A 72,089-nucleotide genomic window follows, 5' to 3' on the forward strand; every position below is an offset into this window, starting at 1 on the left:
CAGGGTCAAGAGGGACCCAACATTTCATATACATGGTCCATGAGTACCCTGGTGAAACCTGTACCTCACTCAGCTCAACCATAGTGCTGACCTCATTGCTTTTCAGGCTGCAGTTCAAGTGTCAGGTTCTTGCCTGAGCACTAGAGGTTTCTGATGCTGTGCTGGATTATGGTGGTGGTCTCTGGGGACGAACACAGCTGTATTTTGCAGCTAACAAAAGGAGTTAGATTAAAAAAGCAATACAATGGCTTCAGCAGTACCTTGCAGTTGAGATCATTTGGCCTCGTTAAGTTTAGATGACAAGTGTTTGTGGGTGAGTGCATCTGACCTGTTAAATAACTCTGCGCTTCGATGCCAGGATCTGTTGCTGTCTGTTCCGGTGCACCACCGAGTGATCAGAAGCATCGGCAAGGCAGAGAGGCTTCTGAGGACTGCCCATAAAAGCTGCGTTGCATCGTAGAGTGTCATGGTTCAGTGGAGGCACATCACTTGTGTTTTCAGAGCTGAATTCGATGCAAGAGAGCCCCCGTGAAGAAGAACAAGAGTGCAGGTCCCAGCGGCGGGTAGCACAGGGTAAGCATGCTTGATATTTCTTAGCAGTGGCAGGTCTGGGGCTCTGCCAGTTACAAATCATCACGGTTCTTGGGTCATTGCTTACAAAAACAGTGTCCTGTTCTTGAGTTTAGTCAGTGAGATGAAGAAGGCACAATCATTAATGCTTTCACTGGTGCAAAGGAAGTGGGTAAAAGTCCATGGTCTCACTGCGGAAGAGGAAAGTATGGTTTGTTAAGGTGCCAGGCACAGATTTACCCTCAAGGAGGTCGTGAAGAGGAAGTTGTAGGGTTCAGGCTTCTTCTTGCACATAACATCACCTACCACTCGACTAAAACTCTCATCTCCACTCTGGTTCTGAGAGGGATCTACTACTCCTTGAGCCTCCATTTGGGCCTCGATCTCTACCCCTTTGTCCTACTCAACAACATTCTCAACTTTACCACTCACACTGTTCCCCAGGTCTTCACCCACTTCTCCCCACTACTTCAACACTTGTTGGCCCTCTACTCACAAACAGTCCTTCTTACACATTTCTGTTACTAATGGTCTCCAAATCTGTTCTGGGAGAAGCCCCTCTAACTGGCTCCGTCTGTCTACAGCCCCTTTCTTCCACACACCTTTCGTTCTACAACCCTTTCAGTATCTCTGTCCCTATAGCATTTTGCTTACACTCTAGCTCCCTCTCCTTTTCTACCCCCACGCCCTTCCACTTGGATTCTCTACCCACTGATGCCACAAACGCTACCAAGACTCAGGCCTTCAAGTTAGCCTTCAAGGTCCATACCTCACGCCTCCGGGGAGTTCCAACACTATTCTGTCATGTCCCTCCTCCCACCATGAACCAACACTTCTTTACCTGCAATATAGATATCCTGCCATCACCCTGTGGATACTTCTCAGTTCCCTTGTCCGTCAGTTTTCGTCCCCAGTTTATTTTTCACCCCTCACTAATTGTCAGGTGGCTCATGGCTCTTTCTTCAAAATGTCTTATGTAAAGCACCTGCTTGTGGTAATGCCAATGCTATTGTAGCTTTTTAGTGCATTTTTCATATCAAAACCCCATGCCCTTCAATCATTACAAATGTGTGAGCCTTGAGGCACCTTCTAACATTGTCCCCCTTTCAATAAGAGCGTGTTTTACTTTTGAAAGAGACATTGGCCCTCATTACGAGTTTGCCAGTAGTTCGGCCGTATTTCCGCCAAACTACTGCCAAAATCGATTACAATTACCACCACTTGATCCTGTGGCTTTACCATGGGATTACAAGTGGTGGTGTGGTTGTGTTAATCTCCATTGTTGGAGTCCAAAGAACTCCATGGGGTTTTTGGTGGAACTACCACCAGTGGTAGTCCTGCTGCGGTAATTTGGCCAAACATTGGTGGTAATGTCGTGAATTCACCTCCAGCTATGAGCTGGAGGTAAACCCTCTACCCCACCAACAATCTCCTAGTTCGGTGGTGGGGGAATGTGGCAGGAATGCAGCAGTCATTCCATTACCACTGCATTCCTGCACTGCCAAACTATGAGATTGGTGGTGGGGTGGAGGATTTACCTCCAGCGCATAGCCAGAGGTGAATCCGCCACTCCAGTGCCACTTTTCAGCCAAATTATCCCCCAAACACCCATCGAGTCCTATGGACTCCGACAATGGGGATTTACACCGCAACGCCACCACTTGTAATCCTGTCACCATACCGCCACATTTTCCTGCACCATCGACCTTGTAACGAGGCTCATTGTATCCAGTGTCTATGTCATGCTTACACCCTGCTATTAGTCCTGAATTCATGGAATGTTGCTGCCTATCATGTCACTTGGGGAGAGAAGTTAATTACAACCACTCAGCCAACAGTAGGAGCTTCTTCATGCCAAGTCAGGGGACGCTCACTGTCTTCCTTTATCTTACCTGAGGCAGCAGGAAGTATTGCCTGCACCTCATGGCCAAGAAATAACTTGGCCCTGTTAGCATGGTAACTTGCTGGGGATTGCTACAGACGCCTGTGTCACTGGGTAGTTAATCTCAATTGTTGTCCTTATAACTGTCTATGGCCACGTCATTTTCTTCTTGGGGTGTTGGTAACCTGGCAGGTATGCTTTCTGCTCAAGCCAGTATTTGATCATGGCTTGGCTAGCCTCAAGTTTAGACTTCACTTTAGTGATGTGATCAGCAATCTTTTAACAGATGAATAGCCCACATACCTCCACATTGTGTCTGCATTTCTTTCCCAAATGTATGTAGTTGAAGGTGGGATTGTGAAATTGTTTCATTCTGTTGCTGCTTTGGTTCAATGGTGCCCTTGCAACTCTTTGGTGTCTCTCTTTGCGTGTTCCCTAGTCCTTATTCCACGGTGCATGTTGGAAATGTTGGAACGTGTAGTTCTCTACAAAAGACAGAAAGAAACTTACCAGGATCATTCAAGGCAGTTATGGGGGGATTGACAGTGGTACTCTGCACAGACATTCTGGCACTGTTAGAAGGGGCAGGGACTGTGGCTCTTCCAAATGCTACCTCCCTCATCTGGGGAAAGACTGGCTCTGGCTTCTACCCTTGTAGGTCGCCCACCTAGGCTGAGAGGGATCTCCATCCCCTCTTGGCAGGATCAGTTTACTGACCCTCTCACATGAAGCACTCAAATCAACCAATCAATTTAGAGGCAGTTTGCCGTGGAGAACCTGTAAGTCATCTCATAATCTGTTCATATTGCATTTATGTGAGTCAACAAGCAGTTCTATCCCCAGTCTGAAAATCGAACCCATGTGAACATTCCAAGCACATGCTGGCTGTCACAAGGGCATTGCTGTTGTTCAGAGGCACTTATTCAGGGCACTGTTACAGCTAAGGGATCAATAGGCAACTAAGGACTCAAGAAGAAATAAGGTTGAAACATGTTAATTGTACGAAACATTAACTCAGAGCTTGGAATGAATTCAGTAGATAAATGAGGGGGTTTCAAAAATAACTAAAAAGGATTAATTCCAACGTGCTTGTGCACAATGGTATGTCAGCCCATCATTCAGCTCTGGGGTTCCCTCTCCTGGTGGCCAAACAAAATGAATTCACTGTGAAATGGGTTTTAAGTATACTCTGCATTTCTTTCATGTTAGGTGTGGGTGACTCTTTCTTGCTGTAGTCAGGATGCTGAGGTTTCTTAAGTTGGCCCTAAACCCATGCCGGACTCATGGGGTCCTGGGTTGTCTCAGATCTTGCTACACTTGGGTCACATTGCTCCAGAACTCACTGGGTTCAGGGAGATTCCGGAATGCACCCCGGGAATACCACGAATCAACTGTCCCACGGTGATTGCAAGCACAGCATGGACAGGTGCTCCCTCTTTTCTCCCATTTCTTTCTCCTCAATGCCCTGAAACAATCAGGATATCTTCATCTTCATCGTCTCTCCTAGCTTCTACTCTTCTGGGTAATTCTTACTTCTCATCCACCTGGGTTATCTTCGTCTCCATCTCTCTTGCCTCCTTACTTACTCACAGTTCTTTCATGAAATGGCCCAATTCTTTTCTCTTTTCTCCAGTCTGTATGTTGCCCTCCATGTGTACTACACCACCTTTGCTCTCCCCTATCACTACCGTATCTGTCCCACCTTCTGTGCCCTCTCCTTTCCCATGCAGATCTGACCCATCTTTTTTACTATGCCATTTTCCCTCCACCCTCCTATTCGCCCACTCTCTCGTACCCAGGGCGCACAGACGGCTCTTCAGGCCACTCGACAATCTTCACCTGGGCCTCCACACAGCCCAGGACATTTGTTCTTCCCTGGTCCGCCCAGACTGCCCCCTGGCCGGACAGTATCTTCACAGGCTCGGAGATGCCCGCTCACACACACCCCCTGGCTCAGCCGTCATCTTCACAGGGCCACACTCCCCATCTGTCAGGGCTTTTTCTCATTCCCTGCTCATCCGGGCAGGCCTCTGGGTGGGCCTGTTGCTTCATAGGCTGCGCTGCTTGTCTTGGGATCACCCTGGCCATGTGAAGCTGGGGAGCTTTTTAACCTGGACGGTCCTCCGTGCACTGCGCACAGCTTTTTCCGGGTTGCAGCTGGGGGTGCTCAAGTCTATGGCTCCCTAAGGGGTGCTAAAATTCCTTTTCTCATTTCTTCTTCTTTCTTTCTCTGTATCTCTTGTTCCGTCTTCCTCTGTTTTCTATTCTTCCAACGGACTTTTCCAACTGTTGTTTTCTTTCCATTCTCTTTCGGAACCTTTTATGAAGTCACTCCATTCCTGTTGTTAGGGGAACACTGATCAATTGTCTCCAGTCCCAGTGTTCCCCATGGTGCGGAAACATGGTACAGTCAGGTAATGAGTCCTGCAGACTCGCCTCTCAGGTCTGCGAATGGCAGAGTGCATTCAACTGTGGTGCGCAGCCTGTGCTGCGCAGGGATTTGCTTCTGAAATTCAAGCTTGGTTCCTCAACTTCTTCACCTATAACCGTAAAGAGGTGCATTTGCCATCTTACCAGTCAATGAGGCGCCTCTGCACAGCTGATGGACTGCTTGACAATTTTCAATTACAACAGTGGAATACATTGTTGTCTGCCTGGCTTGAAACAAGTGCTGAATATTGCCAAAATGCAGAAGGCAGGGGCCCCTGGTGTGTGACTCCACTGCAGGTTTCGTTGCTCTGAGTGCATTCTCTGGTGGACAAGACCGGTGGTAACCACAACATGACAAATGAAGTGAAAACCCAGTTAATTGTGCTTCAGGCATTCATGGTGACAAAAGGCGCTGTAGTTTCTATCTGCCAAAAACCTTATTACTTCTACAGGCCATAGGGTTTTGAGCAGATAGGAACTGTAACTTGCCTGTTGTGTGATGGGCTTCAAGGTAAGGGGGATTGGATGTGTGCCGCAGGTTAAGAATAGGCTAGGAAATCTGGTGAACGCTCCCTGCTTCCCCACTGGGACCTACATCATATACTGGGTGGTGGCACCCAGAACCACCCTAACCTCAGCTACTATCCTAAGAAATGGGACTTCGTCACAGTACCTTGTTGTAGGGTCCATGACCACCAGGCTATAGCTGTTCCCTAAAGTCGTTGGTGGGTCAAGAGGATCAACAATGCACATCAGGACCCTCTAAAGTGTGTTATGAGGGACTACTCTGACACGCTGTGTAGTGTCATTTATTAAGTTTGTTATTTACAAATAAAGTGCACCTTGCCCTCTGCCATCTCAACCATCCTACTTGAATCCCTCTCTCAACATTCTAATTATATCAGTATCTCATGTGGCAGAAAATCTTCATTCACTGTGAGCTTCCCAAGTGGAGTTCACCTTCACCTCAAAGAGATGTTCCCACCTTGAAGAAGTGGTACTTAATGTTACATATGTGCATTGGACCTACCTCACAATTATCAAGTCGGATAGGTCTCTTAGTAGCCCTCCACATTTCCTCCACCGCTGGGCCAATAAAAGGGGGGACATCAATGCCACTGTCTTTTTAACTTTGAGGTTATCCATCAAAGTACCCTATGCGGTACTTGTATCAGTAATGTCCACCTTCTACGGGGTACAACCAGCTTCCTTTAGGCTCAAGGTCCTCTGCATTACGTAACAGGAGCCTTTCTTGTCAGTAGTCTTTGAAGCAATGAAGTGCTTCTACTTTGTACCGGTCCCTGCCCTGCCTGTGTAAAAGTTTGAAAGTAAGGCAATTTGTCTGAGATCAGCAGAACTCAGCCTTATCTGGCCCCCAATATGCAAGCAACTGGTTGTGTTCAGGAAGGTGCTTACGGTTGGGCACTGCTGCCTGCTCAGTCAGCACATGCTCCTCTCTAGTGAGAGCTGGCAGACTTTTGGGCGTTGAAAATGACTGATGAGCAGAACTCACTTGGGGCAGAACTGAGTGAGGTGGGGCAGATCTTGGGCAGTGAGAATCACATGGTGCGGAACTGGGGCAGAGAGAGCCTCATTGCCAAGAACTGGAGCAGTGAGAGCCACATGGTGCATAACGAGTGCAGTGAGAAACACATTGGGCAAGTTAAAGTAGTGAGAGCCACATAGGGCAGACCTGAGGCAGTGAGAGTTCCATGTGGCACAACTGTGGCAAAGAGAGCCATGTGGGACATAACTGTTGAAGAGCCAAATGTGGCAGAAGGGAGGCAGTAAGAACCATATGGGGCAGTCCTCGTGGTGGGAGGGCCACCTGGAACATACACAAGGCTTTGAGGGCTCCCTGGAGTATATTTGGTCAGTGAGAGCCTAATGTAGCAACGGGGGCAGTAGGATTCACATGGGGCAGATATGAGGCAGTGAGAACCACATTTGTCAGAAATGAGGCAGTGAAAGTCGTATCATGCAGAAGATTGTAAGAGTTCCATGGGGCATACCATAGGCTGAGAGCGCCACCTTGGGCAGAACTGAGGCAGTGAGTGCTGTGTCGTGCAGACATAAGACTGTAAAAACCACATGGGGAAGAACCAGGGCTTTGAGAGCCACATGTGGCATGGCAGCCATATGGGGAAAAAAGAGGCTCTTATCACATGCGGAAGAACTAGGGCAATTGGAACCACATGGGGCAGGGGAAAGGCCGTGGCAACCACATGGGGGGGCAGAGAGAGTCATATGAGCAGTGAGAGTCATATGGAGTAGAGGTGGGCAGTGACAGGCAAACGGGGCAGAAATAAGGAAGTGAGAGGTACATTGGGCAGGACTGAGACATTGAGAGCTATATCATGCATATGTGAGGCAGTAAGAGCAATATGAGGTAGACCTGAGGCTCCAAGAGCCACTTGGGGCCCACACATAACGCTGCAGGGGCCACATGTTAGTGGGAGCTCCATGTGGAATATTCAGGCAGTGAGAGCCATGTGCGGCAGAACTCAGGTAGTGTGACCCACCCATATCACGCAATCACGCAGCAGTAAGACTGTTGGTCACATGGCGCAGACCTGAGGCCGTGAGAGCCACTTGAAGCAGAACTGAGGCAGCGATGGCAACAAGGGGCAGAAACAGGGCAGTGAGAGCCACGTGGGGCCATGAGAGCCACATGGGTAGAAAGGAGGCGGTGATCACCCCACGGAGCAAAACTGCAGCATTGAAAGCCACTTGGAGACGAGCGTGGGCAGTGACAGCTGCACGTGGCAGGACTGATGCAGTTAGAGTTGCATGCTGTTGAGCTGCATTATTGAGAGCCACATGGGACAGTGAGAGGCACACTCTGCAGAATTGGGCCATGGAGACTGACATGACAGAAACCGACAGGGTCATGGGACCTGGCACCCGAATGATTGAAATATTTCACATGTTCCTCGTGTGCTTGTAAATCATAAGGCTATTTGATCTAATTTCGCTTAAGTGGGACCAGGCTCTTACACTGCACCAACATATAGATCTATACAAATATGTAAATGACACTCGACTATTTGAAAAACGTTTCAGAAGCTGCCACTGAATTCTTCAAAATCCCTTTATGGAGATATAATGCCAAACATTAGGTTTTTGGTAAACATGCCAAGATTAGATGTAAGATTAACACAATGTTGTGAGAGAGTCCGTTTCTGTGGAGGATTCCTGGCAGTTCTGGTTCTCTGTGCTACCTAATGGTCAGCGGCCACACCAAGCTGCATAGGGCCAGTGACCTTGAAGTCACTGTGATGCTGATGTGAATCCACAGAGCAAGCATCCAAGATGTGCTCTTGCATACCGAGGTTCTATACACATTGTTCCAACTCATCCAGGCATTCCTCATTGTGTTATTCACCGATTTTTCCCAATTCACACTCCTTTCTCCAGAAGACTCTCACAAACTCTGTAAATGCTAGGTCAATGTCTTCTAATTCCTTTCTCACAAGCACATCCTTTATGCAGTCATCGCTATTTTGCTCTACTTCACTCAACTCTTGAATGCCTTTTAGTCCCACTCAAAGGCAGGCAGCTGAGTAAGTGTTCCACATTTCTTCCTCCTTCAATAGATGCTTAGTGCAACTAAAATGAGGCATGCAAGAATGCAAGAATGCAAGAATGCCTGAGCCAACCACATATGCACTGACCACTCAAATAGTTGCTATAGGCATCAATGGAGAGCAACACAAGCCAGACCCGGGGCATATAGTCAAGCAGGTCCTGCACCACCTCCCATCAACATGTATAGGAGGTGGTGGAAGACCTGCTTAACTATATGTCCCGAATCTAGTTTGTGTTGCTCTCCGTTGCTGCTTTTAGCACCAATTTCCTGCGCTTGCGTGGCAGGGCTCTGCCTTTTTCTATTTCTATGGGCTCAGCCTCCAGCTTCTTCTGCTTTATTTTCAGTCTGTTGTTTTCCAGGCTACAGAGCATCTTCTGTCCTGCTGGCTGAGGTCCAGCTTCACTTAACATGATACATCTCCTGCTACTGCTCCACCTACACGCCAGCGACACCAAACATTAAACAGGCCATAACAAAGGGCAGTGGGAACACTAGAGGAGACACACCCTATGCAATCAGTCCACAGACCCCAACACACAGAACTCGACAACAGTGAAAACAGTATCGGAAAGACACCTAGAAGAAGGAGAGATAAACTGGATTCCCTCACCACCCACACTCTTTACTTAACCAGAGATTGGAAATAAGACCACCGGGACAACCAAACTTCTAATTACTGTACAGATGCAAGTGGAGTGCACTGTCCCAAACCGTGGGTGGCAATTTAAGGTGAGAAAACTCTTTTAGCATAGGTGTTAGGTCCTAGTGCTGACTTAGCTGCCACGTTGTTTTGGTAGGGTGACATTATATTTGTAATACAAGTAGTTTTGCTACACTATATGGAGTTTTAAGTTGTTTGCTGCACAGTAAAGCAATGTGTAGCAAAGCATTCTCTTAACACACTGCAAAGTATTTTTCATTTATTTTTTAACACACTTATATGGTTAGATAATGTTATGCAGTTGGAAGTTATTCCTATTGTATATATTGTGTTTTATTAGTGTAGGTGTTATTATCCATAACCAGCAAGAGGCCAGTTATGTTAGAACAAAACCTCCAGAACAAAACAAGCAGTTATAGATTGTTTTATTTTAGTGAGGTAGGCTGCGCTGCATTTTTGAACCATGCTTATTTTGCTTAATTTTCTGGATTTTATTCTTGTTATTGGACAGAAAGCGTCAAGTGGCTAAGGTCAGGGAGGAGAGCAGCGCTGACTAGTTGGCAGTCAATTGTTGCAAGGGAAGCAGTGCTCAGGGGCCTTAAATGAGACTCGAGACAGCAGGTGCCTTCCCAGAAGCTAAAAAAACAATTATCTAATGGTTGTGAAGGATACAGTGAGATATGCAAGAAGGTCCAGGCAGCAGCATTACCAAAATGCTGAACTAGGAAGTGAGCACAGCACCGCCACTGAAAGTTAAAGAACTCTGTCCAGTGGTAAAGTACCTTGGCAAAGTGAATAAATAGGAGAAATTAATTTCCAGGAGCAGGGCCTCATTCACGTTTTTTCATGCAGCTATTCATTGTGTGATGATTCAGATTCCTCTCACTTCCCTGAGCCTTTTCTCCTCCCAGGTGATCCTCCCGCAAAACACCGCCCCAAGGTCAGGATCAGGAATCACCTGTCTTTCCCTGGCCACCTGGGAGGAGACGTTAGGCAGGGTTTTAGTGAGGGATCCGTGGGTTTCATCACAGTACCTAATGTACTAACCACCCCGCTCCTGCTCCCCTGATACACACCTCCCTTGTACTATACACGCCCATGGGATAGCTAAACTACACACAAACACACACCCAACATAACTAAAACTTGCATACAACAACAATCCCAGGCACTGGACCTTCCCCCTATGGACACAACAAGCAAGTGTGCTCAACCTCAACTTTAAATACCAGCCAATTTAGACATAAAACACACAAACAAACACCCAACCTAACTAAAACTTGCTTACAACAAACAACCCAAGAATTGGCCTCACCCTTACAGATACAACAAGCCAGTGCACGCAATCAACCCATCTACAACCCAAGACGCACAGATGCCAATTTCTCCTGGTTCTGGACCTATCCTACCCCTTTACCATTAACCAACCCCATCCTCTTTCTTGCCGAGCCACATGAACACCTGGAGACTGCCCCTCGGTGGTAGCGGTGCATGATATAAATCAACATAACATAACAGAAGATAACTAGGAGGATGCATTCCAGAAGTTGCAACGCGTATTCAGAAGGAAGTCACAGAATGAGCAGTTGTGAGAGACGGAGGCCGAAAGGCCTTATTGGGGAAAGAGATTGTGGTGTTCCGTGGGTTGTAGCAAAGTTTTGACCTCATCAATTTCTGCCCAGTACATGATTGGATTGTCTCAGTGGGATGCTATGGTCTGGACTGCCTGGAAAGTCATTGTTCAATTAGAATAAAACCTTCTTATTAGTTTCAATGTGAAGGATGCCAACCAATAAAAATGATGTATTTTGTGCTGTACAAGCAATTATGTCATGTTTGAGGGATGGTATGTTGATGGTCATTAGAAAGGAAACTGCCAATTACATGGTTTAATGCATGGTGTTCTTTAGGAGCCTAGTGACAAGTCGCCAATGGATATGTTAGAATTAAAATTAGTGTTGCATTTGTAGAACATGTTAATTTTGTGATTTTCAGCTATAAATATTGTGGCCCAATGTGGGCGTGTTAAGATGAAAAGGGAGAAAATGAAACCACAACAAACACTTCTCAGCAACCTTCTGGAAACTCGTCATCTCAAACAAATAGTGAACGAACACACTCACAGAGTTGGACACAAAGTAGATGCAATTTTCTGCAGAGGTGGACATTTGACCATCGCCCCTCAGGTACCAATCGTATGGAGCGACCATCATATTATCCCTTTCAGTGTCAAAATCCCAAACCGCATGATGGCCACAAACACACAACTGCCGGTGACAAACAAAAGAAACTGGAAAAGACTTGACCTTGAAACTTTAACACAAATATTAGAAACTAGCAAACCAGAAGCCTCCCACCGAAATGAAATGACACCAATCACAGTTGAAGATAACCTTCACACCTGGGTCACAGACATATTAGACCAAATAACACACTTAAAACTAATCAAGCCCACACCGAAAAACGCTGCAGCAAGAGGGTTCACAGAGGAAGTAAGGGAACTAAACAAAATGAACCGGAAACTAGGAAAGCGATGGAGGAAACACTACAACCAAATAGACAAAATGGACTACCAACGACAAATCCAGCTATACAAATCGACAGTTCTGAAAGCCAAGAAAGCATACTATACTGCGAGAATCCATTCAGCAACAAACCCACAAAAGACAATGTTTAGAATCATCAAGGAAATAAAAAAAACAACTTCATGCAACAGCATTATATCCTCGCAAACCCGACGCGACAGCATCATGGCCCACCTAAGAACAAAAATAAAACCAATGCAACGGGCCATCGACACATCCCGCAGGACTGGAAACACCATCCTCCTAGAAACCAGCACCCCAACAGCCAACACAACACTTGATTGATTCAAACCTATAAGCAAGGAAATCTTCGACAAATATATCAACATATCCAAATCGCCTTGCTGCCCATGCCCCCCAGATATCTACAAAAAGCTACTCACCCACAAAACACCCAGCCCTCTACATCAGACTACAAATGAATCTATCTCTAAACACTGGAATAGTACCAAAGTCATCATATCAGCGTACATCAAACCTCTCCTAAAAGATGCCAACAACAGACCCATATCAATCCTAGTGCTCCCAGCAAAAAATCTTGGATAACCACATGTACAAAGAACTACTCAAACATGTAAAAAGCAACAGAATATTTGACCAATAGCAGGTCAGTTTCAGACCCATGAGAGGAACAGAATAATCACTCCTCTCCTTATGGGATGTCATAAAAATGAATGCGGCCAACAACATCCAAGTGGCCTTCATACTACTGGACATAGCAGCGGCCTTCGATACGATCAGGCACACCATCCTAATCAAGAGACTGCAGAAATCTGGTACTCAAAGCTCTGCACTACAATGGCTGAAATCTTTCCCCATTGACCGAACAGAAAGAACCCACACTACGCCATGCACATCAAACACAAAGAACATGACCTACATTGTACCAAAAGGATCAAGTTTTTCGCCACTCCTCGTCAACATCTATTTGACCCCCCTCTGAAACTCATTCAAACCCATGGACTAACAGCCTACAACTACACAGATGACACCCAATTAATACTTAAGATAACTAACGACAACGACCCGGACAGTGCCCTCAATAAATGCCTCACTAACATAAACAGCTGGATGGCAAACAACAACCTCAAACTGTACCCAACCAAAACAGAAATATGAATCGACCCACAAGAAGATAGTCCAACACAGACATCACTCAGTGGCACCGGACCACAGGAACCCAACCGGTGACATCAATAGTTTAGAAAATCTGTGACTCCTTATGGACAATGCCCTCACCTTAGAACCACAAGTCAACGTAATAGCTCAAAAATGGTTCTAGCTCCTCCAATTAATAAGAGGGTTCCTCATTTACCTCAACTTCACACAGACAACCCTCACAATCACCTCCTTGGTATTATCAAGGATCGACTACGCAAATAGTCTATACCAAGGAATGCCTGAATGCCTCACCAACAAATGACAATGCTTTCAAAATACTGCAGCGAGACAATGCCTAAGACTAAATAGAACAGACATGGCGACTGCTCATGCTTCTACGCAATGACGTACAGATGAGCTGCAAGTCGGTATACAGCCTACCGTGCCACCTGTTCCTATTCCTGCTGTTGCGTCAGAGTCAGGGCTTTCTCTCCATCAAGTCATGCCCCGTCTATATGACAGCCCAATTTCCGGAGAGGTTTAATGGGGATCTTGAGACGTTTGCACGTTCTTAAATCAATGTCGTCTGCATTTTCTGTGCCGGCCTAACTCTTTCCCTGAATTCACCACAAAAGCGGCCTTTTTGTTGTCTCATTTAGAGGGCACGGCTGCTTCCTGGGCTAACCCTTTATTGGAAGCCGGGAGTCCTTTATTGTTCGATTGTGATGCCTTGATAGAAGCCATGGGTCATGTCTTAGATACCAGTTACAAGACCATGGACCTGGAACTATTACTTAGCTATTTTCAATCAGCTGGTGGCTGAGGCGGGCTGGCCGGATGATAAAAAGGCTTCTGTATTTTACAAAGGCCTGTCTGATTCTCTGAAAGATGTCCTAGAAACTGTTCCTGTGGTTGCCACAGTCTTTCCTGAACTCCTCGATCTTGTACTACAGATTGATGGCAGAAAGGAAGGGCGAGCGAAGGGCGCTGGTCCCTGTGGCCATGACTGCAGCCAGCCCTGTCACAAACAGTGAACCCCTGCAAATTAGCGTTGTGAGGATTTGTGTCTTCAGAGGAGAGAGAAATAAGAAAGAAGAACAACCTTTGCTTTTACTGCGGTTCTTCTGAACATCTTTCGCGGTCATGTAACAAGAAGCTGAAGAAGCAGAGAAATGCCAGAGCTCGGCAGCAGAGGGAGTCCAACTGCTGAGCCATGTGCACCTAGAGCCCATTAGTTTGACCCCTTTCACCATTTCCACCCAGTGTTCAATCCTCAATGGCTCTGAGTGGTCCATTGATGCAGTAATTGATTCTAGAGCCACAGGCAATTACATAGACTGTGCCTTCACCAAAAAATTGGGTATTCCCATCGTTCCTACACCTCATCCTGAATTGGTGAACGCTGTTGATGGGACCATGCTGCTCTCAGTATTGGTGACTGAAAGAACGGTGGATGTGACTATGACCACAGGTAATGGTCACAGTGAAACCATTTGGTTCGATCTTATTGCAGCACCACAATACCATCTGATTTTGGGATTACCTTGGTTGGTTCTTCACAACCCTGTAGTTGACTGGCAGACAGGGGAGGTGGAATGTGTGTCTAGACATTGTGAATCAATGTGTCTAAGCCCCAAATTGACAGCAAGCAATTCATGCCGTTTGCTGTTGCTCAACGAGCCTGCGATAGGGGCAATCACATCTACATCCTTACCAAAGGAATACAAATGTTTCAGAGACTTATTCAACGCCAAAGGGGCCTACACATAGACCCTATGACTGCCCTATAGACCTAGTGCCAGGGGCCAAGATACCATCTGGTCAGATCTATTCCTTAACTCGGAAGGAGGATCACATACTCAAGGAATACCTCAATAAGTCTCTGATAAAAGGCTTCATTCGCCCCTCACGTTCTCCTGCGGCCTCACCACTGATTTTCGTACCTAAGAAGGAGGGGGACCTCAGGCCATGCATCAACTACCGTGTCTTGAACGCTGTAACCATAAGAAACCAGTACCCTATACCTCTAATTTCAGTTCTCCTGGACCAGTTAGGTTCTTCAGTAATCTTCACAAAGTTAGACCTTAGAGGATCCTATAATCTGGTCAGGATACATCAAGGGGATAAGTGGAAAATAGAGTTTAAAACCAAATACGGCTTATATGAATATTGTGTAATGCCATTTGGCTTGTGCAATGCCCCAGCCACATTTCAGCATTTTATCAATGATGTTTTCAGAGACATGATGGATCAGTTTTTGGTGGTTTATCTCGATTATATTTTGATTTACTCTGCTTCCCATGAGGCCCACGTCACTCAGGTGTTGCAACGCCTTCGAGAACATTCACTGTATGCCAAGCTGGAGAAATGCATATTCCACGTCAAGAGCGTCGAATTCCTGGGGTATGGGATTACTGATAGAGAAATACAGATGTGTACTTCCAAGGTGAAAGCCGTATTGTACTGGCCAGTCCCTACCAGCTTTCCATCACACGGCAGTGTACAGACACAAGGTATTTGTTTCACGGGTCATGGAAAGGTAAGCAGCAGAAAAAATGAAAGTAATGCGACATTTAACATGGCCACGTGACAATGCAGGTTGCTGATCCTTGTTTAACAGTGGCCGTTATACAGTTATGAGTACTGTAGCCACACATTGGTAGGTTTGCAGAGCCACCCACAAGGTCAGCAGCAGTATTTTAAATGTGGTAGCTTACTGCATGATTCCGAAGGGCTGGCGACAGGGGCAGTGTTACCAGCATACAGTGGATGACCTATGCATGGGTCTAGGTGTGGAACGGAAACGTGTGCGCTTCCACAACTACGTAAAAGTGCATTTGAAGATGCGGGCACTAATGGAGTCCTATGGATACTTGCAGTGTGATTGCACATACGCCAACCAGGTGCAGTGTCCCTGGGAAACACCCATATTGCTCATTTGTACTTATCTTGGCCAGTACTGTGCGGCTCAGATTTATCATGACCTGTTAAGACAAAAAGAGAGCCTACTGCCACACTACACAACATTTACTATGTACATCTATAATTGCTATGATAAACCAACGCTATTCGGAAAAGTAAGGGGTAGCGCAAATGGAAACGTACACCAGACAATTTGCCCTTTCCACACATTTATCATGAGGGCTGCCAAGGAATTAGTAACAAACCGCTGTTAACAGGACGTTATGGTTATGTTGCCGTACAAAATACCTATCCTCTTTACAGAAAACGCTATGCTAAAGCAATGTTCTGCTTACAGTGGCCTACTAAAAAATGATGAAATTCACTAACAAAAACATTGTTAAAAGGGACGCTATGGTTAAGTTACACTAGCAAAAACCTATGTAATTCTATGGAAAAACGTTGTTACAGGGACGTTATGGTTACAGGTAAAACTGAAAACACCCCGAAATTCGACAGTTATGGTAAGCTAAGCAACCATAACTCGAGGCACCACCTGCTAAGACTAACACCCATAACATCAAAGATGACATCACAAATCACGGTGGTGGCGTGAGCTACAAATCGGGGGGGGCATCTTGGACTGATAAATTGAATGTACAATTAGACTATATTCTCATTAAAAAAAATCAATGTTACATGGACTGAACATAATATAGGGAAACATGAAGAAAAACAAAATGCCATATCAAATACATTAATATCTAACACAATTACAATTTATGTAGAGTTGGAGCATGAATATGCCCAAAACTCGTTCATAATTGCTTTTGGTGGGAAGAAGATACAGCATTGCACATATATAAATCATAAACCCGGATTCAAATATAGAGAAACGAAAATTCCATATTAGATGGTAGGGACTAACCCGGTGCACCTAGCCAAATGAAAACTGTCCCATATGTTAGGCAAACACACTATTCAAATAGTCATCCATATATACAGATTACAAGCAAGTTCAATCCAAATATTAAAGACTTCAGGCCTACCTTTTAGGTGCCCGAGTGTGTCGACAAAAAAGATCACGCAGAGAATCAATTAGTTTAGCGAAGTGGGTTCACTTTCATAGCGAGACTCCCACACCGCAATAGTTTTCATTGCCAGGAGTCGCAAGGGAGACAGCAGGTGCTGCAGCTGAGAGAGCGGGGGTAACAGATGCGACCCCTAGCGACCCTTAAATGACATCCCGGTTTACTTGGTTTACTTCTCCACATTATTACAGTCAGATCCACACATGGAAATACCGGCTGCAAAGTGGTTCAACTTGAGGCCTGGGTACCTGTCACATACTAGATGTGTTAGATAATCACTGTAACCACAAAACCTGAAATAATGCATGCAGTGAATATCACACAATTATGACATTGATTTAAATTATACTAGAAACACTAGCAACATTGACTTCCTACAAAAAGGAGATGCTAATGACAGACAGTTGAGGTTGAATGATACACAGAGGTAGCCCATCAGCCCCAAAGGACAAAGTATAGAAAAGGCTTACCCAAACATCCGCTAAAACACAGAGCACCACAAAGCAGACACGAGAAGCCCTGCTACTCTGTATCGAATAGCTCAGTATCCAATTTGAGGGTGCGGGGCATTAATACATCCGGCAGCAAGAGGCTGTGCAGGTGAGTAGAAGATTGTGGAGGACACCCATCCACAGCATCAGACCTTCCCAGTGGGTACTAATGTCCACCTAACTAATCACCATGTATCGCTTGGATAGGTATAGCATGTTGTACTGTAACTCATAGGGGTGATCTAGAAAGTTCTATCAATACACAAACAAACACCCTCCACTGAAGTTGGTGCCCATCCCATGTTTCTGTTCCACTGGCACATTTCAAATTTTGGTTGGCATGTTGTAAGGCATGTTGCATGTGGCCTTGCCCAGGTATTACATACTCAACCTCAACATACCTCAGATAACAATGCGCTGGTCAATAAAATTATCCAATATAATGTAATAGTTGCCCTGTACTACACACGTGTCCCTTTGGTGCCACCCAATGTAAGGGGCAGGTCTTACAGGTGGCGTACAATGAGCACCTCACAGTCACCCACAGCCATGCCTGGTTTCCTGATCCCACACATGATGCCATGCTACTTTTCAACAGCACTCTGCCAGCCTTCATTGCCACCCTTAGGGGACAATAGGCACGACTCTTAAGCAGGTGACAAGCACACTCATGGTGGAGCTCAGATGTATGTGCCACAAAAGGTTGGGGACATTTTTAAAGTGTACTGCATATTGCACAATATATGCATCAGACGGCCTGTGCCCAGGCCTACCCATGAGAACATGTCTCCTGCCAGTGATGAGGAAGAAGAAGGTAACTATTGACAAGATCCCCAATAGAATGAGCGTGATGGGCAGATCACCAGACAGTAGTTGCTGCACAGTTTTTCTGACTCTTGAAAGGAATGCAATATCAGTGAGGTCATCAGGGGCATGACTGGCCATTTGCACACTAAGGGTACATTGTTGTTTCTAAGTCATACCTACGTTCCCTCTCATGGGGTCGAAACAATGGGACATGTGTGCTGGCTGAGGAAATTATGTTAGGAAATGTTGCAATTTCACTTAGACACTCTTCTATGTCATTTGCAGTATCCTGGGTGATAGGAAGTGGGTCGAGGCAAGCAAATGGAGGGCATAACATGCCTGGGCAAGCACCCATGAGAATTTGGCCAGCAACATACAATGCAACGTGCCCTAGAGCGTTTGAAAGTGCCAGTTGCACACATGTAAAACAGAAACAACTTGCGTTGAGAGGGTACAGATGTGTGTACTGTGAGAAACCGGAGGGTGAGCTTACATCTACTCCCCTTGGGTCCTCTTATCAAGGTGACCAGGGAAGGCCATTGCTTTTGGATCCTGACCCTGGGGGTGGAGAAGCGAGGGAGGATCTCCTGGGTGGAGGGTCCTTGGATTGGGGAGAGGATGTCCTTGGGGGAGACGCAGTACTCCCTGTTCCCATTCCATGATGAACCCTCCATCCCAGCCTCATTCATAGGATGTTGTTACCCTTTTCTCTCTTACCGCAATAATACCAGAAGACATCCCCAGTCTAGGAGCACTAGCAAGGAGATCTGAAAACGGGACATGGGGTTCTCCTTTTTCTCATGGGAACCAACCTAACCCTCCCCAGCCTTTATGGGCTATTGCAAACATCTCCCCTCATTTCCCTTCTTTCAACCTACTGTAGTACTGGGACAAGGACGAGGTGATTAGGAGTAGTGAACATTAGTAAGGCATTTCATCACTCTAGTACCGAGATGAGGAAGGGGCCTGCAGAGTGTTGTAAAGGTCAGGCACGTCCTAAATTCTCCCCTAATTGCAGCCAGACAATTACAATTTGGAACTCACACCTGCAACATGTCAAGTGGTTGAAGGTGTATACGAGGGCAGGAGACCAGCAGCAAAGAGACCAGCAGGAAATCCTGTATGCAAGGAGGCAGCTGTGGTGGGTCCTGCATGAGAGCCAGAATGCCGGCAGACGACACCACGGAACTGTGGAGCCCAGGGCCAGGTGTGCTGCGAGAAGACCACAGGTGTGCGGGCCTCCATGGTCAAAGATACGCAGCTGGAGCTGCGGGCAAGGAAAAGGAAGCAAAGTGACTGAGGAGCGTCCCTGGAGGGAAGTGGAGCTGCCAGTGAGAATGGGAGGGAAACTGAAGTGCGAGCGGGGCTCACGGGATGAAGAAAAGCCAGAAGGCAGAGCTGAAAAGCAAATGTACAGCTGCCCGGAGAGAACGCAAGGTCCGGTGAGTGAAGAGGGAAAGTCACTCGAGCCGGGGTACTCCTGGGGCTGTGGGGAAGTGAGACAAATGCCGAATGAATGAAACAGCATGCACACAATAAAACAAACCCGAAGACATGGGTTGGGAGCAAATTAAGGACAATATAATATGCAGGCAGCAAAGTAAACAATCACAAATATTGAATATAAAACTGAATGAGAGCCTTTTGGCAAAGCTACGACCTGATGACAAATGAAGGTGATATTCAGATATTGCCCGCTTCAAAGCAAAGTACGAAACATGAAAGCAAGTATGGAAGATTGCGAGAGAGCATGTCAACAAGGTGCTGAAGGAACACAACCACTACGAAGTGAACTATATGCATGAAGACAGTCTGGCAGGGCCAAAGACTGGCAAAGGATATGCGACACATTGTGGCAAAGCTGACTAGGAGAAGCCAAGTGAGTGTGAACATTTACATAGGGGGAGATACAGAAGGACCTGTGTGGGCTAGAGAGCATAGGGTTTCTGGACGCACAACCTGTAATGGGTGTACCGTGTGGTCTGACAACTGCACCTAGACCGGAGAACCCTCAGTCTTGAGAGTCAAAGACATTGCGGAAGTGAACTAAGAAGAAGTAATCTGATTGAACTGATAATCAAATCCGGAAGAAGTTTAAAGTGAGCCCGATAGGGCTCAATGGGAATGGGGAAGCCGGATGCACCGGCACAGTTATAAATGTTGCCGGTGCATCCGACATGCTGTCCTCGCGGGTGCCGCTCTGGCAGGCAGAAAGGCACCCACGAGCACAACTCGTAGTTTACGAGTCCGGGAACTACGGTACCGGCAGCTTACCGGTACCGTAGTTCCCCGACCGGCAACCTTATAATGAGGCCCTATTTCTTTTATTGCCGACATCCCTACACATTGTTTAGCTTAGATGTGAGGGAAAGGATAGGTCTTGGACACAGACAGACTTAAGTTGAACTTTCTGAGTCAGACTTTCCTTGGTTTCGTTAAGGTAGCGAAATCCCACCTTATTATAGGGCAAGTTAGGTCTTCATCCATCATGTCATTTAAGTTAATAAAGTATTTCGGTTTCAGCTTTGAATCTGTTGTCTGTGTCTTGCTTCATGGTGCCTTCACATTACATCAGAATGACATGTTGGTTCTCCATCAATCAGTAACACAATTTGACTGATGCTGTGCCTGGATATGCAATACTGGGTGAGGTATTGGTGTCCTCGCTATGCCCATGCAGATGTACTAACTCTCTGAATGGGCTGACTGCTATTCCAAGATTGCTCACAATGGCTATGCTATGTTGAATTATACCACACACTGCTAAAACCCTGTGTCATTTGGAAATAGCCAATAAAAACTTATATTTAAAACAAATAGTTAACAAAAAAAAGAGAACCAGCAGGACATATTCCCATGTGGATTTTTTTTATATCCATGTATACGTGCGTATGCATGGACATTAGTAATATCAGGTATTGCAACCGCTTACAACAACAGGTGAGTGAACCATACATTTACATGTGTACAAGGTTGCCTGTGTATATGGTCCACGTACCGCATGTCAGTATTCTCCATGTCTGTGCGTATCCCATGCTTGATTCACATGGTTCCCGCATGTGTCTATGCGCGTAAATGCACGCCAAGTTCAGCCTTTTAACATTGCTGAGCTGATTATCTTTAAGAGCTGCAGTTAGGCACGTATACAACTGCCTTGCTCCTGGATATGGTGTATGTTTCCTGGGAAAATCAGCCAGCTATTTACCATGCAACACAGTCCGGGAAGTAGATGATTCAGAAGACGAATGAGAGGCATTGCAACACCTACATTTGTGCCCTGCGGAAGCACTGCAAGGCGTAACACGGGTCGTGGCAATATCAAGAAGAACTGCTTGTTTTTCATTATAAAGTGCATTTAAAGTAACGACTATCAAATATCAATATATGACTTCAAAACAAAGAAAATGAATTGTCCAAAGGTCTTTAATACATGTATGCAGCATCACATATAGTGGCTCCAAAAGATTGTCTTGCATGTGAGCATACAATCAACGGGCTGCATGTAGTGTTTCAATATAGTTAGTTATGAATGTGTATTGGGACCAGCAGGGTGTCTGGTGCTAGCCAGCTTGCCCTCTGGGTCAGCTTGGCGCTCGAATGTTGGCAGTGTCAGTGTGGCACTTAGGTAGGTGGGTTTCAGCAGGGTGTGTGAGAGGGCCAAGCCCAGCATGGAGGGGTGGCGTTGTGGCATTGTATTGGAAGGAGTTGATTTCATACAGACCTGGTCTATTAGGCTGAAGGGTTGTTCCTTGAAGCGGAAAGAAAACTTTGTGTCAAGATGTCGGCCTCCTAGATTGTACTCAGTGGGAGTATAGAAAACTAAAGAAGACTTTTATGAACAAAATTCCAGAAATAGACAAAGGATGGCATACCTGGTTCAAAGAATATAAATCAGAAGGCCATATGGCTTCTAAAGTTTACAAGAAGCTGAATCAAAACAAGGAGCCAAATTAAGAAGTATTGGTCAATGATCTGAAACACTAGGCATTGAGATGTGTGAGAATAGATGGTCAAACATATACAAGATTGTGGCTCTAACATCTTTAAATTTGGGTGAGAGAAGTCGTCAGGTCAAGATATTAAACAGGGAGATCAAGATATTAAACAGGGTCTTTTAGACACCTGAAAGACTACACGCTAGCGGCCTTCTTGACTCAGAGGCGTGCTGGAGATGCAAGCATGCAAAAGGGACATTTGAACATATGATCTGGGACTGTTATGAGTTGCAGCGCATTTGGAGGAAGGTTTCGATGAAAATGAACGAGGTCCTCATGCTTGATGTGGAATATAACTATGTAAGTATGATTTTAGGCAAAGATGAATTAGTGGTGGATATCACATACCCTCAAAGATGTTGGTTTTTCAGAGCAGCTAATTAAGTTATTCTGTGGAAATGGAAAGACGTGCAGAGGTCAAATTTCATTGAATGGAATTCAGAGCCAAGACTGCTGGCCAGGGTGGAGAGATTTATCCTTTTCAAAGATAAGAAAATTAACGTATTTGATCAGATTTGGGGAAGATTCCTGGATTTGACAATATGAGAGTTCTGTGTAACTATGATGTCTGTTGTACCCCTATGTGATGAATCCAATGTGGCTTTGTTGTTTATTCATTTCTGACTGTTAATCTTTTGTTGACTGCTATTTACTGTTTATTATGTTTAAAATCTAATAAAATGTGAATACAAAAAAATATGTCTGCCGGTGTATACAATCACCAAATTAGTGAATGGTGCCTCTGTGTTCTGTCCAACTGGGCTACTGTGCACGCCCTCCCACTTTCCTTGACCTACACTGTGTACATACTGTAAGTGGACGGAGATAGGATCTCAGTGGAATATAGCATCTCATACTTTTACCAGACTGCATGTCACTTGTATGCAGTCTTTTTTCCAAATGAGACCGTTTCCAGTTGGCACCCTTTCCCACGTTTTGGTAGCTAAGATATGTCACGATAGTGTGGTGTGGCACCCCTTTAAGTAAGGCGAGTCCCTCCCAGGGCTCGTGCGGATCTCACATGTCTGTGACCATGTGACTGTATTAATAAAGTGAGCCCCCTGAACGCACGTGGGGAGACCGGCTGCAGACTCCAAGATGGAATGACTTGAGCCCATGTTTCATTTCAGGCCTGCAGGCCCATATCGTGTGAGCATGGGCCTGCAGGCCATGGTGCCATGGGGACCTGTAGCCAGCATGGTGGCCAGGGTCCGCACAGGCTTGAGAGTGTTCGCCCTGCCTCTCAACAAAACGGGGTGACCCTCGACAAGCATTCGAGGCTCTGTGCCTCCACCCAGGTGCTGCTGTCTCTAGCACCAACGAGGCGGCTCCAGTGGCCTCTCCATGGCGACGAAGAAGACCCCCTTGAAGTGGTGTGGCCGCCCGGGTGTCTACTGTGCCAGGGTCTCTGAAGGGAATAGAGAGCAGAGGTGCACGGCCGTTGCACCGAAGTGCGAACCAGTCCCATGATCCCCGCAATACTTTCCGCCCCCCTGGCAAGGAGAAAAGAGTGAATGCCCCAGCACACACCCCTCATTGGCAAAACTCTCGTCTTGGCAGCAAGACGACGCAGGGCAACATAGGTTCGAATCCCGGGTTGTATGAAGAGCGTTATAAATAACCAATTATAATAAAGCATCAGGGAAAGGCTGCAAGAAATGGATCAGACACAGTAGCACTTCTAAACAGGATTCGACACACTTGCATAGGTTTTTCATCTACATCACATTCCAGTACGATTCTCACAGTATTTCGTCCTAGAAGATATTAGTATCTTAGGAGCGTCCCATCGCTCGCTCATACCTTGCTGTCAAACCTAGTTACGTGGCATTTTCTCCTTCACATGGAACCTCCGTCCTTGCTTCCGGGGGTCCCATGGTGCATGCTGGCTGGCACCACCTGCATTCTTGCATACCTATATTATTCACTATACCTTTCCCCAGGCTTTCAGAAGAAAGGTCTCTCTGGAGGCCTGTCGCTTTCTGACTGCATAGCCTCAGCGGCTTTGCTGCTACTGAGTGCCAACAAATCATAAGGCTTTTCTTTGCCTCCCGCGGCTTATGATATTACATTCAAACCTGGCTACCAGCGTTCGTCCTTAATAACAAGCATGACATTTCACGTGTGCAGAATGGAACCATTTAGTTTGGGAAGTGGTTTGCCACCTTTTGTTATTTCTTTCATTCCTTCTACCTTTTATATTTCATTTTTGTTCTTTCGCTCCAATCTCTTCATTTCCTGTTTCCTCATTCTTCTCTTTCACTGTATTTGCATCAACCCATCTTTCTGTCTCACTTTCTCTTGTTTCTCATGATCATGACCTAGGCATTCCACTTTCGTTTTCCCCTTTTTAATTTGGGCTTTAAGGTGGCGGTTTAGCGCCCCCCTATATGCCGAATCGTTGTAAACACGCTACTGGTGTAATAAAAATGTCTTAACTAAGTCTGGCTTCAGTCACTCTATTTATAACCACTATGTATGTCCTTCACTGAAGTACTGTTAAAAACAAGCATTGGCATAGACAACAGCTTTTTCTTGTGTGTATGGCATTTGCCAGGCACTGCTATTAGTTGTCCATGTACTTGCACCATTTTGCATCTGCTACCATCAATACCCAGTGAATACCACTACGGAAGTGCCCGACAAGTGCCTTTCCCATGCCTACACAAAAACCTAAAAACTGTTGACATTACCAATACTTGTTTCTATTGTGAAAATGAATTTCAATGAGCTCCCATTTGTGAGTGAAACAGTAGTGTGGGCTGTGAACGTTTGGCATGCAGCAGCCTCTTCCCAGTGTGTTTATGTGCTGGACACACTTTTCGACTATCTGCTTGTCCACTTCAATGGTCGACATCAAGCGCCACAACCGTGTGTTCGTGTATTTCTTTGATGTGTTTCTTTGTTCGCTTCATTCTTTTGTGGTGCATCATGGATGCTACAGCCCTTGCTTCCGTGTGCTACACAACAAATCAATGTAGAGCTCCGCGGCATCACATAGATGCATCTCCGCCATAGGTTGCTCTTCTCCTTCACTGAAAGCTTCAGTAGCTTGGCAGGACCTCATATGATGCAGCTGCATGTGTCTACTAAGATATGTAGCCTTTGTGACACTAAGTTCCCTCTACCTCTCTCTCTTTATCCTACTTGTCTTTCTTTATGTCTCTGTTTTTTGTGCGCCCTGAGGCCTACAGGCCTGTGGAGCTTTATAAGAATAAATATAAATAAATAAGCTACCAAAACCATACATAGTATAATGTGGCAATAAAACCCGAGGCGGCGGGCCAATACCGCCCCAGGCTGTAGTTGCGTATTGGCCCGCCGCCGAGGGTCTTATTGCCATTAACACCCCGGCCCGTTAGACCGGGGTGCTAATGGCATTTTTTTTTCTGTTTCGCTTGTTTCGGAAAAAAAAAAAAATGAAATAAATGGCCGCCGGGAAAGGGAAAACATAGTCCGTTTTCCCTTTCCAAGGCGGTCATCGGGAGCGGACGTACTGGGAACACAAGTGTTCCCAGCGCGTTCGCTCCCAAGACCAGAAGAAAAAAGAAGGTAAGTGGGGTTGGGAGGGCGGAAGGGAGGGGGAAGGGGAAGGAAAAAAAAAAAAAGTACTGCGGTCTCCGGTGGGGGACGATGGAAGCCTCCAGCCATGTGGAGGCTTGGAGCGGCGATGGCCCTGCTCCGAGTTTCCACACGGATGGAGGGTTCCATCGTCCCCCGACGGAGATCGCAGGATAGAAGGTAAGTCGAGTGGGGTGGGAGGAGGGAGGAAAAATAAATAAATTCTTACCTGAGTCCCCGGCGGGGGACGAAGGAAGCCTCCAGCCATGGGGAGGCTCGGAGCGGGGATTGCCCCGTTTCAAGCCTCCTCATTGGCTGAGGGGCTGCCACGCGCCCCTCACCGGGAACAGAGTAGCCGGCACGCATGGCGTAAAAGGGAATACCGTGTGGCATGGCTCTCAAATGAGACAATCACCACCGGGTGCTAATGTGTAATATTGGCCCTCTGCTTTTTAACTAGCTTTTGGATGTTGTGCACCTAAAGTGTAAAAAGAGTATCTGCATGTTACCTTTCACACAATATGCACGTTTTGTGTAAACGTGTACTGCCGAAACCCAAATTAAATTACATAAAACATAAAATAGGACAACACCATTTTCCCTGAAAAAGAGGTGAGGCCGATTTCCTTTCAAAAGAGCATGAGCTCCTTTCAGAAGGTATGGAGGATCATTCCACGAAGTGGAGTAGATCATCCTACAATCAGTCAATGAGTAATACAATTAAATTGGGAAGGGCCATGCCATCTTCGGTAAATTCCTGCTTTAATGTTTTAGTTTCTTGGCTGGGTGCCCAATGTTTTCATGTTGAGGCCCCTGGAGCATCCACACCCAGGCAATCCCACGCTTTCCGCACCCCACCTTGCTTTGACTTTGCCTATAAATATATTTGCCGGGAGGCAAGTGGGGCACAGTCTTCCTCTCCAGAGCCTGTCGTATCCTTTCGGACTCAACATCACTCGGCAAAATGCAAACTTTGGGCTCCGAGATCCGGACGTACCCGGAACGCTTCTTCCCAGTGCCAGAGAGCTTTGTGCCAAAGGTAAGATGCGGCATGTGAGACTTGTGGTCAGGAGTGGACTACCCAACAGGGAACTCTGAAATTACCCGGTAGCCCTGTGCACCACGGGCCTCTTTTGTGTGGTTTTTCTAAATTTCCCCATAGGAAAAGGGTTGGGCTTGCTGAAAAGGTGTAATATGGGGGCCACTTTGAACATTTTTTCCAGGGCCTTTTTTGGTTCCCAGTCCACCCCTGCCTGTGGTCTTACTAAAGATACAATAGAATGCTGATCTTGGCCATTTACTAACACGTACAAAACACGCATATGCGTGTCTTGTTATCATTTACACAGGTTATATTTTCCAATCTGAAATGTTTAAGCGAGAGACTTCCCGGATTTCCTATGTAAATTGGGATAAACGTAGGCACCCTTAGGAGTCAAGGAGCAAGCAAGTGTTGTTATTATCAGCTGTAACAGCACACATGTAATCAACCTTGGAAGGATGAAAGGATGAGTATGGCCAGCTGATATACGAAGCAGTACCCTGCAAGTTTTACACATTTTCTGTCGAAAATTTTTGCCGGAAAAAACTAATCGAAAAAATGCAGCGAAAAAAAACGGCCGATAAATGAACGTCGTACCCACTTAATTACGTCATGCTTACTTACTCAGGGCACGATTTTCCTCCAAGTCACACGCAGATGGTCACCCAGATCAGTGTCACACAAATGCTGCACTTCTGCATTTCCCAGTACTGTCCTTCCTCATCCCAGTCCTAGCAATGTGAGGCAACCTGCTTTCTGGGACCCCTGACTGCCAAGCAGGACTTTCAAATTATGTGGATTGGCCCCCAGAGAGCCCAGTCATTCTGGGAGGTATGTAGTATACCCCAGCCTCTTCAGCAAGGCACCCCCAGTAGACACAGGTCCAAACACAGGCAGTGGTGAGGGAGGGGGAATGGCACGGTGACGAGTAAGGGCAGGACTCCGATTAATGTAGATTACCATTAAATAATCAGGGCATTATCTTTGTCCGTCGTGCCAGTCCTGACATGAGGATTTACCAAAGCACACCAGATTATGCATGCAGACTGGCACTGCTATTTAAGACACACATAATGCATGCATCAAGTGACAGAATTTAACACAGCTGTGTCGAAATCAGTCATGTTAAAGGGCCCTTTATGGCGTCTGTAAGAATTCACAAATGTAGAAGAAGAGGTGCGTGGCAACCCAACAGATAACAGCAATGGATACCCCGCAGCACTCTGATGTCGACGGTTACAAGTGCAATAGCTCAACAAAACAAGCATTGGCAATGCCAACAGTTTGGGCTTTTGTGCGGGCGTGGGAAAGGAACTTGCCAGCACCAGTGTAGTGCTATTAACTGCCCATTGATGGTAGCAAGTGCAAAATGGTGCGAGTACCTGGACATCTTATAGCAGTGCCTGGCAAATGCCTAATACTTATACACAAGCCAAGACGGTTGGCTTTGCCAATGCTTGTTTTTAACAGGACTTCAGTGCCAGATGCATAAGGCTTATAAATAAAGTGGGTGAAGGCAGACCTGATTTAGACATTTTTATTACAGCAGTAATGTGTTTACAATTCCAATTAAGTCATTGGGCCTCATTTCGACCCGGGCGCTAATGGGTTAACGGCGCCGTAAAAGGCTGCAGCGCCGTTAACCCATTAGCGCCTTACTACGAGGTCCCTTTGCGGGACCAGACCTAAATGGCTGGTCTACACCGGCCTTTAAAGTAGGGACCCGCAAAGGGACCTTGGTGCAATTTGCGGTACCGTACTCCGCGCCTTCCCCAGTCCCATTGAGCCCTTTGGGGCAAGAATGGGGAAGGGCCAATGTTCAATGGGGAATTACCGCCCCGCCAACCTTGAAATGGGGTGGTAATTCCCCATTGAACACTGGCGGACTCCCAGCACCAACCATGGTGCTAATAGCGCCTTGGTTTAGCACCAGTATCGTAATGAGGGCCATTAACTCGAAGAAAACTGCTTTGAAAAATCCCTGGCAGGCCCTTTGATTGCAACATTTGATGGTAAGGCCTGAATAAAGGGTGCCCACGCAGTTCCCACGATGAGGTGCTTTACCATAAAACAATTCCCCATTAGATTACCATAAGTGCTTGTGAGTAATTAGTGGGATTCTTGGGACAATAGTAAGAATTTCTTAAGAATTTATATGACTCCCAAATACCGATTGAATTCTCATAAAATATTATGAATTTGAAGTAGGATTTATGTACAGTCTAATAGGATGTTGATAGGAACGTTATACGAAAATCAATATGGCATTTTTATATCTGTTAGGATTAAATGTCACCGTAAACTTTCAAGTAGTTTGGCTTCGTTTGAAGGTTGCATGGATACAAATACGCTAAAAAAGAACAGAAAACAGAAAACCTACGAAAACGTACATACTTATTTTCATGTTGTCACTGATTTAGGGGTAAGCATTGATCTGTGATAATGTAATGTGATGCTACTGGGTCATGTAAAGCTGCACTTAGATTGGACTACCATTTTGGACATCCTCTTGGGTCAGAGTTTGGCAAGAAGACGGGTGGACAGAATGTGTGTGTGCAGAGAGAGGGGCGAGTTGTGAGTTTTGATATTGCGAAGTGTACAATCGCAAGAACGTGTTCTCTGTGTGCTTGCCAGCGCATAGGTATCTGGGTGAAGGTGCCCCGCTGACCAGTGGCTGTCAGGTAGGAGGTGAGAGTTAAACCAGTGAGAGAACCACCGTTAATTGGGTGTAACCATTAAGTATTCTAGTTATATCAAAAATGACCCCCAGACCTGATTAACAGAACATTTTTATGGGATTGCGCCATTTTAAAATGCTTCTGTGAATCAGGCCCTCCGAGTTTACACAGGGTAGCCATGTGAATATGAGCATTCGTCTGGGAGACCGTGTAATACGAAGACGTACTGACGCTAAGAATGGAGTCCAATAGCTTAAAAACACAAACAGTATGATACACGAGAATGACGTTCTCAGTGTATGCCCTTAGCAGTTCGGTTGCTGAGCTAGGAACTGTCAAATCAGTTTTAACAGTTATGACAAATACTCATTTGAATGCATGCATTGCCTTGAATTCTGCAGTTCATAGGCACATTGGATATCTAGTTTCATATTTTCATATTCATGTATCTTAAATAGCTACAATGTGTGTATAGATGTAAACTAATTGGGACTGCACAAGTAGCAAAGTAGTGCGTTTCATAGTTAAAAAAAGATGCATAGTATAATAAAATTGTATAATTACAGTAGTCAGTGTTAAGGCATAGTTACGTAGCTAGCATAGTTATAGTATTAGTACAGTCACATAGTAAATATACTGTAGGTGTATAGTTCGTAAAGCTATGTATTACCCACAAGAGATCCATACTTTGTATAATTCTATAGTAAGCGTTGGTATATTGGTTAATATTGTTTAATAGTTGCTTAATAAGTATGGAAATGGGGATAGTATAGCTGCATGCAACATAGGTAGAAAAGGTGGAAGAAGACAACTGTTCCTTTGTGATAACCCTTGTTCCAATCTACAGCATCTGGGAAATTTCCAATATAATGTGTAGGAAAGCACACAAAAATAACTGCAAACCTTGCCACTCTTGAATAAAAAAGGAGATGTAAACATTACTTTCTGCCCACAAATATCTATATCACACCAAACCCGTTTCAGCCAGTCCTAATATTTCTAGCATGATTGCAGTATCCACCATTCCCACATCTCTGTAAAATATAATCCAGAGAGTATATCCAATAGCGTACAGTTCCCGTTGGACAAAGGGTACTACTACAAATACGAGTAGAGCTCAATTTGGAATAGAATTATTACTGCAAAGAAAAAATAATGATTAAGACCATGGGGGTATAACGAAGGAGGGATTGGGGCGCCAACGTGAATCTTGTTGCCTAAACTAATAACGTTGATAGCTCAGCATGGGCACTAGACTGGCATCTATACCCTGTAGTGCTAAACAAAAAGTAATTCAAAATAATTTATGAGACTGTTTCTTGGGTGAATGGTTCTAACTTTGTTCTGTATGGTCAGTGCGTTCTTTAAAAAAATGACTCTGGGACTGGCATTCAGTTATTGACTAATTATGGGATCACACCACAGTAAGTGTCAATGTTTGTATAGTGTTTTCCTAATGGTGTGATTGTTAGAAGAGAAATGGGTTATGAAATGCACTTTTTGCTGTTCTGTCTCTGTGGTTGTGTCCTTCTCTGTAATGCAAATGTTTTTCTTTGATTAATTTCGTTTGTATAACTGAAGAACAGGCCCGAGGAAGCTTTTTAGCGAAACACGTATATGCCTATCAGGGAATGGTTTCAGAAATTAGTTTGGTTGCCAACTATTGTATATATTTTTGATGAAATACGTTTTGATTAATCAATCCATACTAAAAAGATGTTAACATTTCTTTAAAAATAGAACTGAATTATGCACAATTTGATGCAAACAAATCACTTCAAGGGAATCCAACAACTTACATTTGAAATGCTAGTGCATGGGGGAACTAGACATTCTCAGGAAATAATGTTTACTAACTTGCCACACAGATTCCTGTGCAAAGGTGCATTTGTGTAATTTCATATACATTTTTTTTCACCCATATAATGCAGGAATCACAAATGTGACAATTTGTTTGTACTCTTTCAGATGTTGGCAAGTTCCAATCCAAGCATCCACTCCTTCAAGGGCCAGGAGCATGCATCTCTCTACCGCAAGTTCAGGTTCGCCCCATCGCCAGATATCCCGAAAATGGTCTTCAATTACCTAAAGGAAAAGGTGAGCTCCAAAAAATGCCAAAGGCAGGAGGTGGGGAAATGGGTGGGGCTAGCGGGAAAGGAATGGCCTAATGCAAAATCACTTGGGCCCTTTCTAAATTGGTGGTGAACCTCTGAGTCACACTGTTTACAGTGTAACTGACCAAAAAACAACTGTGGATCCCCCACATAGTGGAGTCTGCCCCCAAAAAAAATTGGTGGCCTTAAATGTTGGCATTCCATGGGGGAGGCGAATTTTGCAAAGTGCGCTTGAAAGGTAACATCATTCAAAACGTAGCTGAATTGAAAGATTACTCTAGAGGAGTTTCGGTGCAGCTCCCTAGCGCGAATCTTATTAAACTATTTCAACACTGGGCATTTGAACATACATTGTAAAAACAAAGGACTAAACACAAAATAGAATGTAAATACTAATAGCCCCAAGCCTGAACATTGGCTGCATCAGCAGTAACAGCTGCAATGTTAGCACCAAATTGGCCCACATTTATATGACTTTTGGTAGCATATTTCTTTATTTATAAACCGTAAAGGCATCTGTGTACTATTTATGAAACACCTATGAATTAAACGCTTTTAAAACAATGACTTTCATGAATTCTCCCACCTCCGCATACTACTTAGTCAAATACATTATACAAAAGAAGACTCCCGTGTGCTAATCCTGCCAATCGTCTTTCAGAGACACTGCCAGAAGTGCATTACACCAGCATTGCTCCCATTCTCTGTGGCATTCGTAAGTCTGCATTCATTAGATCAAAATGTTTAAACCGCTGCCCCAAATATTGGGCTATCGGTCGTTGCATTTTTCGTTGCATTTTTATGGCGGGGGGATCATTATTAGAGTATTTTTTTTTTTATAATTTTGTGATTTGGGGAAGGTAGAAGGCGGGGTGGGGGCTTGCGCTTGTCCCCCATAAAAATGGCAAGAAAAATGCGGGAAACCAGACACGATGATTTGGCCACGTATGTATGAGTTGTACCAGATGCACTTATCGCCCAAGCACCATATACAATTGGCTTTTGTCCCTTATAGAAATGGCCCTTCCACCTGGGATCCCATATCTGCTAGACTGATTGAAGCAAAACACCATGAACATTCTTCGAAGATCCCAATCATGGACTTTCATTAGATGGCTTTGCATACATCTGCCTCTGATATGGCTATTTACCATTGACCCATAGCATCAGCACGATAATCTGTCAAATGTAAACACATATACCGGGTACATACAAGCCTCAATCATGACAAAACCCTAGCACATATCAGACTGGCGCCACAACGTATCATTACAGAATATCATTGCCGACTCTGCATAATGCCCCTTTAACACCGCCCCATAAAGTACACATTGCAATTTTCATACAATTCTTTAAACAATGTGTCACCAGCGTCACAGTGCCCCACCATTGCAAATCGAGCCAGTGCTCTAGTAAAGAAGACACACCTCCACTTAGAACAACATCCTTATAAAGTACACATTACCGGACTCCACAGTGCTCCATTAAGTACACAGGGCCTGATTTACAAAGTATGTTGCAATGGATTGCACCAGTGTAAAACGCTTTTGTAAATCCGGACCATACTGTCAGTCTTCAGAATGCCCCATTGCACACACATAGTAAGTTGGTACAGACACCGAAGTGGAATCAGAAATACACACACACACCCACCTCCCCCCCAGCGATTAACTCCCTGCACAGGCGCTGGAGCAGGCAGTTAAAAAAATAAATTGGCACTGGACAGGGGCGCGAAGAGATGGGGGAGGCAGTGGGTCTCGGGAGTGAGGGATGTCAAGGACTGTGAAGAGGAAAACATGGACTTTTGAGTAAAGAAGGCAAGTAATAGGCCCATTACCACACGAGGGAAGCATTGGGGAGCCTCTCTCTTAAGCAAAGGATACTTTCTGTTTCATAGCTAAGCTGGCCACGATATTGCTTCGTGGGATGATGAGTTTACTGCAAATATATACGTACAATTTACAGATGACAGGCTCTTCATTCCGACAAGGCCAATGCAGCTTTTCATCATCAGATTGCTCAAATGGGTGCCATTAACTTGATTATTAGTTAGACCTATACTTGGATACCACAGTGAGTTAAACAAATAGGCTTTTAGCCTTGAATTCCCAGGCATATAGCAAAAGCTCGGGGTGTGAGTTTGTGAGTGACATCTGTAAGTGAGCAATTAGAACTGTACCACATGTATTTTTAGCCAAAGGACATTTACAAAGACAGGAGCCCGCTTTTTAGAGCAATAGCGCGCATTTGCCCATCATATCCTCTCATAATCGCAAGAATAGTGAGATGGTGCCCACAGAAGGGGAAACCGACTTAAAGTACTGCTCCACAATGGAAATGGGACGCAGATCCCCCCCGCCCCCCTCTGACATTCCATCTAGCTCGCCTGTGTCGACTTGTCTCCAGCAAACCACATCTATCTTGGGCACAAGGACATGTTGGCAGGCTAAGCAGAGATGCCATGGATTCACTAGCTATAAACTCCCCTTTTTCCGTCAGGAAAATCTTTGATGCGCCCTTGTGGTATTTGCGGCATTTACAGGCATAGTTCAATATTCATATGTACTGCAAAGTGAAAAGCATGCATTTGTGTATTGTCTTTTGAGAGCCGTACCTTATATACTGACATATTTATGCTGCATACTGGGATACATGCACTTCGTATCTAAGGCTTACAGATTGAAGGTGGGGTCATAAACACAGGATTATGGCTCACCCACAAGTTATTGCCGGAGACAAAGCCCAAGGCTACTAAGTGGGAAAGGGTCCTTTTCTCAAGTGATCCTGAGCCCTGCGGAGGTCTGTAAAGCTATTAGCACATTGTGCTGTGCAAATAAAAGCGAAAAAGATTGATTTTAGGATGTGACTCAAGTCAGAATGTTTGGAAATTAGGTGTATACAAGAGGTCATACAACATGGGTGGAAAAATCATTAGCCATGGCCAATGGCTAGTGGCCTGGTACACTTTTAAACACTAGAGTGGGCACGAGCGAAGGTCAGCAGTGTTCTAAAATATACAGTGGGCATGGCTAGTGGCTTGGTAATGTTGTAAACAATACAGCAGCCTGGTACTGTTGTAAAATATACAGTGGACACGGCCGAAGGCCATGGCTAGTGTCTTGGTGGTGTGGTAAAATATACAGTGGGCATGGCCGAAGGCTGTAGCCATTGCTAGTAGCCTGGTAGTTTCTAAAATATACAGTGGACACGGCCGAAGGCCATGCCTAGTGGCTTGGTAGTGTGTGAAAATATACTGTGGGCATGGCCGAAATCATGACCTGTTTAACTCAGCGCGTTGCCGTTGCAAAGTCCATGAGCACATGCATATTATAAGAGAAGAGATTCACAATGACATACAAATGGCATTATGAGGGGCCATAGCTTTATGGAGGATATCATCGGGAGCGCGCCGAGTTAAGCTGGTCATGACTTCCCAAATGCACCGAATTTCAAGGGTTTTTATGCGATACATTTGGGCACCTTAACTACAGTTTTTTCAGTGACTATGTATAGAAACATTCACTGTATACTCGGATACATATATTGTACAGAAAGATGCATTCATTATGTATTGAAATACATACACTGTAAAATGAAATGCACAGATTGCATACTAGGATGTATATACTTTATATTGAGAAGTTCTTCACCAAAATACATTGTGTCTGCTGAGCTGTACATATTGTATATTGAGAAGCATTTATTACATTGCGAATTACATAGAGTGCAGGGTTAAATACATCCAGTGTATACCAACCTATGTAGTCAGTAGTGCATTCTAATATATCATATACAAATTATGCTGAAAACCATTCATAATATAACAAGGACATCGCATATTAAGATTAGTTTTTATTACAAAAAACGGTTACATGTGATTTCATCGAATGAAAAACGAATGACATTTTTACGAATAAAAAACAACTGTTTTTGGGGGTGTTTCCCCCAGAGCCCCATCACCCTTTTTTAGTAATACTTTTTCCCCCACCCCTAAAAAGTCCCGGGAGGATAGCTCAGCGGCAGCGTGCGCGTCTTGGAAGCAAGACAACACGAAGCAGCAACAGGTTCGATCCCCGGGTCCGCGCTTAGAAACCTCCTGGTGTTTAAGCGCGTTATAAATACGTAACTAAGACAAAAAAAACACAATTACGCAACTAAGAAAAAAAAAAAAAAAAAAAAACAATTCCTGTAACAGCGCCTCGATGCCTGCGGGCTGTGTGAGCGCTTTATAAATGTAAATAAATAAATAAATAAATAAATAAAACCACTATTCGGACCCACAACCCCATTTTTTGTTTTTCCCAAAATGTGTTATTTTCGTTTTCGTTCTTTTTAAATTCGTTAAAATTTAATTCGTTGTTTTCTATTTGATATAATCACTGAATACCAAAAAACACCTGCTGCCACAGTCTTACAGTTTCTTAGTGCTGGAATTGTAGATATTGGCATTATTCAACACACTGGCACTCATTTTATCACCCTTGCTCAGTTAACAGGGTGAGAGTCATGAATATGATTGAAATGTGGCCTGCAGCTTTCTCTCAGATTCGGCAGCAGGTGCATTAATCTGCTTTCCTATGTATAATGGGTGAAAGTTGAAATAACTAATGTGAGTTTACGTGGATAAAGCTCAAAAGAGGTAAGAGTGTGTTTAGAAGGGCCAAAGAGATTCTGGGAGTTATCTGAAAATTGCCATCCATTAGGCATTTAAGAATCCTTCCTGGAGTGCCCTAAAGAAGGAGTTTACCGTCTTCCCTCACACCAGTGCTTGCCAATGCAGGGATTAGGTGCTGAACTGTGAGCTGTGCTGGATTTCATCTGTAGTATCAGTATTGCTGTCAGCGTTATCTTAGACAACTATCACTGAGGAACTACACACAAACAGCATTGGCAGCTTTCTCTTGATATCCAGGTAGCTCCGTTTATTAAAAGGCTGCTTCCAGTATAAGGGGGAAAACATCAGTCACATGTTAGGCCTATATCTGAAATGCCAACGAGAGATGTCATTTGTAGACATGGCACAGGTCTCCCTCTGCGCAGCACTATTGGCCTCCCAGAATCAACTCTGTCAGGACATGGCAACATTTCCAAATAAGCAAGTCTGCCTCTGCAAACCAAATCTTTCATTCTGTGCTAAAGGAGTTTGGCCACTATTAGATACATGTTTTAATTTACTGCATCACAGCCAACATGGTGGCTTTTTGTATTTGTTGTAAATCAAATCTTTGACACACTTCTCCTTTGATTCTTCTAGAAAGAGGCGCCCTTCGCTCTGGTAGCAGACGTCGGATGTGGGTCAGGGCAGAGCACCCGTGGACTGGCACCCTACTTCCAGAAAGTGGTTGGAGTCGATGTTAGCGAAGCCCAGATCTCGGAGGCAAAGCAAAATACCTTGGATGCCAACATTTCCTACAGGTAGGCGTAGTTCTGTGATGGCGCTGGCAGTACCTACTTATAGGGGCTCCGAAAATGGAAGAACATCTTTGACGTATTGGGTCTCAACTTTAGAATGCATAGGAGAAGAAACTTGGAAAGGAGATCCGATGCTACAAATTCAGGCCCTCACTTTGAAGGCATTGATGTTCCGCGATCATCTTGTGGAAGCTACATTTTCACTGCTGTAAATCTTTCCCTTCCATGGTCTATACTTCAAGAACTTAGTGGGAAGTTGCCTGCGAGGGCAGAAACCACATGCATGCAATCTAATCGCACCACTTCTTTTGCAGCCTGCTGTAAGTCACAGAGTCCAACAACCTGCATCGCAGCAAGCTGTCTGATGTTAGGCCCATGGGACGAGCTGAAGCAACATTAGCAGATAGAAATTAGCTTCTTACTACCTAAGACAAAGGTCATCACTTGGTTGTGGTCCACTTGCATCTTCCTACTGCTTATTTCATAGCAGACCAATAAATCTTGCAAACAAGGCTGGAAGAATGGATGGGAGTATCTGGTCGGGCTCTGGACTATGTGCATTCTTTCCTCTACAACCTTAACCAACATATTGAAATGCCCTCAATAGAATCCGCGACATGTGAAATTGTGTGTGACGTGCCACCATTGTCGCTCCTGTTTGCTATTTATGAGTTCCTATTTGCACAGATTCCCAAGCAACAGCGGATTCATTTTTCAGTGTATGCCGATGAGACCCGAATACACATTTGTTCGGAAGGTAACACTGAGTAGCAAACAATCATTTCTAGCTCCTAAGACCACGTCTAGCAGTAGACATAGGGCAGCTTTCTTTGTCTGAAAGGAGCTCCTCATTTTCTAAAACAGAGATCCTCATTCTGGTTACACTGGAACTAAGAAGCCTCTCTTTGCAACAGTAACAACTTTAGGTTCACCCTATGTCCCATCAGAAATAAGTTTTCACATGCACCTGCTGCTCCGCCCCCATAGCAGATGAACTTTGTGTTCAGGGGCCCTTACTTACAACTTCCTATCCGCCGAACGATCCTCCCTTTGCTGCAAACTAATGAATACATGGAATTGTCAATGCCCTTGGTCATAGCATACCTAGAACAACGTAATGTGGTCTACGTCGGAGTCCTAAAAACACCTGTTGTGTAGATTACAAAGACTACAGAACCAGCGGGCCAGACTTTGCCTCAACCTGTGACCACATCAGATCAGCTTTGAAAGACCACATAGTTTCTATTTACCCCTCACCTATGATGTGTAGTAATTCAGTTTACCGCTGTGAGCAAAAGCGTCCTGGGCTCCAACTTCCCCCTTTGGCCATATTGTGTAATCTGCCTGAGCATCAGTTCACAAATCTGCAAACATTGCGAGCCCTTAAACTGACTAACCGCAGTTAACGACCATTATATAAAAAGATGACATTGACATTTTATTTAATTGCCAAATGGTTGGTTGTATGAAGTACTGTACGTCTGAATTGTGTTTGAAAGGCAGCAACATCTATATTTTGATCTTCAAATCAAAGTCACATTTACATGTTCACATTCACTTAAGTGATAATCATGTTTACTGCAGTTTTGGTCATGTTCCCTGCTTCATATACTTAAAAACATTGGTCTGCAAGTAACTCTAGCCTTGCTGTGATCTAAAGGGTCTTGCTTCTTGGCCAGCTGCCCCTCTCATGTGGAAAGTGATCTTGGACCCCCTTGAATCCGATCCAAACTTTGAGCATGGTAGACGATATGTTTTATGTTGCCTTCTCCACCGGCAGCAATGCCTGATATATTGAACACATTATGGATATTAGGCAGCAACATGCACACATTGGTAATAACATGTAAGTATGGTTCAACTGATGCAATCAATATTCCCTGCACTGACGTGTATGAGGTTGCGTCGTGACATACCCTTCAGTGATTCGCCTAAGCTTCCAGGCCCCTGCGTGGACCTATGCACTGTAAGGTAGCTAACTGGTCTAATTTCAAATGCATGTACAAACATCAGGACTTCCTGCCAGGAAAGAGTTTCAATTAGCTGGGTAAGTGCTCACACCTAGGAGAGTAATTTCCCATGCGTTCAGTAGTTCATCTCCAATCCCACAAATAAAGCTTTTTCTTTGTCGCAGATGGATTAGTGGAAAGTTACCCTACTTCGGAACCAATTTCTCTAAAAGGGATTCTTGAGAGGAGGCAAATGCCACTAATGAGGGCAGCAGATTCTCCAATGAAACCCTCATGAGATCCAAAGACATGGAATTTTGTGGAGGGCATGCACACTTCACGTACAAGGAAAGCTTTCTTCAGTGCTAAGGTTTTTAAGGAAATTAAACCCAACTCGTGCATTATGACCCAATTAGGAACACATAATGCAGGTCCTACGTTTCTCTTCCATAAAGTGCCTTCCAGTGTATTTAAGGACCCCGCAGGATCTAGCACCATAGTATCCATGCCATAGATCAAAGCAGGCCCTATTTTCCCATAACACAATTTAATGAATGGTAGAATTGAAAACTTACATAAGCGCCAATAAATATGCCGAAGTTGTGCCCATAAGGGTTCGATCTTAAGTCTCTGCTCCTGTAACACCCTGCATAAACGATTAGAGACGCTAAAGCCCAAATAGGTCAAGATTTGGACTCTGTCCAGCCGAGTGTTGCCTACCGTCCAATGACAGACCCTGGGGACACGTTTCCTAGTACAAATTATAATTTTTTATTTTGAGCTATTCATTTTTTAATTATTGAATTCAGCGTATTTTTTTCAAAGTCCCCAATGTTCTCTGTAACCCCCTCCAGCCTCAGCTGCTCAGTGTGTACCATGTTCCTTCCACCTGGAGAGATGGAGGCGGTTTGGGCAGAGCCATACACTGAGCAGCCACTGATCAGTGTATGACCTGTCCCATAACTTTACATCAATTACCTCAAAGAACCTCTCCTGAAGCCCTAAAATATGATATGCATACTTCAGGTAGGTTTAGACAGCCTTGCACCCCTCCCGCGCCCCTTACCCTCAACACCCTTGGTAGTCAGGTTTCCAAATGCTATGACTGGGGCTCAGATCAAGCCTTTACTATACAACAAAGGGGCGTTTTGGGCGGTGGGTCAGGGGATGTCACGTGTCTCCCAGTGCATATTATGATATAAGTCATTTATAACACGCCTGTACACAAGTGTTTCTAGGCGCGACAAGACAAGGCAGGGAAGAATAGGGAGGACAAAACAAACAATCTTACTAAGCCTTGCGTCATTCAGATTGTGCAAGTGCGAGGGGGAGGGAAGAAGAGAAGTGCTGGAGGAGGAGGTCAGGGGGAGTGCAGTGGCGAAAAGAAACGCGGTAAGTGTTGCCAGGAGGTTGCTCTAGTAAGTGCAGAGGTAATATTACTCATCTACCTGTTCATTACAGGTTCAGAGACATTCTCTGGGGGATGCCTCTGGGGGTCTGTGAGCATCAACATTTCCTCCTTGGGGAGGAAGGATAGCTCACGGGCAACGCGTTTGTCTTGGAAGCAAGACAACGCAGCGCAACACTGGTTCGAATCCCGATCCCACACTTAAAAACCACTCGCTGGTATTAAGTGCGTTATAAAAGAACAAATATAAGGAAAGCACAGCTGGAGCGTTCACATCACTGGATCAGCACATTCCTTAATCCCTGCTCTTTTCAGCAAGCCTGGCCCCATGTATGAAAATATTGGTGGGGATCAAGCCTCCAATTGCTTGTAACAAGAGGAGCCCATGGCCCGTGCATCTGTAGAGACCAGCTCAATACACCTCAAAGTACAAGTCCAAGGGATGGGAGGAGCCAGCCCTCCACAGCAGAGGGATAGGTTACTTTTGGTGCAAGAATCTCTTCTGCCTTGACCGAGCGTGCATGTTTAGCGGCTTCTCATGTTGTATTGCAGCATCTCCTCGGCGGACCAGCTCCCATTTGACGACAGCTCTGTGGATCTGGTCACCTCAACGACAGCCGTCCACTGGTTCAACCTGGAGAAGTTCCTGAAGGAGGCGGACCGCATCCTCAAACCCAATGGCTGTCTTGCTCTGCACACCCTGTCAGGCTACATACCCCTGTTCTATAAGGACCGTTCAGAGAGCATATCGGCTGTCTTTAAGGAGGTGAGGACTGAAACAGGCCAGCACTATGTGCAACGAGGGAAATGTACATAGGTGCATGCCAAGGTTTGCTACAAGTGAGGTCATTGCGCTCATAAAAAAAGATCAGTTTAAACATAGAAGATCAAAGGATGGTCTAATGTTAAATGGCAAAAAGTCACAATAATGGGTGTCACCTGATAGAGGTAAAGTAAGATACAATAGTTCTATGGATTAATGCATGTGCTGCCAGTATCTGTCAGCAAACTGTAGGTCAAAAAAGTTGATAGTACTGAAACAGGCTATCACACTGCCTGAATACCCACTGAGTTAGATAATAGTGACATTTGTTATTAATAGCTCAATGAAGCGGTGTCTATGGCAGTGAGCATTAAATAATTGTTAAAAGATGGCACCAGAGTTCGGAACATATTGACTTTTAAACAGCATTCCAGACATTGTTTAATCCAAAATCAAGAACCGATATGGGCCTCTTCTTTGAAGTCAACAAAGTCACTGGGTGATGGGTTAAGGGTGGTGTCCAGTGCATATGATCCATCTGGAATCTGTAGGTAATAGTATATCATCACGCCGGGAGCTGAATACATAAAACAACTGGGGCCCTCCATGCTTCTTCAGAGCTGGGGCATTGTCATCAACATTATCCTTCAATGCTTCCTTAATCATCACCAATCATAAATCAGAAATTGTGGTAGATCAAAGCCTACTGGCCTTACGTTATGCAGGGGTATCCAGATCCGTGCCATGAGCCAAGTCATTCTAGGTTTTTGGGATATCATGCAGAATGCATTTGAACACTGTAAATTGGAATGGTAGGTATTTACATAGTGCGTGGGTATGCTGAACACCTGGTGTCGTTGGGACTCTCAAAGATGGGAGTTGAAGACCTCAGAGTTGAGTTATATTGATCTGGGGACATACAGGCTGCCCGTTGGGAAGTCTAAGCCAGCCGCTAACAAGGATCATTCCCTTTGCACTACAAAAGCCTACACTAATAATATGAACAATTTAAAACAGTGCCCACTCAAAAATCAATTGGTTTATTTGCAGTTAGAAATTATACTGTATTAATGTACTATTTTTTATAAGTCTTAGAAGGTGGGAAAGATTTGTCTCATCATATCGGATTCCAAAACTTGATGTGCAGGTCACGTCTAGACCTATGCAAAAAGTGCTCATAAAACTTAGATCTAATGCATTTTGATAACGAGTCACAGGAGGAGCTGGGAGTCCCCATGTTATTATAACGTAGGTTTTGAAGGCATCAGTGGAAATAAGATGCTCCTTGCACCTCCCCCATGCACGTAATGGACAGTCTGCCTTGAATGCGATGCTGTATATCCTCGGAACTCAAGCACGCCGCGCATGGCATGGGAAACGCCCCTGAGGGAGTCAGGCCTAACAGAAGAGTGCAGAACAGTGACTGGCGTGCTTTTTTTTTTTAACAGGCTATGGAGTTCCTCTTTAATTATTCCCATGAATGCTTCTTTCACATCAGAGACAAATACCAGAAGATATTCGAACTTGTACCTTACACGGAAAAAAAGAGGTGAGGAAACTGTGCACTTTCTTACATGCGTGTGTGGGTGTCTCTGTTCACATCTGTATAATTGTGTGTTTTTCTGAAGAAGCCAACTGGCCATTCTACACAAAGCTGCTCCTAAGCATGCACAACTACCTCATTCTCAGGTTAGGTTGCGTCAGCAAGGGAGCGTAACGGCAAACTCCTTGGTTCGCCCATTAACTAATGGTTCAAAGAATAAACTGCATCAAAATCGCATTGTGAATGGCAGACACCTTCAGAAGGGTCCTCAAGCCAGAAGACCACCTTGAAATTGGTCTCAGGAATGACTTATATGAACATTCTTCACACTGATTTTGCTGAAAATGTTTTTTTTTTTGCCTGATTTTACTTCTTTTTTTATTACAAAAAGCAGGGACCGGGGGTTGGGGGCCTCTGCATGCCCAGTTACGCCCCTCACTTCTATATACACTACCCAAACTTACCATCTATATTTTGTGCGGTACAATAAAAGAGGCAAAAAATGTGCCATTTCGCAAAGTGGGAAATACCGGAATGACAGCCATCTTGGAATGCTGCACGTGTAGGTTTACTTGTACCAAGAAAAATCAAGAAAAACATTTATATTTGTCTTTCAATAGCATTATTTATAATGATCTCAAACCCATTGTATTGGGTTTTCAGTCGGAATGTGCCATACAATTTGAGTAATTTCTGATGCGACATTCTGGACGACTGGCCATTGGAGTTACTTTGCGAGTGGTCAAAGGGTCATTGTATGAATCGGATATGCTTTGCACACAGATACAACCATTTAACATAATATTTAGAAAAATGCTTTTTAATCGCATTCATACAAAGTTCTTCTTGGTAATCAGTTAAGAGCTTCCGGCTCGGTCCATCAAGGTCTGAGAGCCGGTAAAACACCTCAGCGGGCTACCCACTAAAATAGCTCAGCGGACTGAGCGCTCGCTGCTGCAATGCACTTGGGATCTGCTGGTCACAGATTCGAATCCCGGCAATGGCAACTCAGCGTTTCATCCTACCGAGGTCGATAAATGAGTAGCAACTTCGGTGGGGATGTTTGTTAATGTGGCAATAAGACCCGAGGCGGCGGGCCTATACCGCCCCAGGAAATGCCCGGGGCCATAGTTATAGGGCGTAGCGTAGCGAGGGCCTTAACAAAGCCCCCGGGCATTACCTGCGGCGATATTGGCCCACCGCCGAGGGTCTTATTGCCATTAGTACCCCGGCCCAGTTGGATCGGGGTGCTAATGGCATTTTTTTCACGTTTTGGAACAGAAAAAACCCCCCCAAAAAAAACGGCAAAAAAATGGCCGCCGCCATGGAAAGGGAAAACATAGTCCGTTTTCCCTTTCTATGGCGGCCATCGCGAGCGGATGCGCTCCAGCGCGTTCGCTTCCAAGACCAGAAGAAAAAAAGAAGTTAAGTGGGGTCGGGAGGCCAGAAGGGAGGGGATGGGGAGGAAGAAAAAAAAAAAAACGTACCGCGGTCTCCGGCGGGGGACGATGGAAGCCTCCAGCCGTGTGGAGGCTTGGAGTGGGGATGGCCCCGCTCCGAGTCTCCACACGGCTGGAGGTTTCCATCGTACCCCACCAGAGACCGCGGGATAGAAGGTAAGTGGGGTGGGGAGGGAGGAAAGGCTTGGGGAAAAAAAAAATCTTACCCGAGTCCCCGGCGGGGGACGAAGGAAGCCTCCAGCCATAGGGAGGCTCGGAGCGGGGATTGCCCCGTTTCGAGCCTCCTCATTGGCTGACGGGCTGCCACGCCCCTCGCCGGGAACAGAGTAGCCGGCACGGACGGCAATACCGTGTGGTATGGCTCGCAAATGAGCCAATCACCACACAGTATTCCTGTTCAGCCACGCGTGCCGGGAACTAATGTATGTAAATATGTTCTATGTGCAGTGCTTAGGTGTACACGCTCAATAAATATCATCATATGGAACATGAAGGCAATCTTAGGAATTCATCACTGAGGCTGTGTCTCTTTTGTGGGTCAGTCCAAAGCTTTAAATGAACATCATTCTTTTCTTGCAGAGTGGATACCATTTCCGAGACATTTCCCATGACAGTGACAGAGCTGATGGGATTCCTGGAGTCTCTCTACATGTACCAGACCTACAAGGCATTGGATCCAGAGGCAGCCAAAGAATTCCTGCCAAAAACACAAAAAAGGTAACAAAAATTAAATACATCGTTATAAACAATAAACTGGGTTTTTAGGTAGGCAGTGCTAGTAGTTAATGATTAGCAAAGTCATTGTGTCGTGTGCAGTAGCATGTCCAGCGTTAGTGCCTTTTGTCCGTTTCAATTGAAGTGAGTGCCCTCGCCTTGGGTGTGGGGGCAGTGAATATGCTCAGAGATATATGAAGTTCCAGGAGGCTCATATTATGCAACCTCGGTGATAAAACCGCAGAAATCACCCACTGCAATTTGCATAAGGAAACATATGCTCTATTACGATATAACCATATTGCTGCGGGTACATTCTTTTTCCACATTCCTTATATTAGATTGTGTGATGGGGTATGACCTCTGGGGATACAGGACTGCAACAACTGAAACTGTGTCCCAAAACAAAATTCCACTGGCTGTTTGCACATGAATACCTTCAAATCAAACCCACTTTTATAGCACAGCTAATCACCAAAGGCATCAAAGCGCGTGACACACGATCAATCTATTTTTGTTGGTAACATACGCAGGCAGGTTTTCAAACCTGTGTGCAACCCCCCTGCCCCCAAACATCATTTTGAAATGGATCCCCACACATTTCCTGCCAGGCATGTCAAGTGAATTACAATAAAGGTATCTTTTCATTCAAAACATTGTCAAAAAGTGTATTTATCATTCAGACAAGCAAAATTACGGTAGTAGACTGTTTCAATGAATCTGCATATATTTTCTCTAAAACTCTTAAAGAGTGATAGTTCCTGTTAATGGATTCATTTTATTATTAAATGCTGAATTCTATCTTACACTTAACCTGCTTTAATAGATTATTCACACTCCTTACATAAAGAGTCCCTCTCGAGTGGGATACAGAACTAAACCTCGGATATGCAATGCCCCAGTTTCATACATATATTCAATATGTTTATAATTGTATTCTCTCAATGAACCTACACTAATTAATCGTCTTATTCATCTACAGGTAAAAACGCAATGTATTCCTTTAATGCACACATAAACAACAGGTGTAGAACGGACAAAAAAAGGAGTCAAATGGTCCTATGAATCCAAAGGGGAAAAGGGATTACATTTGAAAAATTCGTATAGGCTTGACATTACAAAAAGAAAAGTAAAGATAATAGAACACATACTTTTAAAAAGACTACATTAAGTCATTCATTTGCTAAATTGATTTTCCAACAAACTTATCATTGTTTCTCATGAAAGGTATTTTGACCAAATGTATACCGTCAATACGGCTCCTGTGATTTACAAATCATTATCACAAATCTAATACACATCACTATCTTACATTGGTCAATGGACTATGCCTAGACAGTGATGGTCAAACCTATACAATTAAAGTCAAGGAGCAATTGTCTAGAAAATGAAGGTCATAACAGATTATTTAGACTCAAATGTAACTATACACATATATAGTGTATGTTATGTGCAATGCCTTCAATGCCCTTTTCCAGCAATGTCCCCATCCTTGTGTCTTGGCTTACCAGTGACATTGCTGACACGCCTTCTACGTGCTGCAGCGCGTGCTAGGGGCCATCCCTTAAAACCCTGCACTGGCTCTCTGTCTCAGCCAGAATCGAGTTCAGACTAATGTGTATGGCTTACCGTACCCTTCATCAGAATGTATTGATGCACTTTTAAACTTGGTATGTTTGAAAAAAACGATACAAAATGCTAATACGAGGAAGCACAACACGTTTGTCTTGGAAGCAAGAGAATGCAGCGCAACACAGGTTCGAAAATCCTGATCCAGCGATTAGAAACCACTCGCTAGTATTAGTATTAAGCGTGTTATAAATAAATAATAAAATTAAAATAATTTTGCATTCTAAACCCTTGTTTCTGGAACTCTTTACTTCTTAAACTCAGGCAAATGTATTAATTGCCAAAATTCAAGTCGATATTTAAAACTCTTCTTTTTGTCAAAGACTTTGGCTGCTGGTGTATAAATCGGAATATTGTATATTTGTAGAAGGCATATCAGGTCCAAGAGGCCATTGCAGTGAAGGTACGCTATGGAAATTCAGATATTAAACACAACATCTGTGACATTGGTGGCCCCCGTCATGCTACTTTCCCCACCCATCCAGGAACTTGGACGCTTGATTGACCGCTCAAAAGTTCTGTTGGAATGCCATGTTGGAGGCAGCCCATATTTATACTGTCCATGGGAGAATAGGTGCAAGGTCTTGTTTGCTGCCAATTAGGTGCCTGTCTCCAAGGGTGGGTACCACTCATACCTTAAGGACTGGGGCAAGGGAAAGGAGTATTTAGTATAAAGTAGAAAACCGGTGAGCCATCAGGTCATTAGAATGCATTGACCCCTTCTCCCCAGTTTCTAAAAACATAACTATGCAAAACATATAATTTAATGATTATATACATGATAAAATTGACCTAAAAGCTATCGGCCTCACTCACAAAGCGCTTAACTACCAAGCCCCCCCATCTCACAGACAAGTTCACATGGAAAGTGTCCAATGGAATCACTAGATCATCCAACATACCATGTCTGACTGTGCCCAAATATAATTTGTATTAGCCACCCAGTTATGGAACACTCTCCCTCAGAATATTCAAACTATTCAAGCATTCAACAAATTCAGAAACCATGTTATCACATGGCTACTTAACAAAACAAACGCCACCGTTTTTAGACACCACTGACCTTAGGTGGGACTGCAGAATTTGTACATATGTCGCCCTGTACTATTGCTACTACCTTAATGTTTGACTGTATAATATGTATAATGTATAATATGTGTATATCTACCATTGTAATCTTACCTTGACTGTTTAAACTGCATCTCTCATGCACATAACTGTTTATACTATGCCATGTAACCATTAATTTCCTACTAGCGCCCAATTACCCCCGGGTCAGGTGCACAATATATATAAAATAAACAAACAAACAAACAAATAGATAGTATGTTCAAAAGGTAGAATGAAAAATCTAGAAAGCACACAATCCAGGACTTCAAGATACAGAATAAACAAAAAAGCACATTTTAAAATGAATAACCAGTGGTTGGATACAGTATTTATTTGTACTAATTTTAAAACAGGGTGTCACTTCAAACAAAAAATACTTCCAAAGTAGGCAACACCAGAGAGCAAATGCAGTTCTAGGGTGAGGATCCTTTACATTAGACCACTGTTGAACTGAATGATGCATAGCAGTGGCATTTATTTATTTAGTTAGTACAAATTACAGGGAAAGCAATGTATTTTTGGCTAACAAATGCTTACAAAACTTTTTTACACTGATTTACAGAGCGGAGGACCAGTGTCCTTCACAATGGATGAGATGATGCGGATATAAGACCATATGATGCAGGCGAGGTAGAAACATGAACCAGGGACAAGGACAGTAGAGCATGATAAGGGAACGGGATAGTGGGGGGAAGTGCTAAGGTTTAGGATGAAGGGATGAGGGATAAGTGCTGTGGGGTTGTCGTGGAGAAGTAGGGGGAGAGGAGAACAGGTAGATGTGGTGGCATAGAATACTATGCAAGAGGTTCTTTAGAAAGGAGGAGACCTAGGAGGATGGATGCAAATAGGGATAGAGTAGGAGTAGTGGGAAGAGGAAGAGCATTCCAGAGTAAGGGTGGTGAGGAAGAGAGCGGAAATGAGAGGGAGCGCAGAGGGCCCGAGAGGTGGCCAGGAGGTGAGCCGAGAATGATCATAGGGAGCGAGGAAGAGTAAGGAGTGAGAGGGGCCAATGGGTATGGTGGGACAAGTGTGTGAAGTCAGCTTCAATTATTTTGTACAGATAATGCCTTAGATGGCTGTTCTGCCATTTAAGATTCAACCTGTTATATTTGATTGCATTTCTATACCATTTTCATTAGGTTGTGGAAAATGTGTATATATTCGTGTGATGTGAACAAAGAAATATATTCAGTTAATCATGTGACAAAAAGAGATTTAGAAGGTGAACAGTGCTCAGAGAAGGAGTAGATTCAACAGAGATGAAAAGAGAGTATTCTGGGACCTATCAGCATAAAAGTGCAATGAAAGACCAAAGGAAGAGATGATCACAGTGAAGGGGGTGGTATAAACAGAAAAAGCAGGGGACTAAGACCTGAAGCCTGGGGGACACTAAGACAACGACTAGGAGTTAGGAGCAGTTCAAGAGATAGACAGGTCCAATCAGAAGATATGGTAAGGTATGAAGACAAATAAAAAGAGCAGTGTCAGAAGTAGCAATGGAAAAGAGGGTGGAACAGAGGAGTGCATGGTCAACTGTGTCATATGTAGTCAGTAGGTGGAGTGAAATAAGAAGAGGAGACTCCACTTAGAGTGACAGGCGGACACAGTCAGTGACCCAGAGAAGAGCAATATCAGTCGAGTATGAATAAAAAACAAAGACCAGATTGAAGAGTTGAGAGAAGAGAGTTACAGCAAGCTATATAGAGAGCTCATCATAAAAACCTGTTTCAGAAAGGCATGCAAGAAGTCAGATGAACAGAGGAAGAAGGCTCCTTAAGCACCTCAGGGAATAAGACCAACCATGATCATAACCAGTTTGTCCAAAAGTTCCTGTAGAGACAGATGGAGTCCTAGTCCATTCACAAAACAAAGGTAGGATCACATTGCTGTCCCATGGGCAGGAATACCTCAGTTGAGGCAGAGAAATTAGCCAGGCCGCTGTGAGTATTTGATGAACCAAAATGGTGAAATCCTATCAGCCAACCTTCAACCAAGAGTTGATTATTTTACCTCTTTGGCCAAGGTCTGTCCCTTAGCCTGGTCAGCAAGTCTTAGATACTGTATCTCGCCATCTGGTCTGGAGTAAGTTAAGAAATTGGGGGATTGAATCCTCTTTATTACATTTCTGCATGGCCTTCTATTCAGACACGATGAATGTTGTATAAACCAGTTAGGGGTGACCACACAACAAATACCCACTAATCTTGGACTGAAGCAGGGTTGTGTCCTTGCCCCCCTCTTATATAATTTATAGGTTGCCGATATGGGCATTGTTATTTGTTTAGCCCGTAATTTCCCTCCCCATATTCGAAATACTGTTGTATCCTGGTTAGGGTACGCTGACGATAACATTTTGCTATGATTACACCCAGATTGGTCTACAACATTCACTGGATGCGTTGGCTACTTATGCTGAAAAGAATTATCTTAGTGTCAATGTATCTAACTCTAAAATTCTGATTATTGGCAGCAAACATGCACACATTTCCATTTTGCTGGTTTTATAATGGGACCCCCCTCAAAATTGTTAAAATATATATCTATTTAGGCATCGCGATCAGCTCCCTCCCCGTCCTTTATTTCTATGGTGATTACATCATGCCGAAAGTTTTAAATAAATGGCTGCTACTCAAGAGATATACTGGCAAAAAGGGTGGCCACAATATTGAGGGTCTTATGATCTATTGCAGGAGCACTGCACTAGGGATACTTTATGGCCTGGCAATACTTCTCTGAACCCATGATGACTTGATTGGAAAGGTGCATGCTCCTACGATCTGTATTAGGTGTGCCCAGGTCTGTGCCAGTTGAGGCCTTGAGGTGCGAATTGGGTGTTTCATCTGTTCGCTCCTTACGGCTTATTCAGCACTGCAAGTTATTTCATAGTATTGTAACTTGCCCCCACAAATATCGACAATTTGGTGGAAAAAAGATGTATGCAGCATATGGTACGCAGGCTTTTAGCCACAATTCACCTTGTTCCTGCCTCACTAAATTGTGCTCTTTGCAATTACGCAGATTAATTACCCATATGTGATTTAATATTCTCCCTACGCGTGAGGATACAGGCAGATGGGTTGGCAAGCCTCATGGGACAGGACTTGCCGTCTTTGGAACTTAACAATAGAGACGACACGTTACGTCCTTAGTAGGGCCCCAAATTGAAGACATGCTATTTAAAAATGTACTCTCATATCGTCTCAAATGTTGATTCAATGGAAACCAATCAGCTGTGAAGTTGCATATTCGGGGCTGAGGCATTAGTAATATCTGCTGCATATCATATTTGGAGAGAAGCCCTTAGTCTTATTGCACTGCTTTAGCATTTTGATATCTTCCTTCTTAGTGTGCGTTATATATGAATTTTATCGAGCTTTTGTATCAAATCGATGAATTTGCAATACGCTTATTAACTATTTTAACTACTAATCAACTTTGCTGTTTTTAGAATTGTATTTCGTAATTTAGTTTTATTTTGCCTTGTTGAGGGCTTTACTTTGCTCCCCTCTTTTCATACGTTTCTTTCTTTAATTAATAACTGTGCTAAAGGTTTGTATTGCACAATAAAAAATACAAAATGAAAAGATAGTGCTTGGTGCACATCCTAGAGAGATGGTCCCAAAGCTATGAAGTCCCTGGGGTTATTAGGCCAGGGAAGAGCGTTGTATTTAGCTCCCTCATACCCTAATGCGTCCTTTTTGCAGGGGCATTCTTAGGTAAATGAGTGCACTTCAAGTCGCTCTAGCATCGCTCACGCTCCCAGCTATGGGACCCCGAAGGGCGACAGAACATTTTAAAGGGTCTCCTCAATAGAGACATGAATAGCATACCTCTCAACTGGCATGCTTTTGCCGGGTGTCACTGTCCCGCCCAGGAATTAGTTCACTCACCTGCCATTCAATTCAATGGGCCCTCATCCACCCAGAGGCGTTGCTAGGGGGGTGGCCGATGGGGTTGTAGCCCCGGATAGAAGCTCAGGGGTTACAACCAAAAAGGCTAGCTTGCCCGAGTCCCGAAAGTTCCAAAATTAGCATAGCCCTGGATCTTTTCTAGACCTAGCAACACCCCTGCACCCGCCTAAAAGGAAATCTCGTGTTTTCACCACCAGGGGGACCGAAAAAGTTGAGAGGTATGGAATAGATTTAACAATAGACTTATTATGATAAGAGACATCTTTTCCAATAAAGGTAAAACAATTCTCCTCATCAATCAACTTTTGAGATCCCAAAGATGAACCTTCCTGTCTTTATACAGTAATATCCTATTTCTGTCCAATTTGCCCTGAAGTTGCCATCTCTAGTTTTAATTCCTCACTCTGCTACAAGTAAAACAAAACAGCGGGCCTCTACAATTAGGCTTCTTATTTGCTGGCCTCAATCTAGGATATTCCTGAGAGTCACTGGGTCCTTTGCTCAAGCCTGAAAATCTGAGCAACAAAGGACCAACACAGACAAACAACGTGGTCCCACTGCAAGAAAACTCAGTCACGTTTAGGCTAATAAAAGTAAAATAACTTTATTTACCACTTCATACTCCATTCATAAGCATTCGGCACAACATATAACTATCACTATTTTATCCGGTAACACAATCCACTAGATGAACGAGACCGACCCCTCATGCATTGCTAAGCACAAAGCACTCATCCTTTTTTGTCCCCAGATTTTGGTTTTGGTGGGTGACCCATTGAACTATATGGGCGTTTAGAGGGGTCGGCGGGTGAGTACATTGATTACAGGGCGGTTGAAAGCTGCCAAAAGCATGCGAGTTGAGGTATGTAGGCATGCAATGAAAGCTGTATGCATTATAGCTCAAGTGACGTGACCAATGTCACTTGAGCTATGTTTTCTTACTGCGCACCCGCCCTGTGTTTACTAACCCATTAAGATCCCTACATGCATGTATACTTCAATGGGTTCTCAATGGTATGTTCTGAAGGATGTTAAAGAACCTCTAGTGTGCTTCTGGACCCCCCTTGCCATTGCTCCCCCGTAACCACCTGTCCAAAAGAAACACAGCATCCTTCTCACTCTGCTTTGTGTCATTTTCCCATTGCAGGATTCTGGAAACATTGGGCGTTACTTCAATGGACACCAAAGTGGACTTTGTGGCAGAGTATTACTGTGTCGTGGCCCGAAAACCTGCATAGTGGATCAACTCGGCCTGCTTCCTCTTAAACACAGTGTATAACAGGAAGCCAACCCTCGGTGGGCACCAGCAGGGCCTCAACAAGCCGCACCTTAGAGACTTACAAATAATGCACATTAGCCCTGGACCAGGTTGACCCTTGACACCACAGGGCAACTACATACATTCTCCAATTTCATGCTGTGCAAAAATGATGTATATTCTTAATCAGGGCTAGATATGCTTCAAACAATTGTAGAAACTAGAATAGGTGTCAAAGCAATAAAATGGATGTCAGGGATTACAGGATTTGAAACCTAGCTACTTGCAGGACACTGTGGCAAAGCCGCTTTTTTATGGCTCACATAAAGGAACTGCGATTACTTAGCACTTTGGAATCACTGCTCAGATATCAATGGAGACCTTGAAGAAGGCGTTACGCAGAAACATGCAACATGAAAGCCACCTTTGTCTAATATCCTTAAAGAAAAGCCAAAATACCTGATTGATATCTGTATTTATGTTTGGCTTCAGATGGGGCAATATCCTAGTCAAGTTTAAAAATCACCTAACCTCCAACTTCTGCTTTGCACTGATACTCTGTGCCACTAAAAATATTGAATACATATAGGCATGACAGGGATGTCAAATAAATGCAACAATCTCCCTCCCTCTTTTTCCCAGAGCAAAAGTTGTCTTTGAAGAACAGTCCTGTCGAATGCTAGCATCCCGGAAAGTCATTCGAGGAGTGACCAAATTCTTCACTGATATCCAGAGTAGAAGCTAGCTGTACCCGGCACTACTGCCAAACTGCCACAGCACAGAGTTTCACAAACTCCTCTTTATTCAGAACCAAGGCTTCCCAGAATGGGCCCCATGAGGACATTTTGGCAATCATGATGGTGATGACAAAAGTATCTGAAATCCACAGGCAGATATAAGCAATATATGTCTGCAAAATAAGATGGACCCCCGTACTGAGCCCGTCAGTACTCTGACTCCTGGGCTCCTTGCCTTGCAATCAGTGTTCCCAAGCTTCCCAGGCACACAGCTGGCTGCTGTGCAGAAAGCATGCTTCTATGCCCCTCAGCCTAGGAGATCATTGTTCAGCTGATGTACTCTGCTACTATGCGGCAGTCTGGTCTATTTCACCGAGTTTATCTTCTGAAATAGTTAGTCATTGTATATAACGCTCACAGATTTTTGCAGTGTTTTAACTTCCTGGCATTTGTCACAGTTCATTGGAGAACAACAATACAGATGCATTTTAATCTACGACGTTCGCTGTATCAGCTTATAATCATTTTGTAATCATTTTGTACCCATTATTTCCATGTTGTCCCACCCCATGTAAAAATAAATCATCCATGATTTCTCTAATTTGTGTGTGTAATGAGATCTTATTTATTGTCAGTCTGGTTTAGCATCTGATTTAGTGCTGTACAAACGATGTACATTTGTGTGAAGCTACAGAGGAAAGGAAATGTGATCCCTGGGCTGAACTGCAAGCTTCGACACCAGGATCACTGGTTCATATCTCAGCTCCCCACTTCACCGAATGATGCGATCTGGGGTCAATCACGTCGCTCTCTTTCCTTTATTTCCAGAACTCCCAAAATTGCTATCACCTACAAGTTTTTTTAAGTTTAGTGGATGCTTAATAAAATGCCTACTCATACAGCGTTTAAAACTATTGCACCGTATAAAATAACATTGCTCATTTCCAGAGCCAAAACAGGCAGAATTATTTTTATTAGCTCACTTGTGGAATTTGTAAACTATGGTAATTTCTGCACGAAATAAAGTATATATGACAACGTTTAATTCGTTGCACATGGATTGTGTGGTTCAGGTACCCTCCCTCTTTTTGTTGTGTCACCGCCATCCAATAATGATTTCTAGAGACACCCTTGATTGAGGTACTCAACAAAGTTGCTCCCCCTTTTCCTTGTTCTTCTTAGCGCCCTCACTCTACTCGGCCCCTTTAATTTTTAAGCGGCAACTGCAATCCGGCCGTATACAGTGAATATGATCCAATGCTATCAAACGATAATTGACTTAAGGAATAGGAACGTGCCCAGCAGCGTCTGCTTTGCCAAGTTACATCAATCACTGCTAACAGTGCACTGTTGGGGTTAAAAATGGTCAATTTGTTTTTTGCAAGGAGAGGGGTATTTTGAACTTTCCCATTGAAACGTGATTTATTTAAGGAGACAAAGAAATACGAATTTTACACTACGATCCATCACATCTTAATCCCCATCCAAGAAAACAAATCAAATGCAGAAAACTACAAAAACATGTATAGTATTATCAGAAAACTATTTAACTGTGTTTGGTAGGAAATGCCAACTGTGTTCGCAACCAAAAATAAACCTAACTACACATAGTAGCAACTCAACAAACTAGGGGTATGTATACAACAAAAATTGTGTAAACAGTATAACAAGTAAACTGGGGAAAAACAAACCATACGGGCCTCATCCTGAGTCGGGCGGTATGGTAAAGTACCGGTATCCTCGGATACCGGCACTTTACCGGCCTGCCTGATAATGGTAGTGCCGGTTTGACACCTGGGTTACCTCAAGCTAAATGCTGGAGGCAAGCCAGGCTCTCTACCAGCCCAAAAAGCCCTAGTTATTGCCGGTGGCGGTAATAAAGGCAAATCCCCTCATGGTGTGCGCAGTGTGTTTAGGTGTTGACTGGGACTGGAGGCAACGCTGCTGGCGGTCTGTTTTCAATGCAGCCTACTGTCTATTTGCCGTTTCTACTTCGAGCCTGCCTGGAAGAGCTCTGAAATACACAAGCACACACAGTGTGTTTAGGTTTTTGGGTCATTTGGGCAGAGGGAGAGCGGCCTCCCCGTTAGCCACTTAAGCTGTAACTGGACCCCAAGTGGCTTGCAAGGGTCCATCTTCTGCAGCGAGGAAGTCGGTAAGAGCTCGGAGTGAAGGCGCACTCTAACATTAACATTTGCATTCGCCTTTTTGAAGGTCTGAAGTGAGAGACTGTATCACATCTCGACGGCCTAGAGGTGCGGGCACAAGACCCCTCCACAGCCGGTAGGCTTGGAGTGAGGGTGATACACGCTTGCATTTAGTGGCCGGTGACCTTGGAAATTAGTTGCTCAGCATGTTCTGAAAGTGCCCGAAAAGTACGAGAGCACACTTAAGGCGGTGGTGCCTTAAAAGACTTAACCGAATATGACAGTAAAACATGCCAGGAAAGGCACCCTATAAACAAAGGGTGTACAACCTGCGAAAAGTAAAAAATAAACTGCCAGGTAAAAAGGGCGATTACATGAGGGCAGTAACTTCAGAGTCTCCTATGTCTGGTGGGGAATTTTGTGAAGGAGGTCTGGTGATGGCCCATTATGGTTTAAAATCTGTAGCAGAAAAAATCATGGGTCCTGCACCTGGTAAAATTACGAAATACTTCCAAGCTAAATACAATTCACTCCTAAGACTTTGCTACCATATGTTTTATGGGGGATGTGTTTAGCAGAGAGAGGGAATTTGTCTGAGGAAAACAAACTCCACAGGATTGGGTCCCCAAATTGGCCCCTCTAACGCGCCTAGGTGTCCCCCAACCGTCTCTACTGCTTCCTCACCTCCCTCTTTGTCTCCCCACCCTCTTTGCCATCGATGTCCACTTTACCCCCTGAAAATCAGTTTTCTTCACAGATGCTTTCTACCTCCCCAAACTGGTTTCAATCTCCTACCCCCCCTCCCTTTAGATATTGGAGGGGGTGGTGAGGGGGCTCTGCAGTCCTTGCACAGGGGCCTAATCCACCAGGGAGGAGTTTGCCAGTACTGGGGGATCATACGCCACATTTGGAGATGGATGCCTCATGGGATGTTTTGAATTTTGCAGTGAAAATCTTGCTCAAATGGTGTGGCAGGATTCACGAGGACGTATTAAAACAATATGACCAGATGGCGGCTTTGCAAGAAGGATTAGTGTCCTGCCTTGAAACAGTGTGCAAAGATGTGGCTGAACCAGGAGAGGAGCCACCATCTGCCTTTACGGCCGAGCCATGTGACCCTAGGCCAATTATTGTTCTCTCACAGAGTATGGCCACTAACACCAGTTGGCAGGACCTCTCCACTCATTCGCCCCTATGCTACCCTGCACATAAACAACAATGCCTGGGAAAAAAAGAAAGCTACAGCAAACAAAAAAAAAGACGGTCTCTGTGACCCTAGTTAAAGAACAGTCTCCAATTAAAAAAATGCTACCATTGATTCAGGGACTACACAGACTAAGATGACGAAGTGAAGGTAAAAAAAGGGTGTCCCGCCAAAAGAAGCGCTGCCAAACGAGTGCAGGTACACTGACCAGCTGGCTACTTCAAGAAAATGAGGCAGCAGCAGATGGACTCAGGATCCCTCTTCGAGTGACCACAAATTGAGAGAGGCTAATGAGGAGGAAGCAAACGTGACACAAATTCAACCTACCAAAGAGCAGGGGTCTGGCTCCACTGCAGGGGCCTCTCTGATCAAGCAGGGGTGCAACCTGCATTGGCGTTGACCACACTGGCCCCCGCCAGGGTATTGGATACCAGGAAAGTCACCATTATAAAGATCGGCAAGAAAGCCAACTACCCACACAAACAGAACTGAACTGTTAAGAACCAGTAGCAACATCCCTGCTCTGCGTATTCTAAAATCAATGTGGAGCCTATGAAAACCAGGGCTTCAAGCAAGTCCAGGGTGCATTGCAGTTTGACAGTAATGGCTTCCCTGGTCCGTGCCCAGATGGAGTCGTTGGAATTTCTGGGGTTTGAGTTGGATTGGGTTCCTGTAGAACTGGATGATTTAAACTGCTGCAGCTGCTGTGCCAAAAGTAAGAGCTCCTCAGGGGAGGTGCCAAAGTCAAGGGCCAAATTGCCTGCCCCATAAATGGAAAATGCACAGGGTTTGCAGTGGCTGAAAAAATGTTCGCAGGGTGGAGGGGTCACCTAAATGAAAATGTTCCTTGGTCTCCTGGAATACCAGGGGCCATGTGCATTTTCTTCACAAGGGACCTTCGCTCGGCTTTCTATTGGAACATGAGATATTTATGCTACAAGATAAATGGTTAGTCGACCAGTACCAAATCGACGGGTATGACTTGCACCAGGCCAAGGCAAAAAAAAAAAAAAAAAAAAAAAGTATGCTAGGGTGCCTATTTGGTGGGCTGCTGACTGCTATAACCCACTAACACGAGTCAAGAATAATCTATCCCTGCGATCCAGCGGGAAATGTTTTGGCTTTTGAAATTCTCTTGAAAGGGTCCCAACTGTGAAACGTGTACTAGCGATTAATATCTATGACCCCCCTCATTCCCTGGGGGTTGTTTGACAGATGACATTTTCGCCTATGTGGACACGCGGATTATAAACTGGGTTATGGTACCCGGTGAAGATGGTATTTTGGGTAACGATCTGAATGCGAGGTGTGGAGAGCACAGGACGGTGGGGAATTTTAGTACAGTTTGTTTAGATAACAAAATGGAATTGAAAACATTGAATGAGAAAGGGAAAAAGTGGCTAGATTTCCTAGCAGAGGTGTAACTGGTCGTATTGATGGTAGAACGAATGGTGATATTCCTGGGAAACCATCGTGGCGGAGGGTGGGGGGTCGTCAGGCAACTCTTGATTACCTATGCTGCAATAGTGTCCTGACTAACAGAAACACAGTGATGGGTATTATCAACCTAAAAGCAAGAGATCACGCAAATTTGAATGCAGTGTGGGCATTAGTTTTCCAGGGCTGTAGAATGGGGTGGGGGGGGGGACCAGCAGATGTGATTGCATCACAAGCTGGTAACAGACGGTCATGGTCTGTGAAATGTTGTGGCACAAGCTCTATATAAAAAAGGTTGACCCACAGGCTTAGTATTGGCTGTCAACGATTGCTACAAGTACCAGTAAGACGCAGGGCAAGACCATTTCTACGTAGGGAAAGCAGTCTAACCATCCTTTCGACCCTGAAATTGTCGGGCCTAAAAGAGCCCTAAGAAAACAGTTGCATTCCCTGCGCAACAAGTTTCTTTCCCCTTCTCAGTTCAGCAAGAAATATTGAGAGCAAAGACTCAATATAGAAACTGGGTGGGTATGATGAAGAGGGGATGATTGCCAACTGGCAGGAAATGGTCGAGGCCCTAATCAGCAACCACTCAGGAAGTTTATGGCGGATTCTGGCGTCTGCCACGAGCCCTAGTGAACAGTTGACCTTGAACCTGTTATGGACAGTGTGTGGGTCAAGATCATTAAGTCCATAATGTTTGATGTGTAGGACCGACCTGGGCAAAGGGGATCTTCTGTGGCAAACTGGCCTTTTGAGTTCACTACAAGAAATATATACAATCATCTAGAGAACCTTAAATATTCTAGAGCATGTGGTATTGAAAAGAGACATTTTCTTTTTCTTTTTTTTTTTTTTAATTCTTATGACACAACCATTCACCTTATAAAAAACTGCAACAATTAAAACAAGTGCTTCATTTAAACATAACAATCAATAAAAGAGCATTAAAAGCATTAAAAATAATACATCTCTCGCATATACAGGTGAAACGAAATGCCCCCATTCAAATAATCTGCTTAAACGTTCATTAATCCACCACTGAGATGCTTTTAGTATACTAGAATGAACAAAGGTCTACATATCAGATAATCTGCCCCTAACACGATTCCAAATGTGAAATGCAGCTGATGTGACCAAAAGCGATTTAGCGCCGTACAGGGCACTCCAGAACTAGGAACAGGGCATAGGCCTTTTTTTTTTTAATAGAGCTCAACCTGTGGGCCACAATTGGTAAGCACATGTCTAGCCGTTTCCACCTCCTTACTGCTGATTCTACAGATCCGCTCCTCTCTCGGTATACCAGTTCATGCTCCTGTGTTGGTAAATACAGGGAGAAGGTCAAAACGAAGGTATACAATTAAGCAAATCAATGCAGGGGAATGGGACTTGATCAAATACTTTCGTGGACTATCATTGAAGCCACCCTGGTGCGTATAACTTTCAAAGCAAAAACAAAGAGGTGATGGCTGGAAGGTTTAGAATTAATCTTAACCTCTGGCATTGCTCTGGGCAACCCTACAGATCATCTGTCTTCGCCTGCCAAGCCATGGTCCCACACCAAAAGGGGCTGTCCAGCCCGAACTGCTAGGTCACATCCCTTCTGCATGAGACCACAAGCATCCCCAGACAAGTTTCAGCATTGTTGGGCCTCATCAGTAAGGAGTAGCTTGGGTCTCTAGGGCTTGGCCTCTAGCTTAGTCAAAGAAATAGAACTATCATGATCTACTGTTTTTTTTGTCAACCCAGTGAGGTGGAACTCAATCAAGATAGATGGTATACTAGAAACTCAGATTGCAAGAAAATGGTGGACCACCATGTTGTCAAGTACAGAGAACCAAGAGCTCCGGGACCGCCTCTCCTACTGTTACAAAGCAGCCCTGAGCAGCCGATTATTGGTTTCATCTGAAAAATTGATGTTAGCACACACTCTGCAAGCAGCCTTTAGTGGTGTTACACAAAGTTCTAATCTAATGGCCTCTACTGGCGTAGCACAGGGTACACAAAGTAAACATTGTAAAATGTTACCCTCCAGGGGCTGGAGCCAATTCAATGAATTTTCCAGGAAAGCCTGTAGGGAATATTTTATAACTCGTACCACTGCAATCTTTTAGGCTCATACCATTGCCTCGATTGAGCTTCCACCAAGCATATTGATGACTTTTCTCAGCACCAGCCATTTCTTCCAAGCTTTGGCTTTAATGCTGTCCGAGAGGGGCTTAAAGGAGTGATCGTTACATAACATGACAAGATACTTGTACGAAGTCACCTGCTGAACTACAGAGTCGCCTACCCGCCAAGCAAAGCTTTTGTGCTTTGCTACCGGCTTGCCAAATGTAAGAATCCTGGACTTAGCTATATTGATAATCAAACCATTATCTGTCACATATTGGTATAGCCAATTCATGGCAAGCTGGAGGCCAATTGGGTTTCTAGAGATCAGGACCGTATCGTCTGCATAAGTAAGACAGTGCAAGGGAGACATTAATCAGTGGGCAGACGTACTTTGTCACTTGTTTAAAAAGGTATGTGCTACTAAGACCATACCGGACTCATGGAGAAAATCAATAATGTTCCCAGTCCATAAAGCGGGTGACAGATTGGCCCCAGGAAACTACAGCCTATTGTCTCTGCTAGACATTGCGGGCAAGGTGTCCGCTTTGTATGTTTTGGAGCACCTGCAGTGCTGGGTTACTGACAACATCATATTGCATCCCTTTCAGACTGGTTTTCGTCCCTGGTCTAGTACTATTCTCAACATAAGAGTACTTGACACGATAATATCGCAGGCAAGGACCTCTTCCTCTACTTTGGTTTGCATCGCCTTGTCGACTTCAGGTCGGCATTTGATCATGTAGACCGATTTGTACTGTGGAGGAAAATGCGTCAGTAGGGGTGCCCTAGTTGGCTTTTGGAGATAATTACAACTTTGCATACAGATACTTCGGCCCAGATCCGTCTTGGCGACCATGGCCAACTGTCAGACGTGATGCAAATTAGCAGGGGGGTGAGACAGGGTTGCATGTTGGCCCCCAAGCTTTTTAACATCTACGTAGCAGACTTGTTGACTAGGCTGATGAAGAGAGCTGGCAGCCTGCCCAGGATTGGTTGCTTACCCATTGGTGGGATGCTATACGCAGACCTGGCAATTTTTGATCACCTGCTAACGGGCCTAAAGGGTATGTTGAATGAGCTTGAGAGGTACGCAAATGAGGATCAGCTCACAATAAACCTTAGTAAAACCAAGGCAATGTTAATTTCGTCCAAATAAATCCATCGGACTAGACTAGAGACATCAGTGGGTGTAGTGGAGTATACTGATAACTACAAATACTTGGGACTCAAAATGTCAGCGGGTGGCCATAATAGAGTCCAAGGTAAGAAGGGCCAGACAGATTATATTCATGGTTAGGAAATTTGTTCGGATCACGCTGGGTTCTCACTACAAGGAGTTTTGTTTATAAACAATGGTTATACACAACTGTACTGTACGGATTGGAAGCGTTGTGTATAGAAGATCTAAAATGGTTAGACAGAGTGGAATCTCGCTTCTGGACAGTTGTTTTGGGGTTACCCAGCTCCACCCCGATTGAATATGTCTGTCTTGAGTTAGGGCTGTCGTCTCTGAAGTCACAACCTTTGATGAGTAGAGGTTCCTTGCAAAGACGGACCCAATATGTACCCTGTTAATAAACCTGGTTAGGAGTTATGACCTCAGCAAGCAGGTGAAAGATTCTCCTTCACAGTCAACATTGTTTCAGGAATTATGCACGATGATTGACTGGATACCCGATTTTTACAGATGCTGTGTTTTCTTAACATTAAAAGGGGCACTTACCCGCTGAGTGGTTAAATGGGATTGGCATCACAACTTTGACCATCTTGCTACGCTAAAGGGTCATGTGAACGTGGCAAACGTGGAACATCATTTTATGAAGCCAGAACGTTATTTGCTGCTATGCCCAGATCCAGCAGTACAACATTTCCGAATAAAGCTACGGATAAACCAGTTGCTGGTGTTAACCATGCGGGGCCCACAACTAAATCTGGCGCCAGAAGCCAGATAATGTAGAATGTGCACAGTTGCAACTATTTTAGAGACTGCCAAACATGTTCTCATGGAGTGTCCGCAAATGGGTACCTTTTATATGGTTAAACTAGGCCGTTTATCCACGACTACAATTCCATAAAATCTTTGGATTTCTGGACTTTTTGTTTAAATTCCGAGTCGATGTCAGTCATATTGGAAATATTTAAGGTATGGAGAAAGATTGAGAAGTACCTCAATACGAACGATTTAGGGTAGGAATTTAATATGTATGCAATCCTATACCGAGGAATGAATTTTGTAGGTTTTATTTTGGGGTAATTTGTATGAATGTTCTTGATTGTTTGATTGATTCGATTGTTGGAAGTATGTATTTGTGCTATTAAAATGTGTATGTTACTCTTTTTAATTATGCTTGTAATATTGGATTACAGTCCTCGCTGGCCAGTGTTATTTTTGGATCTCTGTCCAAAACCCACATACATTAATACCGAGTTTGCGGAAGGAAGCCACCCCCTCGTAAGATCGGTCTTCTTCCTCCCTCTGCCCCCTGTCAATTTCAGGGCAGGGTTGCGAAGGTCAACACCCCTGACCCCCCCGTAAGCTCCTGCCACTACATGGCCTGCTGCCACACTCCCCTTGATCGCAGTCTCTAGTCGTTGTCATGCTGGGAAATTGTTTTACATAGGCATTAAGTGGTTGTGGCCAAACTTGTTCAAGAGGGTTTCCCATCAGAAGCCGATAAATGCAATTAACCCATAACCTTTCCTTTTTCAGAAAGAAAGGGCAGTTTCGACCACTTAAATGAGACCTGAATCTATTTATTGTGTTTTTATAAAGCACCTACCCCCATAAGTTATCTAAGCGTTAATACTAGAGTGTGGGGAGGGAAAGGAGGGTTTTCCTCAAACAGATATGTTTTGATCTTATGCCTAAAATCCATGAGTTGGACTAAGGAGCGCAAGTTTATGGGGAGGTGATTCCACAATTGAGTTGCCTGGACCGGCATTAAATTAACGGCCCATCGCTCTCGTCCATTTGTAGCAAATGCTGGTTAAAGTCTGAGAATGAGCAGATCGATGATATGGATCAGCAGAACCGCTGAAATAACCCCATTACTTACAAACATCTGCTTTCCCAGGCAGAAATAACTAACAGCATGGCCAGAAAACATACCAAGCACGGACACATCCAATAGCTTTGCTTTTGAAAATGTAGAGAATTTTGTCCTGTCGGTGCTTTACAATAAAATCTTTCCCTCTACATATACAAAGCCGGAGCCGTTTTTAGAAATCGGCACAATATTACTGCCCAACTATGAATTCAAGGACTGCAATCAGCTAAAGGGCGTTTGTCAATAGATAAGCCGATAGAGTACCCCACGATTGAGAATTTGGCTCGATTACAGTGTACTTCTTACCTAAAGTTTCTCTATTTTAAGTTCATATGTTTCTTTCATGACAGTTTCAGAGGACATTGAGGTGGGGGGGTCGTAGGAACCAGAGGTGATGGGGGACATCCCGCCCCATATTTTACATTACCTTCAACCCACCCGATTTGACTTTTGCAGCATGTTGCTGTTATTGGATGTGACCTGCAACCCACCACCTTGCTTTAAATGGATGTTGCCTGAATGAATATTTTGACTGTAGCAGCATTTTTGCTGCTAAACCATTCTGTTGAAAATATCATGCGCAGTCTTACACTGTAGACTGCTTCAATGCCCTTGTACTATAACTAGTGCCTAGATGCCTCGGTTTTACGCGCTGCTATAAATGTAAAGATAAATAAATAACATTTTCTTTCTGTGTTTGGTGAGATAGCAAGTGCCCTAACCGTTCTCTTTCTTGAACAGAGGATACAGGGCAAAGGTGACCATTGGGCTTTCTTTATTGAAATGCTGTCACAAAGCTAAAGATAAACCACAATATTTGAAATATCCAAGGAAATACAAAAAAGCAATGGGTGCCCATCTGCTGCCCTGATAGATATTAGATATCCACCTTTCAGAGGGGTCTTTGGAGTTCGCAGATTGACCTGCTAACAATTACCTGGTTAGGTTCCTGTATTCAGATTGGGCAGGCGAGGTTTTAATCATACCAACGTGTAATGATGGCCTAGAGTTTGGACTTTGTTGTCAGGAGTACAACAAAAAATACCAGCTGGCAACAAACTTCTGCTTAAATTGTCCTTGCAGAGTGAGAAATGTTTGAATAATCTGCAGTTCGGAGTATAATTATGTAAAAACTGGCATGGTTTGTGTTAACTTCCCCAATAAATATAGCAATACACAGAGGGCTTCGAAGACACACACACATTTTGCAATTTGGTTTGTGTTAAGATATGATTTGTCAGTAGCAAATCATTTGGCTTTCACTGGTCTTCCACCCAGGAATTGCATTGTATCCTATGCTACCATTGCTTGAATCCCTTGGACAAATGTGTACAGGAGCATATGTGTTTAAGGAATTGACCTTTGTGTTATATAAAGCAAATGTTCGAATAGTAACCATTGTATGCACAGAAACACCAGAGTACCATGACAGATGTGTGAATGTCACCAAATAGAATTAGAATGTGAATCCAGTGGGCCAAATTATAAATATCGGCTCTAATCCCCCTATGACCTCTACACCTGTTCTGACCTTGATATTTAGTCTCCTGAATAATGGCCAGGATTGGTCCTGGCTTCAACCAGCCCTCAAAACTCTAGAGATTTTGAGACAAGGCCCAGGAAGTGCATGACAGGACCCAGATAGAAGTAATTTCTTGGAATACATGTGGCAGTATAAATCTTATCAAATTCCTGGGTGCGCATTCCACTAATATTTGTCCTCGTCTATATCTATTCCAGGAAACCATGATGGTCGACCATCAGAGTCTAGAGGGCTTTCATACCTTTTCCCACCTGGCCTCTCAGGGTACGTTGGGACGTCCGAGTGGGGGTCTGACCATAGCTGTAGATCCTAATTTAGGGTTCAAGTGTAGAGTGGTATGTAGTATGGACTGGCTTTTGGGTATCCCCCTGGACACAGACAAAGTGTTAGAATCCATATTGGTGCTGAATCTCTATTGGAATCCCCTCAAAGTACCTTTCGAGACAGTGGAGGAGTCCCTCAGTGTAATTCTAGGGGAATGGTGTGAGAAAGGGTTTGGACACTGCATTGTGTTGGGAGGGGACTTCAACTCACTATGCACTGAAGGTACCGAGTGGAACGATAGGGGAGCCATTCCTAAGACTCACTCTCCAAACCTTGCCAGGGGGTTACGGTGGGACACCTTCTTGGACGGTTGGGATTTGGGGATGTTGGATCACCTTCACCATGTGAAAGAATCCAAACATACGTGGAGAAGGGGCTCCTATAGTTCTAGGATCGACTATCTACGTATCTAGGGCTTTGAAATCAGCCTGTGGGAAACTGGTTCACATAAATGCTGCCCTGGGGGATCATATACCCTTAGCCTTTCTCCTGACTTTGGATCTTCCGGTAATTCAAGTAAGACCAAATCTTATGGGTCTCTCTTTGGCAAATCAGGGGAGATCGGTTAATTGGACCCATAACACCATTAGGAGATTTAATACCCTCCTCACAGACTATTTAGCGAAAGCTGATCACTTAGAGTTCAGGATAGTTTACCTCTACAAGGTGTTAATTTATACAATAACATCATGCTTACTTGTGCATATAAAATTAGCAAAATGGAAATGAAAACCACCAATAAATCACAAAGCTTTAGATGGGATGATAGAATTTACAACTCAAAAATTAACAAAGGAAGGGATCAGGTGGCTCTCAAAAAACAGTCCCTAACGCTGGATGAGTATACAGTTCTAAAGAAAAAGATAATCTTGTGACACAAAAATCACTTAGGATGGACCATTATTTGAAAATGCACCAGGCCGTGATGGACAGTCTCTGCAAGGGCATGGATGGAAAATTCTGGGCTACTGTCAACAGAATTTTGGTCCCCTCTAAGGACTGTCTAGACTGTCCTATGGACTATGTATTACTCCAACAAATTTGCCCTCCCTTTGAAATTCGAAACAGTGACTAGCACGGATTTGGGACCCCTTGTTAAGGGACCGTGTACCTGGGATCATGAGGATATCATATGGGCAATTAACAAACTGTGACCGTCTAGAGCCCCTGGGCCTGACGGTATCCCGCCTTTTGTAATTAAGGCAGCCCCTGAGTTATGGGCTCAGCTCTTAAAACCAGTATTTAATCACATATTCGAGACCCACACAGTACCAGAGTCTTGGGTTCAATCCATTATCGTGCCCATATATAAAAAGGGTGAGGTCTTGAATCCCAGCAATTATAGGCCCATAGCGCTCATTGACGCGGCGAGCAAAGTCTTTGCCATCCTGCTCTTAAGGGACCTTAATAAAGTGGTCAGGCATAATTCACTGCTTAGTAAATTCCAAGTTGGTTTTAGGGAAGAGTTGGGAACCAATCTGAATGCAACGATTCTGGCTCATCTTAGAGATTCGGTTCATCAGACTAATATTGGAGATGTGTTTATAGCTTCATTAGACCTTTCAAATGCTTTCGATGGAGTAATACGATCGAGATTGTGGTCTAAAATGCTGGCTTTAAAGATCCCTCGTAAGATAGTTCTTGCACTACTCCATACGAAGACATCTATTAGGGTCCTATTGACTAAGGAGGGCGCTGTGTCCAGGGAAATAGCCACCTACGTGGGGGTCAAGCAGGGCTGTTCACTGGCACCTATCCTTTTCAATCTGTACTTGTTCGATGTGGAGGGAGTGTGGCAGGGACCTTCGATCGCACCGGCCAGGTTGGGGAGGATGGCGATTGAGTGGATGGCCTTTGCAGATGATTTCATCCTCTTCGACCTCACCCCCGTTGGGACTTAGGAGGAAAATGCACCTCTTTTTTTTACTATGCACTGGCAAACAATCATATGCCTAACTCTTCTAAATCACAGATTTTGGTCTTTTCCAAGAAAAGAAAGATTCAAACATATAAGTGGATTATGGTTGAGGAAGCAGTGGACCAGGTACAGGCCATCACATACTTGGGGTATCACCTCACAAATAGGGCCTGTATGAAACAATGGTAACAGAGCCTTGATGAGAAGATAAGCAAACTTAAATCACAAATGACATTTTTGAGGGTAAAAGTTTGCAGATTTTCTCCGATACCAATAAGGCACTACTATCTGGCTAAATGTGAGCCTGTTTTACTTTATGGCCTTGATATTTGTACCCACGATATGAGCTTGACTCTCAATACCATCCAGGGAAAGTTGTGGAAAGAACTACTGGGTTTATCCATGGCTGTGCCTAACGCTATAATTTGCCATGAGCTCTCTCTCATATCCCTTAAAACTAGGTATCTCTGGAAACAACTTTCCCTGTACAAGAAAATAAGCGACCCTCCCACCAATTCCCTCTACGAAACTCTTAAGAGAGGTGGTAAGATCTGAAATAGTTCCTTCTATGCTAAAGTTCCAGAACAGAATGAATTTAATACTTCTATCCCTAGGGCTAACTTTAGAAGATCTTATACAATGGCCAGGTTTGGTGAAGCGGTTTCTCCTTAGGTTTGACAGTGTGGAAACGGTTTACTGTGTCAACTCCTATGCCACTTACAAAGAATACGCTTATTTCTGCCACGCTAGGGAATGTTTGCCCCTCTATCTGCAGAGGTTTCCATGTGAGAGGGGAAGAACCACCTACATGCGTTTTAGGTTGAATCAGCAACGACCCTTGAGAGGATAAAACACTGGGGTATTAACGGTGTGTCTGGGACGGATTCCCTAGAACGGAGGTGTTGCTTTTGTAGGGAGACTAACTCCCAAGAGAACCTCAAGCATTTTTTACTTGGTTGCTCCCATTTTGAGTCTTTACGTGCTTTGACACTCAAAGATAGGTTCAAGAAAGAATCAGAGCTCTCAGTGAACCTATTCTGGAACAAATCATGGCATTGAATGCATTCTTGCAGGGTAGAAACAATGGTCTGGATCAAATGAATTTGGGCATAGAAAGGCTAAACTGGACGTGAGAAACTTTGCATATACCCAATATACTCTGTAATCTGTAGATGTATCTTTTATCTTCTGTGATGAATTTTATAGTCAGGCTCTAATGATGTTTTATGTAATATGGATTCTTATTAATAATTATGGATTTTATATGATGTTTTTCTTTCCATGTTGTGTAAGGTTTTTTTGTAAAATAAAAGCGCAACAATAAAAATAAAAAAATTGTATGACCATGAACAAATACATATAGAGGAACACACATTTGTGCTTCTCAGGACATGTTTCTATACAGAAACATCAATTCTACTGCTGATAAATTAATAAAAACTGCACCCGGCTGCTGCAAATGCCTGTGACAAATAAAGAATCACTGATTCACCCCCAATGTTTCACTGTGTCAAACAAGATCGAGGAACAGGTTTAATTTGGCTGCACAGCACAACCTATTAACAGCTTCTGGTAGTGCACTTTTTACATGCAGTTCAAGCCCCACTGCACAACACTCCCTATTAAAGACCTGCAGTAGCACACTAAATTGGCTGGTGCAAAAGCCTGTAAAAAACAAAGGCACAGATTCATGGCTCCATTTTTGTCCTGGGCAAAAGGGACACAAGTGTAGCTTGACTGCTGGTTCTTTACTTGTGAGAGACTGAACATCGTCACCTAATAACCATTTGTGGTAACGGCCTGCTGTAGGCATGTGTTGATTGGTTCCGAAATTCATAGTGCCACTTGTTAAACACCTACAGTACTAAAATCTTGCATATCCAATGGTGATGCCCAAATGCAAAACGTTTCATTTCAGAGGCTGTGATCGTGCACTCCTGTACACCCAGTCCTGGTGCCATACTCCACAGTACTCCAAAATGGCTTTGGACATACATTAAAATATCAGCTTACCTAGGCACATTAGAAGGGGCACCTCAGTGTTTAGCTATGCATCTTTGAGAAGCCTGCGCCCTTTAAAAAATAATATTACGTTTAAACGCAGCACTTATGTAGAACAAATATCAATAGGCTCTCGCAGGTAACAATCTATAACAATCTATAACTAAAGCTCCAATTTACACAGCAGCCATGGCTTCTATAAAATGGCTGATTCCACGCCTGTGCAAGCCATTTTGTTCATTCTCAAGGAAATTGCACCCATCTCCTTTGTTTGTCCCTTCTAACTTTATCAGCAGTTGTGGGAGAGGAATGTTGAATTTACTTTAGTAAAAACATATATGTCAGTGTTTTGCCATGCATCAGGGTGCAGTTTGTTGCTTTACAGAAATAAAAAGTAGAGCAAATACTATTACAACACACAGGTCTAACAAAAAACAAAGCAATGCAAAAGCCCTTGAAAACGAAATAAACATTTTGCTATGTTTTACCTGGCCCCAAGTAACTTGTTGGTAGTTTGTTTGAAGGTACATAACTTGTGCAATACTGCACAGCACCATCTTTAAAACGCATGTGGTACTGGACTGATGTTTGTGCCAGACTGTATAGCTCCATTTATTAACCACCAATGTTATTGCAACTTTGTACATCCAATGTTGGTACCCAACTGCCCAATGCTGCATACGAAACCCTGTGATAGTGCACTCCTGTTCACCAAGAGCTGCTGCCTTGCTCCATATTGCTGCACAATACCACAGAGCATAGATTAAAATGATGCTTCCTGAAGCAGCCTGTTCCATTTACAAAATAATAGGAGTAGGTATAAATACAGCACTATAAAAAAAATATCAAAGCACCAGGCAAGGTAGACTAAAGGAGCTCTTACAGACAGCATTCTACAACTCTAGCCCCAATATACACAGTCGTCCTGGCTTCTACAATATGGCTGATCCAATGAACCCACAAGCCGTTTTACTATTGTTTCAGGGTGATTGGATAATTGCCTGCATTTTAGGTCTCCCTCTTTAACATTGTCGGCTGTTCTAACATGGGGTGGCTGGAGGGGAATTTTTCATCATATTTGGGGTCACAGAAACATTTGTCACGTATTAGCCACACATCATGGAGTAGCCTGCTCCCTTTAATTAAAACATGAATAGAATCAGAATGCACCACATACATGGAAAACATATATGCGCTGTAAAAGCTTATGAACAATAATAAAAAAAATAAAACAGCTTTGTTTCCCTATGTTTCACCTGTACAAATGTGACAAAAGGGTGTTTTCGCTCTAGCTGCATCACTTGGCCCAGACTTCACAGTGCCACCTAATAACCATGTTTGGTACTTGACTGTACAAGCAGCATGGAAACAAAACATGCTCTTCAACAACTCTCTCCAATGTAGACAGTTACACTTGCATCAATGAACATGCAGCCAGGGTCAAAGCAACATTAAGCAAATATCTCACCAGCTTAAACAGCTCCACTGGCCCCTACAAAAAGGCGTCTGCTGTAACAGGGCTGGTTACGCAAGTGACTGCCACTAGAGCCACTCTTTTGAATGTATCTTCATTTGCACTCGCTCTGTGGCAATGATCAAAGCCTGCGACCTACAAACAACCTCAGAGCCTGCCTAGAATGGCCGAAATACAAAAAATTACAATCATCTGACAAGTGACCGACATAACACATGGTGGACGAACATCATGAAAGTGTTGTATCCCTCCTCAAATACCATCAAAGAGTTCCACCTTCCTATACAGCATTCTGTACTATTCGTTTTTTTAATTCTATACTATTAGTTTTGTCTCATTTTTGTCTGTAGCCCAAGGCCAATTGAGAGCCCGGCTAGAAGGGTTACATTGCTTGTTCCTAAGGGACAATTAATAAAAGACAGTCACCAGGGTGGGGGTAAAAATATGTTCTTTATTATTTGTGTTGTGTTTTACTAGAAACGTTCATGTTCTGGGTATTGATTAAACCATCCGGCCTCTCACTGGGGCTGTGTGGTTTAAGTAAAGGGAATATTGAGCCTAGGAAATAATAATTGACAAATCTCCCCTGCCCCAGGAGTGGACCGTCAGAGTAGAGAACATTGAACTCTGAGGGGGAAACCCCACTAGAAGCAACAAGCTCCTGGAGGGAGCAAGAGACAGAAGCATGTGTGGCTCTCCCCAGAGGGCTGTGGCCTCGAGAAGCCCACACAGCACGATTAAAAGCTGAAAACGCATCCAACGAAGGGCAAATTTAAGCTATAAAAGCCTGGTTGCGTTTAACAGGAGTGGTCCAGCTAAACTGAGAGACCCGGCTATGTGCAGAGTGCAGTCTCGGCTCTCACAGGACCTGTCACCATGTCGGTCCGCCTGGGAGCTAAGCCAGACTGACCCAGAAGACTGAAAACGCATGCTGCATGTGTGGTGCAGCGCAAGAGTGGATCAGGGACGCCCAGCCTTTAGCTGCGTCATGGGGTGGCACGGGACCAGGTGGCGTAGCCTTACCCCTTGTCGACCCTTTGTTGAAATGTTTGTTTTTAGTTTAAAATAAAAAGGGGAACTGTTGGGGCTCAAACAATCCACCTTAGTGTCTGGTGTCCTGTGCAAAGGGATACAGCAGTCAAGGGAAGACCTCAGGGTAGTCCATCTCCAGTTGCAGGAAGCACTTAACATCTGTTTTTAATTACAAGGTTGCCTGACTCCACCCTGCTTGCAGTTCATCTGCAGGGAGTGGGTGTAAGTGGTTGCACCATGGCCTGGGGGTAAGTAATGTGCACAAGCCACCACCGGGTCAGGGCCAAAAACACCCGGGCTACATGACACTAAAGCGACACCTGTGAGCCAAACCTAAACAGAGAAACTTCAATAGGCATTGAAACACCGCAAAACACGATCAGTGAAACCCCACACTCTGCCCATAATCTTTTCCCCATCATCAGCTCCACCTTCACATCCTTCACACTAGCAGT

General features: G+C 44.2%; 1 protein-coding gene across 1 annotated transcript; it reads left to right on the forward strand.

Annotated features, from left to right (window-relative positions):
* Positions 1-26,547: 26,547 nt before the first annotated feature.
* On the forward strand, positions 26,548-53,993 carry LOC138488708 (putative methyltransferase DDB_G0268948). The gene is made up of 7 exons (XM_069615948.1): positions 26,548-26,703; positions 31,353-31,481; positions 36,753-36,913; positions 40,820-41,033; positions 42,479-42,579; positions 44,613-44,750; positions 52,545-53,993. Exons 1-7 carry the CDS (start codon positions 26,629-26,631, stop codon positions 52,633-52,635), a joined length of 909 nt encoding a protein of 302 aa, XP_069472049.1. The 5' UTR covers positions 26,548-26,628; the 3' UTR covers positions 52,636-53,993.
* The last annotated feature ends 18,096 nt before the right edge of the window (positions 53,994-72,089 follow it).

This window comes from Ambystoma mexicanum, chromosome 9 (genome assembly GCF_040938575.1).
Source record: "Ambystoma mexicanum isolate Mex_15411 chromosome 9, UKY_AmexF1_1, whole genome shotgun sequence".
In the NCBI taxonomy this organism is placed as follows: Eukaryota; Metazoa; Chordata; class Amphibia; order Caudata; family Ambystomatidae; genus Ambystoma; species Ambystoma mexicanum.

What these genes read in the sequence shown, in the direction of transcription:
- LOC138488708 (XM_069615948.1), top strand. Translation starts at nt 26,629, where the DNA reads ATGCAAACTTTGGGCTCCGAGATCCGGACGTACCCGGAACGCTTCTTC. An exon ending in TCAATTACCTAAAGGAAAAG is followed by an intron (nt 31,482 to 36,752) that starts GTGAGCTCCAAA and finishes TGATTCTTCTAG; the next exon opens with AAAGAGGCGCCCTTCGCTCT. An exon ending in CTGCCAAAAACACAAAAAAG is followed by an intron (nt 44,751 to 52,544) that starts GTAACAAAAATT and finishes TTCCCATTGCAG; the next exon opens with GATTCTGGAAACATTGGGCG.